This window comes from Ranitomeya variabilis, chromosome 1, assembly GCF_051348905.1.
Source record: "Ranitomeya variabilis isolate aRanVar5 chromosome 1, aRanVar5.hap1, whole genome shotgun sequence".
Classification (NCBI taxonomy): Eukaryota; Metazoa; Chordata; class Amphibia; order Anura; family Dendrobatidae; genus Ranitomeya; species Ranitomeya variabilis.
This window is the reverse complement of record NC_135232.1, coordinates 517,261,863-517,333,951: the sequence shown is the minus strand read 5'-3', so window position 1 is coordinate 517,333,951 and position 72,089 is coordinate 517,261,863.

The following is a 72,089-nucleotide window of genomic DNA, read 5'->3' as shown; positions in this document are numbered from 1 at the left end:
ATATAGACCCCTCAAACTGACTTCAAATGTGAGGTGGTCCCTAAAAAAAATGGTTTTGTAAATTTCGTTGTAAAAATGAGAAATCGCTGGTCAAATTGTAACCCTTATAATTTCCTAGCAAAAAAAAATGTTGTTTCCAAAATTGTGCTGATGTAAAGTAGACATGTGGGTAATGTTATTTATTAACTATTTTGTGTCACATAACTCTCTCGTTTATCAGAATAAGAATTCAAAATTTTTGCCAAATTTCCATTTTTTTTCACAAATAAACGCAAAAATTATCGACCTAAGTTTACCACTAAGGTGAAGCCCAATATGTCATGAAAAAATAATCTCAGAACCGCTAGGATCTGTTGAAGCGTTCCTGAGTTATTACCTCATAAAGGGACACTGGTCAGAATTGCAAAAAACGGCTAGGTCATTAAGGTCAAAATAGGCTGGGTCATGAAGGGGTTAAAATCATTTTTCAAGCTGGTGTTATAAAGTATTCTAATTTACTGAGATACTGACTTTTGGGTTTTCATTGGCTATAAGCCATAATCAACAACATAAATAGAAATAAACATTTGAAATAGATCACTCTGTAATGACTACATAATATATGAATTTCACTTTTTTGTATTGAAGAACTGAAATATATTAACTTTTTGATGATATTCTAATTTAGTGAGAAGCACTTGTAGCTTTCCAGAAAGAAAAAGCATGTGATTTGTAGCTGTGATATTTTTACTAAAATGTTCTAATAAAATTAATCTGGATTATAAAATTTACGTTCCTGGAAGGTGGATTTAACTTTACTAGTCATTAGTTATTATGAGGTCCATTTTAGAACAGGAAAAAAGTCTGCATGCTGCTCTTTTTCTTCCAGTCTAAACACGAAACACAAATAGAACCCGGACGGATCCTATAATAACAGCGGGGTCCCTCTGCTTCTCTTTAGAACAGTTATGATCTGTTTTTCACATTAATTTCAGTAGTATGTTCCTCTAAAGAAAATGGACAAAGAAAATGTGAAAAGAGAAATGTTAATTGAGCCTAAAAGTATTATCATCATAATGTTACTGAACAAAATCCAGGAGACCATCATACAAGGGAAAAAACTGCCATACTGGCAGGCACTGTATTAAATAAGGAAGGTGCCCCTGACTTCGGTGCCCCTCCCATTTTCACCATGGTTACGCTCCATAGCCTTCATACCCACTCCTATGTTAAGGGGTTGTTATAAAATTGTTGGGCCAATGGAAATTGGAAGTGGCTAGTACAGCCCCTTCCTAGCATTTAAAGTGGGCACTGAGCCTTTCTCCTCCTCTTCCCCCTGTTCGGGTTTTGGAGGTGCTCGTGCTGCGCTGTCCGGAGGAAGAAGCTGTAAAACTATGTGCATATGTTGCGGATTTTGATGCGTTTCCGCAGCATTTTTGGACGCGTGGAATTGCATCAAATTCGCAGTGTAGTGCACAAGCAATGTTAGTCAATGGGAAATTGAGAATTGTTGTGCATATGCTGCAGAAAAAAACACACAGATTTGCAGCATTTTATTTTCCACAGCAGGTCAATTCTTTTTGCGGATCTGCAGCGTTTCTGCACCCATTCACTACCATTGAGTCAGGCAAATCTGCAGCCAACCGCAGGCTTAAAAAGATCTGTGGTTTTGCTGCAGAGTTGCCTGCGAGAAACACTGCAGATAGGGACAAGGAAGAGTGTGTTGGCGGAGATTATGTATGTGGGAGGATACTGTGTGCATGCGGAGAAGATATGCTTGTCTGTATGTGTGTCTGCGGGGATCTGCGGGGCTGTGTGTGTGCGTGTCTGAATGTAGTCAGGCATCGTCTGAAGGGACTACTAGTCCCATCCGGCTATGCCTGCCACAGTGACAGCTAGCCAATGATGGGACAGCAGTAGTTCCATCATCCGGCTACTGTGTAAAAAAAAAAACATACACATATATAATACATACTCACCAGTCACCTAGTCCAAGATGCCCTCGATCATCTGTAACAAAAATAAAAATAATATGCCAACAGTATACTCCCTGTTCCAATGTAATCCATTTATTAACAAGTGTCTCACGACGATCTCCCGTGGAGAGCAGTCACATCGGCAGATGTGACCGCTCTCCAGTGGCTCCGGTGATACAATGACATGAGATAATGCTCCGCACTGTATCCCTCCATAAGTTCAGCAGAGTTCACACTGTAACTTGAGTTAACTCATTGAACCCTCAGTGATACCACTGCAGGAGCCATTATCTGCTGTCAGTGTGTCGCTGGAGGCCCTGTAGAGCGGTCACACCTCCTGATGTGACAGCTCTATAGGGGATATCATCGTAAGACACTCATTATTAAATGGATTACATCGGACCAGGGAGTATTTGTGTTGATTTATTTATATTTTTGCAGGATATTGAGGGCGTTGTATGGATTGGCAGAACAATAAATATGGGGAAACTGTGTAGTGTTTTATTTAATTAAAATATTTTATTTTGGCTGTGTGTTTAATTAACCCTTTCACAACTATAGGATTAGTAATGGATAGGTGTCTTATTGATGCCTCTCCATTACTAAGCCGGCTTGATGTCACGTTACAATACAAAGGTGCCATCAATCCCACAGATATTACCCCATATGCCACCTCTACAGGGTAGTGGGAAGAGAGAGGCTAAGTGCTGGAATTGGCGTATCTTAGCTCACAGCCATCCCAGAAATGGCACATCTCTGTCCGCATAGCCTTTTCTGGCTATTAATTATAGGGGGGACCCCACGTCATTTTCTGTGGGGGTCCCCCTATTTTAATAGCCAGTAAAGGCTAAATATACAGCTGCGGGCTGATAATCATAGCCTGGGAAGATCCATGGGTATTAACCCCTTCCTAGGCTATAAACATCGGCCCCCAGTCACTGGCTTTCCCTCTCTGGTGCAGAAAATTGCCATTTTTATTTTTAAATTAAACAGATATTGCATTTAAGACCAGGGTCACACTTGTGAGAAACTCGCACAAGTCTCCCACCTCAAAACCCGGCACTGCCACCGGCACTTGGGACCGGAGTGTGCGGCTGCATGTGTTTCTATGCATCTGAACGCTCTGGTCCCAAGTGACGGCGGCAGTGCCGGGTACTGAAGTGCAAGACTTGTGCGAGTTTCTTGCAAGTGTGACCCAGACCTAATGCAGATTTTGTGTGTGTGTCTTTATTTAACTCTCTGTGTACCATTTTAGTACAGTAGAGACCAAAAGTTTTGACACACCTTCTCATTTAAAGATTTTTCTGTGTTTTCATGACTATGAAAATTGTAAATTCACACTGAAGGCATCAAAACTATGAATTAACACATGTGGAATTATATACTTAACAAAAAAGTGTGAAGCAACTGAAAATATGTCTTATATTCTAGGTTCTTCAAAGAAGCCACCTTTTGCTTTGATGACTGCTTTGCAAACTTTTGGCATTCTCTTGATGATCTTCAAGAGGTAGTCACCGGAAATGGTCTTCCAACAATCTTGAAGGAGTTCCCAGAGATGCTTATCACTTGTTGGCTAATTTGCCTTCGACTCGGCGGTCCAGCTCACCCCAAACCATTTCGATTGGGTTCAGGTCTGGTGACTGTGGAGGCCAGGTCATCTGGCATAGCACCTCATCACTCTCTTTCTTGGTCAAATAGCCCTTACACAGCCTGGAGGTGTGTTTGGGGTCATTGTCCTGTTGAAAAATGAATGATGGTCCATTTAAACGCAAACCGGATGGAATAGCATGCCGCTGCAAGATGCTGTGGTAGCCATGCTGGTTCAGTATGCCTTCAATTTTGAATAAATCCCCGACAGTGTCACCAGCAAAGCACCCCCACATCATCACACCTCCTCCTCCATGCTTCACAGTGGGAACCAGGCATGTCGAGTCCATCCGTTCACCTTTTCTGTGTCGCACAAAGACACGGTGGTTGGAACCAAAAATCTCAAATTTGGACTCATCAGACCAAAGCACAGATTTCCACTTGTTTAATGTCCATTCCTTGTGTACTTTAGCCCAAACAAGACTCTTCTGCTTGTTGCCTGTCCTTAGCAGTGGTTTCCTAGCAGCTATTTTACCATGAAGGCCTACTGCACAAAGTCTCCTCTTAACAGTTGTTGTAGAGATGTGTCTGCTGCTAGAACTCTGTGTGGCATTGACCTGGTCTCTAATCTGACCTGCTGTTAACCTGCAATTTCTGAGGCTGGTGAATCGGCTAAACTTATCCTCAGAAGCAGAGGTGACTCTTGGTCTTCCTTTCCTGGGGCGGTCCTCATGTGAGCCAGTTTCTTTGTATTGCTTGATGGTTTTTGCAACTGCACTTGGGGACCCTTTCAAAGTTTTCCCAATTTTTTGGACTGACTGACCTTCATTTCTTAAAGTAATGATGGCCACTCGTTTTTCTTTACTTAGCTGCTTTTTTCTTTCCATAATACAAATTCTAACAGTCTATTCAGTAGGACTATCAGCTGTGTATCCACAAGACTTCTGCACAACACAACTGATGGTCCCAAGCCCATTTATAAGGCAAGAAATCCCAGTTATCAAACCTGACAGGGTAAACCTGTGAGGTGAAAACCATTCCCGGTGACTAACTCTTGAAGCTCATCAAGAGAATGCCAAGAGTGTGCAAAGCAGTCATCAAAGCGAAAGGCTGGCTACTTTGAAGAACCTAGAATATAAGACACTAGATGGTGGCCCGATTCTAATGCATCGGGTATTCTAGAATATGTATGTATGTATGTATGTACATCGTGCTTAGCACAGCCACGTAGTATATAGCACAGCCATGTAGTATATAGCACAGCCACGTAGTATATATCAGCCACATAGTATATAGCAGCCACATAGTAAATAGCAGCCACATAGTATATAGCACAGCCCACGTAACACAGACAGCCATGTAGTATATAGCACAGCCACATAGTATATAGCAGCCACATACTATATATAACACAGCCCACGTAATATATAGCACAGCCCATGTAATATATAGCACAGCCCATGCAGTATATAACACAGGCCACGTAGTACATAACACAGCCCACACAGTATATACCACTGCCCACGTAGTATATAGCAGCCAGGCAGTATATAACACAGCCCACATAATATATACCTCAGCCCACGTAGTATATAACACAGGCCATGCAGTATATAACACAGCCCACACAGTATATAACACTGCCCATGTAGTATATAGTAGCCAGGCAGTATATAACACAGCCCACGTAATATATAGCACAACCCACGTAGTATATAACACAGCCCACGTAGTATATAACACAGGCCACGTAGTATATAACAGCCCACGTAGTATGCAACACAGGCCACACAGTATATAACACAGCCCATGCAGTATATAACACAGGCACGTAGTATATAACACAGCCCACACAGTATATAACACTGCACACACAGTATATAGCAGCCAGGCAGTATATTACACAGCTCACATAATATATAGCACAGCCCACATAGTATATAACTCACCCCACGTAGTACATAACACAGGCCATGCAGTATACAACACAGCCCACGCAGTATATAGCCCAGCCCACATAGTATATAGCAGTGTGGGCACCATATCCCCATTAAAAAATAAAATAAAATAAAAAATAGTTATATACTCACCCTCCGGCGTCCACCGAAGCTGTCCCGATGTGCGCGATGCTGCCGCCAGTATCTGTTCCCAGTGATGCATTGCGAAATTACCCAGATGACTCAGCGGTCTTGCAAGACCGCTAAGTCATCTGGGTAATTTCGCAATGTATCACTGGGAACGGAAGCTGAACGGAAGCTGGCGACAGCATCACGCGCATCGGTGGACGGCGGAAGGTGAGAATAGCACAATTTTTTTTATTATTATTTTTAACATTATATCAAAAAAGTTTGTCCGGGATGGGGCGACGCACTGCCACTGACTGGAGGGGAGTAGGGAGGGGGGCACTGACTGGAGGAGAGTAGGGAGGGGCCAATTCGCGGCTGGACTAAGCCTGTCGCTGAATGGTCACGGCCTGCCCGGATTTCAGTTACAGACAAACAGACAGACAGACAAACAGATGGAAATACCCCTTAGACGATTATACAGATAGATAGATAATTTCAGTTGTTTCACAGTTTTTTGTTAAGTATATAATTCCACGTGTTAATTCATAGTTTTGATGCCTTCAGTGTGAATTTACAATTTTCATAGTCATGAAAATACAGAAAAATCTTTAAATGAGAAGGTGTGTATAAACTTTTGGTCTGTACTGTATGTCTATTACTAAACATCGGGCTTGGTATTATCTATCGATCTATCTATCTATCTATAGATATATCTATCCATCTAGCTATAAATCTATCTATCTATCTATCTATCTATCTATCTATCTATCTATCTATCCCATATCTATCTATCTATAGATCTATCTATCTATCTATCTATCTATCTATCTATCTATCTATCTATCTATCTATCTATCTATCTGTGTGTGTAAACATTATTCTTCAATGGAGTATGTAAATGAAGAGGTTGGACAAGAAATGACATCACAATTCTTTTTTTTTGTTAAATAATAGATCTTTATTTAGCTTACAAAAATGCATACAAATCCGCATAAAAAACTGCATGTAAATCCGCATAAAAACGCATCAAATCCGTGCGGATTTTTACCTGCGTTTTCTGCCAAGAGATGCAGCAAAATCTTTGATCTTTGATCAGATCTTTGCAGCAAATTCCACAGGCAAATCTGCAATGTGTGCACATACCCTAAGACCCCCTCATTCAGGTCCTGCGTGCTAGAGCAGAGCAAGAAGGCAGGCACTGGCTGCAAGCCCTCATCGCAGGGCTCAATACTCATCTTCCAGTCTCGCCACTTTCAAACCCCCTTCCGTCGATGTCTGCGCCCTGTCCCCAACCAGCAGCTGTTTCCCCCCCACTGCCCCAGCACTTATTCACCAGTTGCCGACAACTAGGGAGCAGCACGGAGGCCAGTGGTCTGCAAGGTGTTTCCGCCCTCCAGTGCGCCTGAGAGAGCTCCCCAGCTCCAGCCAGAAGCTCTTGCAGGAGCGATTGTAAAAAAAGTACCCACCCACTCTGTCCTTGCCCTCTGCCGCTCACCAAAGCACCGAGAATTTTAAAATCTCGGTGTCAAGACTACTCCCTGCACTTCCAAATCAGCATCTGCAGCCATTACTCAGCGCAGCTCATCCTGCCCAGCAGAATACCACACAATCACCAATACTTACCTCTCTGGTCCCTGTATAAGCTGCCATGGGGTCCAGAAACAGCAGCTCCACATCAGGCTCTGCTGAGGAGCCGACTAACCCCGTGACTGTAGAAAGTAATGCAGCTACTGCAGCCTCTACTCAGCCTACTAGCACTGTGCATTCACCAGCACTTCCCATGTGTCACGATGTCACGGGGTCAGGTCTTAGAAAACCTACAAAAGTGAACCCTCAGTACCGCGACAACGAACCTCCCCAGGATGAGCTAACCAGGTGGACCACCCCCTATACAGGGAGTGTTAAGGGCAGACCCGGGGGAGACTATTGCCGTGGAAGCTGATACTCGGGGACAGAAACTAGGAGCGGAGAAGACGCTGAACTGGATAAAACGGAGACACAGGGAAAGCGGTAAAAAGGTAACACAGAACAGGCAGGGGTAGATGCACAAAACAGAGCCAGGTATGGCGGTCACACAGGACAGAGCGGGGTATGACACACGCACAGGGCTTGAGCAAGATATGGCGAACTCACGAGGCAAAGCAAGGTAAAGCGAGACCTGAGTCAAATGAGGACAAATGACAATCAGGCAACGAGTAGGAGGAGAGGCTACCTGATATAGCAGAGTTGCACAGCACTTCCGGGTCGAGGGTCCTCCAGGATCAGGGGGAGGAGGAGCGGAGAGATCGAGGACCCGCCAGAGGGAGTACACGTGCGCCGATAGCGCAGATGCCAGGAGAAGTGCGCACGCGCCGGAGCCTAAAACCAGGATCCGGTGAGGAAGGAAGGAGAGATGAGACCAGGCGGCGCGCGGCCGGACCAGGAGCGCGCAGAGACGAACGCGCACGCTGGAAGCTGGAAGAAGACCCAGCAGGAGCTGCAGCAGCGGCGCGCCGGGACAGGTGAGTATAAGAAGATGCAGGGGACGCGACAGTACCCCCCTCCTTACGCCCCTCCCTCCTAAGCTTAGAAAGAAACTTAGCAAGAATTCGAGGAGCCTGGATGTTCTCTCGAGGTTCCCAAGATCTCTCCTAAGGACCAAAACCCTTCCAATCAATTAAAAAGAGGGTCCTACCTCGAGATTCATAGCAAGTATGTCCTTAACTTCAAAGACATCTTGTGCGGAAATGGGTACAGGCGACTGACCAGTGGTAGGGTGAAATTGGTTGAATATGACTGGCTTGAGCAGAGAAATGTGAAATGAATTTGGAATGCGAAGCGAGGCGGGTAACCTTAACTTGTAAACAACATCATTAATGCGCACTAACACCTCAAATGGACCGATATAACGTGGACCTAACTTATACGAAGGGATCTTAAGCCGAATAAACTTGGAAGATAACCATACTTTATCACCAGGTTGAAAAGACGGAGAATCCAGGCACCTCTTGTTGGCGTGTTTTTTAATTCTGTGTCCAGCTCGTTCGAGTGCGGTTTTGGTCTCCTGCCAGACCCTAGAAAACTCCTTGGACAGAAGATCGGCCGCCGGCACACCCGAGGCAGGGAGTACTGGCAGGATGTTGCCCGTAGACGACAAAGAAAGGAGACTTGGAAGAAGATTCATTAGTGTGGTTGTTGTATGCAAACTCGGCCCAAGGAAGAAGACTAGACCAGTCGTTTTGATGGACGTTTGAGAAATGACGAAGGTAGGTAACCAGGATTTGATTTGTGCGTTCTGCCTGACCATTAGTTTGAGGGTGGTAGGCAGAGGAGAAGTCCAAAGTCACGTCCATTAGTTTGCACAATGCACGCCAGAAGCGTGAGGTGAATTGAACTCCTCTGTCCGAAACTATGTGCTGAGGAAAGCCGTGAATTCGAAAAACATGAGTGATGAAGATCTTAGCCAATTCGGGAGCCGAAGGTAAGTCTGTAAGAGGAACAAAATGAGCCATCTTGGAAAATCGATCCACGACTACAAAGATAACTGTATGACCAGAGGATCGAGGCAGATCAGTAATAAAGTCCATTGCAAGGTGTCGCCAAGGAGACGAGGGAACTGGAAGCAGATGCAAAAGACCAGAGGGTAAATGTCTAGGAACTTTGTTCTTAGCACAGGATGGGCAGGAAGCGACGAAGCTTCGGGTGTCTTGAGAAAGAGATGGCCACCAGTAGTACCGTGAGACCAAAGAAAGGGTTTTCTTAAAACCGACATGACCTGCCAGCTTGAAAGCATGACCCCAACGTAAAACTTGCTTCCTGTCGTGCTCTTGAACAAAAGTCTTACCCGAAGGCAACGAAGTCAAGGTAACGGGAGCAACCGAGATGACCTTGCTTGGATCCATGATATGTGAAGGTTTCTCCTCAACATCGGCTGTCAGAAAGGATCTGGATAGAGCGTCGGCTTTGAAGTTCTTATTGCCAGGACGGAAGTGTAACTCAAAATCAAATCGGGCAAAGAACAGCGACCATCTGGCTTGCCGGGGATTCAGTCTCTGTGCAGAGCGGATGCATGCCAGATTCTTGTGGTCAGTGTAGATTTTAAAAGGATGGACAGCTCCCTGTCATGGTTCTCAATGGCAAGAGAACATAGCAAAGCATACAAAAAGGACTAGCTCTTGGAAGATGGAAACTAGAGCTGACTGTGAGCTAAACCTACCGCACAAATAACAGTGGCCGGGTAGCGTGCCTACGTTTTATCCCTAGACGCCCAGCGCCAGCCGGAGAACTGACTGACCCTAGCAGAGGAAAACACAGACCTGGCTTACCTCTAGAGAAATTTTCCCCAAAAGGCAGACAGTAGCCCCCACATATATTGTCGGTGATTTCAGAGGAAATTGACATACGAAGTACGAAGATAGGTTTAGCAAATTGAGGTCCGCTTACTAGATAGTAGGAAGACAGAAAAGGGAACTTCACAGTCAGCTGAAAACCCTTTCAAAACACCATCCTGGAATTACTTTAAGACTCTAATATCAACTCATGACACCAGAGTGGCAATTCCAGCTCACAAGAGCTTCCAGCCTCAGAAATAAACAATCACAGAGAACTGGAACAAAAATGCAAAACAAACTTAGGACTACAAGTCCAACTTAGCTGATAGTAGTCTAGGAGCAGGAACATGCAACAGAAAGGCTTCTGGTAACATTGTTGGCCGGCATAGAAATGACTGAGGAGCAAGGCTAAATAGACAACTCCCACATCCTGATGGAAACAGGTGAACAGAGGCGATGAAGCACACAAGTTCAGTACCACCAGTGACCACCGGGGGAGCCCAGAAACCAAATTCACAACAGCTCCCTCCAACAAATACTGCCACTCCTCCAACGCCAATTTGATAGCCAGCAACTTTCTGTCACCAATGGTATAGTTCCTCTCAGCTGCAGAGAAGGTCTTAGGGAAGAAGCTGCAAGTGACAAGCCGACCGGAGGAAGACTTCTGAGAAAGAACTGCTCCAGCTCCGATTGCGGAAGCATCCACCTCCAGAATGAAGGGCTTACTTATCTCTGGACGATGGAGTACAGAAGCAGTAGCAAAGGCTTGTTTCGAAGACTGGAAGGCGTTTTCGGCCTCCGGGGACCAGGAGTGAAGGTTGGCTCCCTTGCAGATCAAAGCGGAGATGGAGCCGGACAGGGCAGAAAAGTGTGGAATGAACTGCCGGTAGTAATTGGCAAATCCAAGGAATCGTTGGATCGCCTTGACACCTTGAGGACGCGGCCAGTTCAGCACGGTGGACACTTTCTCTGGATCCATATGAAGACCAGAGTCAGATATGATGTATCCTAGAAATGGTAGGGACGACTGTTCAAAGGCGCACTTCTCTAGCTTGGCATACAGACGATTCTCTCTAAGTCGTAAGAGGACTTGACGAACGTCTCTTCTGTGGGTAAGAAGATCTGGAGAGAATAAAGTAGATCCCGGAACACATCGTTCAGGAACTCCTGGAAGACAGCTGGGGCGTTGCACAGACCAAAGGGCAAAACCAAGTACTCGTAATGGCCATCCCGGGTGTTGAATGCGGTTTTCCACTCATCTCCGGGTCAAATACGGATGAGATTGTAGGCCCCACGGAGATCCAATTTAGTGAAGATACGCTCACCACGGAGACGGTCAAATAGTTCTGGAATGAGAGGTAGCGGGTATTTGTTCTTTATCATGATATTATTGAGACCTCGGTAGCCAATGCAGGGACGAAGTGTACCATCTTTCTTTTTGACGAAAAAGAACCCAGCACCGGCGGGAGAAGAGGATTTTCGGATAAAGCCCTTGGTTAAGTTCTCTTGAACATACTCGGTCATAGCCTGGGTCTCAGCAGTGGACAGAGGGTAGATCCGGCCTCTTGGAGGAGTGGAACCTGGAACAAGGTCGATCGGGCAGTCATATGGACGATGCGGAGGAAGGATCTCCGCCTCCCTCTTGTTGAAAACGTCAGCAAAGGCCACATAGGCAGATGGTAAATCTGGAGACAAAGATGTTGATTGAGAAGAGGTTTTAAATTGGATGGGAAGCAAGCACTGATTTTGGCAGAGATGTCCCCAATGCAGAATGTCCCCAGACCGCCAGTCGAGAGTAGGCTCGTGCTTCCGCAAGCAAGGGAGACCGAGAAGAATAGCATGAGACAAGGAGGGTAGTATGTAGAAGACAATTCTCTCTCGATGTCGAACTCCGATCTGTAATTCTAGTTCTTCGGTAACCTGAGTAACAGACTCCAGCAGGGGTTGACCGTCGACCGAAGCAATCTGCCGAGGAGTCTCCAGGGACCTGACAGGAATCCGAAGTCTTCTCACCGCCTCGAGCTGAATGATATTTCCGGCTGAACCTGAATCAATATAAGCTACTTCAGAGCAATGCTTAGAACCTAAATGCAAAAGAACAGAAAGAGTCATAGGTGGAGAGGAATCAGAATCACCTAGGAAGTCCTGTCTTACCTGTCCTAGGTGGAGGCGTTTCCCGGCCTCAGGAGACAAGAGCGCAGGAAGTGGGAAGCACTGCCACAGTAAAAACAGAGCCCTTGAGCGAGTCTCTCTTTACGACGCTGCTCTACAGGCTTGAGATGGTCCACCTGCATGGGTTCTGGAGTGGGAACAGCCGGGGAGGAAATAGGACTAACACGAGAGGAAATAGCGGTAGCCGGAGGAATTCGAGGAGATCTTCTCTCCCTAGCGGCTTCACGAGAGCGCTCCTGAAAGCGTAAGTCAATACGGGTTGCCAGGGAGATCAGGTCCTCTAAGGAAGTCGGAGTATCCCAGCCAGCCAGTTCGTCCTTGATCCGGGACGAGAGACCATGCCAAAAAGCTCCTACCAAAGCCTCGTTGTTCCAACTTAACTCGGAAGACAGGGTGCGGAACTGAATGGCGTATTGGCCCACAGAGAGCGAACCCTGGTGAAGATTAAAGAGTGATTCCGTAGCAGAGGCCAGATGACCAGGCTCGTCGAATACCTTGCGGAATGTATCGAGAAAGGAGGAAAGCTGAGAAACAATAGGATCATCACGCTCCCAGAGAGGATTCACCCAGGCTAAGGCCTCTCCCTCTAAATGAGACACAATAAAAGCCACTTTCGCTCGATCAGTGGGGTACTGCAGAGGAAGCAACTCAAAATGTAGTTGGCACTGATTAATAAACCCTCTGCACAACTTGGGGTCTCCGCTGTACCGTGGCGGCTTCGCCATACGGGGTAAAGGGTGAGGAGTAGTAGCCTGAGAAGAGACAGAGGCGGCGGACTGGAGGGCAAGCAGGCGATCATCCACCGATGCCATAAAATTCAGAATGTGGGCCTGGGTATCATGCTGCTGAGCAAGCTCCTGTTGGAGACCGGCCAGCTGAGCAGCGCTCCCAGGATCTGAGGTCTGAAGGGCCGACAAACGGGACTCCATGGTCTTCAGGAAGGGCATTATCCTTGACTGATTCTCCCGTAAAAACAGAAGTTCTTTCTGGGTGGGGGACTGAGTACCAGCAGGGTCCATGGCCTGATTGTACTGTCACGATGTCACGGGGTCAGGTCTTAGAAAACCTACAAAAGTGAACTCTCAGTACCGCGACAACGAACCTCCCCAGGATGAGCTAACCAGGTGGACCACCCCCTATACAGGGAGCGTTAGGGGCAGACCCGGGGGAGACTATTGCTGCGGAAGCTGATATTCGGGGACAGAAAGTAGGAGCGGAGAAGACGCTGAACTGGATAAAACGGAGACAAAGGGAAAGCGGTAAAAAGGTAACACAGAACAGGCAGGGGTAGATGCACAAAACAGAGCCAGGTATGGCGGTCACACAGGACAGAGCGGGGTATGACGGACGCACAGGGCTTGAGCAAGATATGGCGAACACATGAGGCAAAGCAAGGTAAAGCGAGACCTGAGTCAAATGAGGACAAATGACAATCAGGTAACGAGTAGGAGGAGAGGCTACCTGATATAGCAGAGTTGCGCAGCACTTCCGGGTTGAGGGTCCTCCAGGATCAGGGGGAGGAGGAGCGGAGAGGGCGAGGACCCGCCAGAGGGAGTACGCGTGCGCCGACAGCGCAGATGCCAGGAGAAGTGCGCACGCGCCGGAGCCTAAAACCAGGATCCGGTGAGGAAGGAAGGAGAGAGGAGACCAGGAGGCGCGCGGCCGGATAAGGAGCGCGCAGAGACGAACGCGCATGCCGGAAGCCGGAAGAAGACCCAGCAGGAGCTGCTGCAGCGGCACGCCGGGACAGGTAAGTATAAGAAGATGCAGGGGACGCGACACCATGCACAGTGATGCACAAGGGCATTTGTTAACCTCTTCTGCTGCTGTCCTATCATGTCCCAATATTCCTTTTGATAGTAACTTGGTTGCTGATACCTCTTCTGCCCCTCCCTATAGAGGTAAACAGGACATGTGTAGATGCCACAGATCCTCTTCCTTTTCTTCCACATCACCGTCACGGCCACCATAACTCAGATCAGCACAATAAGCGCTCCACACATTCATCTCGGAGATCAAAATCCCACAAATGTCATAGATCTTGGTCCTTGAGACGGCGCTGTCCATTATCATCGTCTGATATGTCAAGCGCATCTGCAAGCCCCAATCAACGGCCTTGTCATCCCGCTGATATATGGGAGCCAAGGGCATTCTCAAGAGCTTCCAGCCTGGTCGTGCCGACTGCACCACCTAGGGCTTCAAGCCAAGATCTCCTTTTTCCGTCAGTCCATACTGGTGCCGGAGATACTCCATCCATCGGAGCCCCTGTTCCAGCTGCAGACGTGGGTTAGTGCATTGTAACGGATATAGAAAATAATGATAGTACTGGTTTGGTGACAGCCCTTAAGGCATTAGTAAGAACAATTATCCATGCCATTTAGTTCAGTAAAGACCACTAGTAAAGTTACTTCCCCTTTAGCTAGCATGCATAAAGATGCATTTTTCTCTGGGATTAGCCCACTTGGCTCTCACTTAGATGAAGAGACCAGAAATAAAATCTGAAATAATGATTATATTGATATCTGGTCTCTAATTTCTGTGGATCAACATACGGTTGACAAAGAAAGGTCAGTTGAAAGGCCATTTGATAGGTATAGTCAAAAGGTGGCAAAAACAATAAACAATTGGTTGCAATCATTTTCAGTTTTAGGTTGTATTATGGGCCAGAAGCACCCAGAATTCTGCTCTGAACTATTCATATATTATGACATGATATATACCTCGTACAAAGCACAAGCTGGCACCGCCGGGTGGCGATATGACGAGGAGTTCTGGAGGCGGCTAGCCACACAACCAGAAATTGGCTAGGGGGTGAAAGCAACTAATGTTTGGCTGCGTCTTATATTGTCTCAAAAGCACTTTCCCTTTCCAGCAGTGGCTATTAGCCAATCCACAACAGCAGGCCAAAATTCAGTGGTCGTACGCAAACCCGGGGCCTGTTGGATGTTTAACGCGGGACACACTCGCTTTTATTGACTGTGTTTTTAAGCACGAATGTTCCGTATGCGGGGGATCTCACCCCACTGTACGTTGTCCCTGCCATTCAAGAAAAGTACCAACCAAACCCCTTAAAAAAACTCAAGGACCTCGGTGAACTTAGTCGCAATGGGCCCATTGTTAGACCGCTTTCCTAACAAAGACGCGGCAGGTCAGATACGTTTTGATTTTATATACTGTTTTTTCATCCTATTTCAACTAATAATTCAATAAATTTAGCAAAAAATTTAAAATTTGCTCGTGAACACCTGGATATTCTCTGTAAAAAAAATTGATTAAGACGTATAAAGACGTAGCACTAGGTAGAATAGCCAGCCCTTTTCAAGTCCCTCATTTTCAAAACTTTAGAATTTCCCTATTGGGAGTAGTTCCAAAAAAAGACACTGTCATGTTTCATTTTATTCATTGTCTTTAATATCCTAAAGGGGATTCTGTCAATGATGGGATTACACTGGAGGATTCCTCAGTGTTCTACACATCCTTTGACATAGCGGTTGCACTTGAACAAGATGCAGGAGCATGGTTAGCAAAATCTGACAGTGAGTCTGCCTTTCGCTTATTACTGTCAGGACTCTGAACATTTTTTACCTTTTGTGCATTGCTGCCCTTTTCCAAGATGGCGTCTTTGGTCTCATGTGCACTGTGTCTTCCTGCTATAAAACTCCACCCCAGCCTTCAGTCTGTGCTAGAGTATTCTGCCTTGCATCCAGCTCCTGACCTCTGATTACTCACTGGCTATATACCTGCTCCTGTGAACCTGTGTGGTGATCCTGCTACTCTGCTCTGAGTTCCTGCTGCACACACCAGTTTCCAGTAATCCTCCTTCATCTGCTGCTCGTGTTTACTTCCATCTCATTTGCTGGACATGTAAGCTGTTTCTGCTCTGCAAAAACCTGAGACTATTAACCAGGCCTCCCTGGTTGAGCTAAGATATGATTTGAACTGCCTTATAAGCTTATCTATCTGTGTTTGGACTAAGACAAGGATTTATTTGTGTCAAGTATCCTCAAGAATAACTGTGCTTCATAGACTTTCTGCTTGATTGCATTTTCCTCTGAAGTTTCCTATAGACTGCTAAGCTGCGTTTAATATTTACACCAAGTGTTGTGGACTTGAGTTTCTCTCTGCACCTGTTTGAATCACCGTGTGATAATATAGATTTTACCAATTATAAAACAGTGTCCTGTAGTTGTCTTGTTCCACGCAAAGAGTCTCCTGAGTTATCCCCTATAATTATTACAGGATACTCTAGCCATAAAAAAAAGGAGACTGCTGGAACAATGACTGCAGAGAGCAGATTAGAGCAGGTGTTTTCCATAATTAGATCACTGCAGAAAGATGTGGAAGGTCTGCAAAAGAAGTTTGGAAGCTTTGAACACAATCTTTGCAGCAAACTTTGCAGGACTTAAGCAACCGCATGGCAGACCAGGAAAACAAACTTGCTGGCATAGAGTCCCAGTATAGACGGGCTTTTCAGGACATAAGCACGCAAATAGCTGCACAAGTGACTTTACCCTCTGGGCAACCGCCACCAGCTAGCCCACCTAAGTTGCCCCCATTCAGATTTAATGACTCTAACCCTCCCAGCTCAGCGGGTTACTTTATCGGCACCGTATCCAGTGGACTACCTTGCCTACCTCACCGCGGGTACCTTCATAAGCAAACATGTGGTGAGTGCCAACTAATTCCTATTTATACCACTGCAATTATTGTGGCCAGTAACTTCCTACTATTCTAGTGTATTGCTTGCAAATCACTTTATTCTCTACTTTGTTTACTCACCAGCATCAGTTTACCACACTGTGGAAAGACAAATACCAAAACCTCACATAAGAACATCCCAAGTGTAAACTGTACAACCTTATATAAGGAGTAAGTGCACCCAGCTAATACCCTTGATACTTTGTGTGTACAATATAAACAATATACCGAGGTTTTACACACTTTGCCTTCCAGTATCGGTTCACTACACTGTGGAAAGAGAAACTATTAACCCCACATTGAAACACCACAGGTGCAACCTATACAGCCTCATAAAAAGAGTAAGTGTTTGTAACCAACACCTTTTTTTTTTTTTTTTTTTGTAAGGTCCAAATCAAATAATATATCACTCTGCTGCACACTTTACCTCTCAGCAAACCACTGTAACCAGGTGTAACCCTTCACTCACAAGGGACCCCAGACAACATAGTAATAGCCATATCAAAAGTAAGTACATTGATATTCCAGTTTCGGTTTAGCGCGGTGGTTAATAGTATTATTAATCAACAGATTTAATGTTGATCGCAACAAATTTAGTGGCTTTGTGGATCAATGTGTGCTATATTTTGATGTGCATGCTAACCGTTTTCCTACTGATAGATCCAAAGTATTGTGTGTAATAATGCTACTGACCTCACGAGCGCTCGCCTTGGCGAATCCGATGATTGAGTCTCGTGACCCACGGTTAAATAACTTGGATGATTTCTTGGCGGCTATGACATTAATGTTTGATGACTCTAATCGCCGTGCAACCGCTGAATCTGCTTTGTTGTCTTTACGCCAGGCTAAACGTTCTGTTATTGAGTATGTCACTGAATTCAGGAGATTAGCGGTAGATACCAATTGGGACAGTTATGCACAATTGCCTATTTTTAAAAGGGGTCTGTCTAGTATTATAAAAGATGAACTAGCTTGCTCTGAGTCACCACAAGAGCTAGAGAAATTTATACAGCATTGTGTGCGCATAGACATTCGCCTTACTGAGCGTAGGCAGGAGAAATTTGCTGCATATAACCGTATTTCTAACTTTTCCCTTCCTTCCAAAGAGCCTTCAGGTAAAACCTCTCGGGAGGTGGAGGAGCTGCCCATGCAAATTGATTCCGTTCAGAGGCGCGAGATCAATGAGCGCTGGGAGCATCACCTTCATGAAAGTCTATGTTTCTACTGCGGCCAGTCTGACCACTTCTTGATCAAGTGTCCTAAGTGTCCTAGACGGCCTAACAAGGTGCTAGCAGCAGTAGGGGAGTATGACAACTGTGATGATGAATCTGACATCTCTGAATGTAGCCTGCCTTTAAACGCTGTATTCCATTCACTTTCTATGACTTCACCCCCCAAGGAGCTGAAGGAGAAGAACTCTCACTGTTCTCTCCCTATTAAGATCCTGTGTTCAGGACAGTGGATTTCCAGTGCAGCTATCATTGACTCAGGTGCAGGAGGCAATTTCATGGATATCGCATTTGCCAAGGAACATAGTATTGAAATTCAGCAAAGAGCCTCTCCAATTACCATGGAAACAGTGGATGGGTCACCTTTAATCTCTGGGCCTGTGGATCAGGAGACCGTACCCCTTGAAATTTTGTTGGAGCCTAATCATCAGGAGCAACTTTCTTTCTTACTAATTTCTTCTCCTCATTTTCCTGTGATTTTAGGCATTCCTTGGTTGCGTTCTCAGAACCCAATTATCAACTGGGAGACCAAGGAGATTATCTTTCCAACAAGGAGCAACTCAGCGTTAACAGAAGCTGTCCCTGAGTCCACGGCTACGGAACCACATGTACAGGTATTTTCTTTACCTCCAGCATATAAAGAGTTCTCTGACATCTGTGACAAGAAGAATGCAGATCAGCTTCCTCCACACAGGCATTATGACTGTCCCATTGAGCTGCTTCCTGGGGCAGTTATTCCTTTTGGTAACATATACCCTTTGGCGGCACCTGAGCTTTAAGCCTTAAAGGAATATATTGATGAAAATCTGGCCAAAGGCTTCATATGTCCTTCTTCCTCACCAGCAGGGGCACCTATATTTTTTGTAAAAAAGAAGGATGGGACCCTGAGACCCTGTGTTGACTATCGGGAACTCAATAAGGTAACCGTACAAAACCGTTACCCTTTGCCTCTGATTCCCAAATTACTGGAAAGAGTCCGCCATGCTAAGGTGTTCTCTAAACTGGATCTTCGTGGGGTTTATAATTTGGTGCGTATTCGTCCAGGGGATGAGTGGAAGACAGCATTCCGATGCCGGTATGGACACTTTGAATACCTCGTGATGCCCTTCGGGCTTTGTAATGCCCCTGCAACGTTTCAACACCTTGCTAATGACATTTTCAGAGATTTGTTGGACCAGTTTGTGGTGATCTATTTGGACGATATTCTAATCTTTTCTGACTCTCTTCAGGAACATGAAGAACATGTCAAAGCTGTTTTAAGACGTCTGAAAGAGAACCATCTGTATATCAAGCTGGAGAAATGCGAGTTCCATCATTCTGATATACAGTTCTTAGGTTATATCATCTTTCCCCAGGGGCTGAACATGGAATCTGGTAAGATTCAGGCTATCCTTGACTGGCCGGTACCCAAGAACATTAAGGAGGTCCAACGTTTTATTGGTTTTGCAAATTTCTACAGACGCTTCATTCGAAATTTTTCTGATATTGTCCGTCCCATTACTTCCTTGACAAAGAAGGAAAAGCCATTTAAGTGATCATCACAGGCTCAAGAAGCTTTTGATTGGCTTAAGATATGTTTCACATCAGTACCGCTGTTGATACACCCAGATCCAACACTTTCATTCATTGTGGAGGTGGACGCTTCTGATAATGCTTTGGGGGCTAGTCTCTCCCAAAGAACTGGAGAGAAGGGTCTGCTACATCCTTGTGCTTTCTTTTCCTGTAGACTAACCTCAGCAGAGAAGAATTACGACATGGGAGACAAGGAATTGCTGGCTATTATTGCGGCTTTCAAAGAATGGAGGTATCATCTGCAAGGAGCTGCACAACAGATCATAGTGCTAACTGACCATCGCAATTTAGAGTTCCTTAGATCCGCTAAATGTCTTTCTCCTCGTCAGGCTCGTTGGAACTTATTTTTAAATCAATTTAACTTTGTTATCTCGTACCGTCCAGGTTCTCGTAATGGGAAGGCTGATGCTTTATCCCGAATCCATGCTGCAGATTCCGTACCTGGAGCCCCGTCCAAGACCATTCTATCTGATGCCAATTTCATCGGAGTTATCCACGATCTGGACTTGTGGAAGGAGTGCAGGGAGGCCTATGACAGTGATGTATTTCTGGCCAACCCACCTGTGGATATTAATCTTGTCTTTAAGGGTGGCATGTGGTTCAGAGATTGACGTATCTACGTCCCTGAGGTCATCCGTCTGCAGATCCTCAAGTTGGTACATGACTCCAAGTTGGCTGGTCACAGGAGGGTACAGAAGACACAAGAGTTCCTGAGCCGATTCTTCTGGTGGCGAACTTGCCTGAAGGATACCAAGGACTATGTTCTCTCTTTTGAGGTATGTGCCCATTACAAGACTCCTCATGTGGCACCTACGGGTCTTCTACAACCATTACCTGTTCCGTCCCGCCCCTGGGGGTCTATATCAATGGACTTTATTGTGGAGCTGCCTACATCGGGGGGCATGAATACAATCATGGTGGTAGTTGATCGCCTGACTAAAGCTGCTCATTTTCTTCCATGCATTGGCCTCCCCTCAGCTAAAGATACAGTGAACTTGGTTATACAGAATGTCTTTCGGTTGCATGGGGTTCCGGAAGAGATCATCTCTGACCGTGGAGTACAGTTCACTTCAAGATTCGGGAAGGGGTTTTGCTCTGCACTCAATATTAATGTCTGTCTCTCTTCTGCTTACCATCCCCAGACAAATGGTCAGACTGAGCGTACCAACCAGATGCTGGAACAATATCTAAGATGCTATGTCAGCCATCTCCAGGATGATTGGTTGGAGTTGCTGCCGTTAGCCAAATTTTCATATAATAATTCTCAGAGCGCCTCCACTAAATTTACACCTTTCTTTGCCAATCTGGGTTATCATCCGTGTATTTTACCTAGGTCTCCAATTAATTCTCCGGTTCCGGCAGTGGAGGAAAGGCTGACTGCGATGAGACAAAATCTGGAGGTTCTGAAGGAATCTCTGACCAAAGCTCAAGAACGTTATAAGAGATCGGCTGATAGATTCCGTAAACCTGCACCCATGTTCAAGGTAGGAGATTCCGTGTGGTTAGCAACTAAGAATCTGAAGTTAAACGTTCCTTCACAAAAACCTGGACAGGAATTCATTGGCCCTTTCAAGATCAACGGTATTGTGAGCTCTGTGGCCTGCCGGCTGAAGCTGCCTAGGACTATGAAGGTACACCCAGTTTCTCATGTATCTTTACTAAAGCCTGTATCTCCTAATACCTTCCAGGGACGTGTTGTGCCACCTCCGCAGCCTGTGGTGATTGATGGGCAAGAACAATTTGTGGTGGAGGAAATTATTGATTCCAGGATTCGCAGGAATCGGCTCCAATATCTGATAAGATGGCAGGGATATCCCCCTGAGGAAGACTCTTGGGAACCTATGGAAAACATCAATGCCCAACAGAAGATTTCTCGTTTTCATCAGAGATTCCCGGAGAAACCAGGTACAGGATCGTCCTGAGGCCGCTTCTAAGGAGGGAGTAATGTCAGGACTCTGAACATTTTTTACCTTTTGTGCATTACTGCCCTTTTCCAAGATGGCGTCTTTGGTCTCATGTGCACTGTGTCTTCCTGCTATAAAACTCCACCCCAGCCTTCAGTCTGTCCTAGAGTATTCTGCCTTGCATCCAGCTCCTGACCTCTGATTACTCCCTGGCTATATACCTGCTCCTGTGAACCTGTGTGGTGATCCTGCTACTCTGCTCTGAGTTCCTGCTGCACACACCAGTTTCCAGTAATCCTCCTTCATCTGCTGCTCGTGTTTACTTCCATCTCATTTGTTGGACATGTAAGCTGTTTCTGCTCTGCAAAAACCTGGAACTATCAACCAGGCCTCTGTTGTGAACTCTGTTTTTGGGCTCCCTCTTGTGGTCACAAGTGGTACTGTGTGAGTGCTGTCTTTGGGCTCCCTCTGGTGGCTCTTTGTGTCTTTCTGCAGGTCTGAGGCGGATCAGCTGTCTCGTTATCTGTTAGCTGGTTTCCTATTTAGCTCACCTGGACTTTCAGTGTTTGCCTGCTATCGATGTATTCAGTGCTATCTTGATCCTCCTGAATTCCTTCGCTATCAGTCTCTCCAAGAGAAGCTAAGTTTTCTGTTTGGTTATTTTTTGCTCATTAGTGTTCAATATATTTCTTGGTTATTTACTTGTCCTTTTCCAGCTTGCTAATATGTGATTTCCTTGCTTGCTGGTAGCTCTAGGGGGCTGAGTTTCTCCCCTCACACCATTAGTTGGTGTGGGGGTTCTTGTATTCTCAGCGTGGATATTTTGTATAGGGTTTTTTACTGACCGCACAGTTCCCTGCCTGTCTTCTGCTATCTAGTATTAGTGGGCCTCATTTGCTGAATCTGTTTTCATTTCTACGTTTTGTATTTTCCCCTTACTTCACCGTTAATATTTGTTGGGGGCTTACTATATCTTTGGGGTCATTTCTCTGAGGCAAGTGAGGTCTTACTTTCTCTATAGGGGTAGCAAGTTTCTCAGGCTGCGTCGAGACGTCCAGGAATTTAGGCACGTTCACCGGCTACCTTCAGTATGTTTGGTTAGGATCAGGTTTTGCGGTCAGTCCAGTTACCACCTCCCTAGAGCTCGTTCTATGTTCAGTAACTTAGCTAGTTCTTTCTGTGATCCTCAGCCACTAAGGATCATAACAGTATAGCAGGCCATAAAGTGTTTAATGCATCGCAGAAGTGGGATAAGAGAAGCCCTGAGTACAATTTTTTATTTTTTTTTCCTCTCCCTTTGCTGCAGTCTGTCCAGCTTCTCTCATCCCCTTAATCTCTGGGTGGCTTTGAGTTCAGCTGCAGACATGGATATTCAGAGTCTGACTTCTAGTGTGGATCATCTTGCTGCAAGGGTGCAAAGCATTCAGGATTTTGTTGTTCACAGTCCTATGTCTGAGCCAAAAGTACCTATTCCTGAGTTGTTTTCTGGAGATAGATCTAGGTTTCTGAATTTTAAGAATAATTGTAAATTATTTCTTTCTTTGAGACCTCGTTCCTCTGGTGATTCCGCTCAGCAAGTTAGAATTGTTATCTCCCTGTTACGTGGCGACCCTCAAGATTGGGCCTTCTCCCTGGCGCCAGGAGATCCTGCATTGCTGAATGTGGATGCGTTTTTTCTGGCGCTTGGTTTGCTTTATGGGGAACCTAATCTTGAGAACCAGGCAGAAAAGGCCTTGCTGGCTCTCTATCAGGGCCAGGATGAAGCTGAGGTGTATTGTCAAAAATTTCGGAAATGGTCGGTGCTTACTCAATGGAATGAGTGTGCCCTGGCTGCAAATTTCAGAGAAGGTCTTTCTGAAGCCATTAAGAATGTTATGGTGGGGTTCCCCACGCCTGCAAGTCTGAATGACTCAATGGCTTTGGCCATTCAGATTGATCGGCGTTTGCGGGAGCGCAAATCTGCGCACCATCTGGCGGTGTTTTCTGAACAGAGACCTGAGTCTATGCAATGTGACCGAATTCTGACCAGAATTGAGCGGCAAAATCATAGACGTCAAAATGGGTTGTGCTTTTACTGTGGTGACTCAGCTCATGTTATCTCAGCATGCTCTAAGCGCAAAAAAAAGGTTGATAAATCTGTCACCATTGGTACTTTACAGCCTAAGTTCATTTTGTCTGTTACCCTGATTTGTTCCCTGTCATCTTACCCGGTTAATGCCTTTGTAGATTCAGGTGCTGCCCTGAGTCTGATGGATTGGTCATTTGCCAGGCGCTGTGGTTTTGTTCTGGAGCCTTTAGAATTCCCTATTCCACTGAGGGGAATTGATGCTACACCATTGGCTGAGAATAAGCCTCAGTATTGGACTCAAGTGACCATGTGCATGACTCCTGTACATCAGGAGGTGATTCGCTTTCTTGTGCTGCATAATTTGCATGATGTTGTCGTTTTGGGTCTACCATGGCTGCAGGCCCATAATCCAGTTCTGGATTGGAAAGCTATGTCTGTTTCAAGTTGGGGTTGCCAGGGGATTCATGGCGATGCTCCTTTGGTGTCAATTGCTTCTTCCACTCCTTCTGAGGTCCCTGAGTTATTGTCGGACTACCAGGATGTATTTGATGAGCCCAGATCCGGTGCCCTGCCTCCTCACAGGGATTGTGATTGTGCTATAAATTTGATTCCTGGTAGTAAGTTCCCTAAGGGACGACTTTTTAATTTGTCTGTACCAGAACATGCCGCGATGCGGAGTTATATAAAGGAGTCTTTAGAGAAGGGACATATTCGCCCGTCCTCCTCCCCTCTTGGTGCAGGATTCTTTTTTGTGGCCAAAAAGGATGGTTCTCTGAGACCTTGTATAGATTATCGTCTTCTAAATAAAATCACGGTCAAATTTCAGTATCCTTTGCCATTATTATCTGATCTGTTTGCTCGGATTAAGGGGTCCAGTTGGTTCACCAAGATAGATCTTCGTGGTGCGTATAACCTTGTGCGTATTAAGCAGGGGGATGAATGGAAAACAGCATTTAATACGCCCGAAGGCCATTTTGAGTACTTGGTGATGCCTTTTGGACTCTCTAATGCTCCTTCTGTGTTCCAGTCCTTCATGCATGACGTCTTCCGAGAATATCTGGATAAATTTATGATTGTGTATCTGGATGATATTTTGGTCTTTTCAGATGATTGGGAATCCCATGTGAAGCAGGTCAGGATGGTATTTCAGGTCCTGCGTGCCAATGCCTTGTTTGTGAAGGGTTCCAAATGTCTCTTCGGAGTCCAGAAAGTTTCCTTTTTGGGCTTTATTTTTTCTCCTTCTTCTATTGAGATGGACCCAGTCAAGGTCCAGGCTATTCATGATTGGACTCAACCTACATCGGTTAAGAGTCTTCAGAAGTTCTTGGGTTTTGCTAATTTTTACCGTCGCTTCATTGCTAATTTTTCTGGTGTGGTTAAACCTTTGACGGATTTGACCAAGAAGGGTTCTGATGTGACTAACTGGTCTCCTGCGGCCGTTGAGGCCTTTCAGGAGCTGAAGCGCCGGTTTTCTTCGGCTCCAGTTTTATGTCAGCCAGATGTCTCTCTTCCCTTCCAGGTCGAGGTTGATGCTTCTGAAATTGGAGCAGGGGCTGTTTTGTCACAGAGAAGCTCTGATCGCTCTTTGATGAAGCCATGTGCCTTCTTTTCAAGAAAATTTTCGCCGGCTGAACAAAATTATGATGTTGGTAATCGGGAGTTGTTGGCAATGAAGTGGGCATTTGAGGAGTGGCGACACTGGCTAGAGGGAGCTAAGCATCGTGTGGTGGTCTTGACTGATCATAAAAATTTGATTTATCTTGAGTCGGCCAAGCAGTTGAATCCTAGACAGGCTCGTTGGTCATTGTTTTTCTCACGTTTCGATTTCGTGGTCTTGTACCTTCCTGGTTCGAAGAACGTGAAGGCTGATGCTCTTTCTAGGAGTTTTGTGCCTGACTCCCCTGGAGTTTCTGAGCCGGTTGGTATCCTCAAAGAGGGGGTAATTTTGTCTGCCATTTCCCAAGATTTGCGACGAGTGCTGCAGAAATTTCAGGTGGATAGACCTGACCATTGCCCACCAGAGAGACTGTTTGTCCCAGATAGATGGACCAGCAGAGTTATTTCTGAGGTTCATTCTTCGGTGTTGGCAGGCCATCCTGGGATTTTTGGTACTAGAGATTTGGTGGCTAGGTCCTTCTGGTGGCCTTCCTTGTCGCGGGATGTGCGTTCCTTTGTGCAGTCCTGTGGGATTTGTGCTCGGCTAAGCCTTGCTGTTCTCGTGCCAGCGGTTTGCTTTTGCCTTTGCCTGTCCCGAAGAGGCCTTGGACGCACATTTCCATGGATTTTATTTCGGATCTTCCAGTCTCTCAGAGAATGTCTGTCATCTGGGTGGTGTGTGATCATTTTTCCAAAATGGTCCATTTGGTGCCCTGGCCTAAGTTGCCTTCCTCCTCCGATTTGGTTCCTCTATTTTTTCAGAATGTGGTTCGCTTGCACGGCATCCCTGAAAATATTGTGTCTGACAGAGGATCCCAGTTTGTGTCCAGATTTTGGCGGATCTTTTGTGCTAAGATGGGCATTGATTTGTCTTTTTTGTCGGCCTTCCATCCTCAGACGAATGGCCAAACCGAGCGAACTAATCAGACCTTGGAAACGTATTTAAGATGTTTTGTTTCTGCTGATCAGGATGATTGGGTGACTTTTTTGCCATTGGCCGAGTTTGCCCTTAATAATCGGGCTAGTTCTGCTACTTTGGTTTCGCCTTTTTTCTGCAATTCTGGTTTCCATCCTCGTTTTTCCTCGGGTCAGGTTTAGCCTTCTGACTGTCCTGGGGTGGATTCTGTGGTGGATAGGTTGCAGCAGATTTGGAACCATGTGGTGGACAATTTGAAGTTGTCACAGGAGAAGGCTCAGCGCTTTGCCAACCGCCGTCGCGGTGTGGGTCCCCGACTTCGTGTTGGGGATTTGGTATGGCTGTCTTCTCGGGATGTTCCTATGAAGGTCTCCTCTCCTAAGTTCAAGCCTCGCTTCATCGGTCCTTATAAGATTTTGGAAATCCTTAACCCGGTGTCATTTCGTTTGGACCTCCCAGCGTCGTTTGCCATTCATATGTGTTCCATAGGTCTTTGTTGCGGAGGTATGTGGTGCCTGTGGTTCCTTCTGTTGAGCCCCCTGCCCCGGTGCTGGTTGAGGGCGAATTGGAGTACGTGGTGGAGAAGATCTTGGATTCTCGTATTTCTAGACGGAGGCTTCAGTATTTGGTTAAGTGGAAGGGCTATGGTCAGGAGGATAATTCCTGGGTTGTCGCCTCTGATGTTCATGCGGCCGATTTGGTTCATGCCTTCCATGTGGCTCATCCTGATCGCCCTGGGGTTTTGATGAGGGTTCGGTGACCCCTCCTCAAGGGGGGGGTACTGTTGTGAACTCTGTTTTTGGGCTCCCTCTTGTGGTCACAAGTGGTACTGTGTGAGTGCTGTCTTTGGGCTCCCTCTGGTGGCTCTTTGTGTCTTTCTGCAGGTCTGAGGCGGATCAGCTGTCTCGTTATCTGTTAGCTGGTTTCCTATTTAGCTCACCTGGACTTTCAGTGTTTGCCTGCTATCGATGTATTCAGTGCTATCTTGATCCTCCTGAATTCCTTCGCTATCAGTCTCTCCAAGAGAAGCTAAGTTTTCTGTTTGGTTATTTTTTGCTCATTAGTGTTCAATATATTTCTTGGTTATTTACTTGTCCTTTTCCAGCTTGCTAATATGTGATTTCCTTGCTTGCTGGTAGCTCTCGAGGGCTGAGTTTCTCCCCTCACACCGTTAGTTGGTGTGGGGGTTCTTGTATTCTCAGCGTGGATATTTTGTATAGGGTTTTTTACTGACCGCACAGTTCCCTGCCTGTCTTCTGCTATCTAGTATTAGTGGGCCTCATTTGCTGAATCTGTTTTCATTTCTACGTTTTGTATTTTCCCCTTACCTCAACGTTAATATTTGTTGGGGGCTTACTATATCTTTGGGGTCATTTCTCTGAGGCAAGTGAGGTCTTACTTTCTCTATAGGGGTAGCAAGTTTCTCAGGCTGCGTCGAGACAGTCCAAAGCCTGTATCCAAACCCTGGGATATAAGTCAAGGTGTCTGCTGTGTGCCGTGTATGTGTTCTGTGTTTGTGTAAGATCCAGCAGAAGAAAGGAAGTGACTGTTTTGTGGTGGCTGGGTAACAGACCGCAGGAGGTCAAGGCACGTTCACCGGCTACCTTCAGTGTGTTTGGTTAGGATCAGGTTTTGCGGTCAGTCCAGTTACCACCTCCCTAGAGCTCGTTCTATGTTCAGTAACTTAGCTAGTTCTTTCTGTGATCCTCAGCCACTAAGGATCATAACAGGCCTCCCTGGTTGAGCTAAGATATGATTTGAACTGCCTTATAAGCTTATCTATCTGTGTTTGGACTAAGACAAGGATTTATTCGTGTCAAGTATTCTCAAGAATAACTGTGCTTCATAGACTTTCTGCTTAATTGCATTTTCCTCTGAAGTTTCCTATAGACTGCTAAGCTGCATTTAATATTTACACCAAGTGTTGTGGACTTGAGTTTCTCTCTGCACCTGTTTGAATCACCGTGTGATAATATAGACTTTACCACTTATAAAACTGTGTCCTGTAGTTGTCTTGTTCCACGCAAAGAGTCTCCTGAGTTATCCCCTATAATATTACCGGTACATCCTGATTGTTTCCATCTACTGGGATGCCAAGTGGACGATGATTACTACTACGATATGTGGCTTCCAATGGGTTGTTCAATTTCATGTTACTACTTCGAACTATTCAGCTTCTTTTTAAATTGGGTGATAAGGTCCGAAACAGGCAGTAGGGCAGTTATCCATTATTTGGATGACTTCCGTTTTGTCGGTCCCAAAAATTCAAATTTGTGCCAAATTTCGCCTGCCTACTGATAAAATCCAAAAAACCCTTCATCTGATTGTGATAGAAATATATATATATCATGTAGATCTCACTTGCATGTATACTGCTCTATAATCATATATACTCATATACTCACAGCTAATATATACATTATAATCAATGGCTTAAAATGGCTGACATAAACTGATATAAGCCAGACAGATTGTATGGCATTTTCCATCTCAAAAGCGGAACAACGCCAGATGTATTAAGTGCTGATCAGATGTCTAAACTTTGTCCTAGATGCAGAGCTACATTTTAGTTGCTTAATCAGCATCCATATATGCATTAATCATAATATTCCATATATGTTTAGATAACCAATGACAGAGGAGCTAGACAATATGGTAATTAACTAACCACCCCTAACAACCCCTAACCACTCCTTTCTATATGCAATTATAAAACTATGTATGTACAATAAAGTATCAGTATTGATGGAATGTTATTGACATAACAATGGTGTGCAGTCTCATTCCTTGAGCGCTCAAACTTCTCAGTCTTATTGGGAACGGCAGCAGCACACACGCAGGGATAGATTTATCCAACCCAAATTTCCATATCAAATGGCGCCCAACAAGGCATGGATGAAACACACCGGACCCCGCTGACCGGAGAGACGGAGGTGTTGTCCACGGCCTTGGTTCACGGGACGGAGACTGCGCAGCTCCATAAGTAAGGTAAGAAAATGTTATCATCTTACCTGTAAGTCCCCTGTGCCCAGTCCGGGTCTATACCTCTTGCCGGTCAGGTGTGGTCACCACCGCATTCCCATGTAGTGTAAAAAGTCCAAAGCCTGTATCCAAACCCTGGGATATAAGTCAAGGTGTCTGCTGTGTGCCGTGTATGTGTTCTGTGTTTGTGTAAGATCCAGCAGAAGAAAGGAAGTGACTGTTTTGTGGTGGCTGGGTAATAGACCGCAGGAGGTCAAATCGCTCGATAAGTTATTGTAGGATTCCCTTGCATAGGTGGAACAGGTAGTTCCGGGGCAGGTAGTCCCAGGCTCCAGGCACGGGTAGTGATAACTTAGAGGGCTACTGCAGATTCCTGTAGTGCCGGCGATCCAGTTAGGATGACCGGACCGGGGTGGTAGATTTCCCGCTTTTTGTGCTTCTCACTCAGGCGGTCCGGGCACAGGTGTGCCCAGTGCGATTGGCAGTAGTCTGTTCCCAGCGCAACCTGCACGTGTCACAGAATAATTAAAGGGGCATCTCCCGGACATCTATCTGTATCTGTTTCTGTTTGGTTCGATTCATGTATCGCTGCTTTAAGAGCATACAGTTGTAAAAGAAAGTTTTTTTTCTCTCTCTCCTGAACTTCCTCTTTTCCAGCTGCAAGCAGAGATATATGCATTGTAAATCACACTGTCACATCTGGGTTTTTTTTTTTTTTTCCCTGGCTGTTTCTGCAATGCTGGCTATGTGTAGCTATTTTTGTAGAAGTGAAACAAATTGTATCTATCATTTTTGGTGCGACATACGTGTTTTCAGATACGTGATTTTAGTGACATTGGATACAATAGCATAAGAAAAGGGGAAGTGTGTGTCTCTGACTGCATTGAGCGCAGAGAGTTTGGGGAAAAAAAAAAAAAAGAAGCCGTTTTAACTTTTTACTCATTTGAAGGTATTCCTTCTATCTTTTTTTTTTCCATTTTAAAGATTAAGTTTTGTTTTTTTTAGTATGTTTCTTCAATCTCTTTACCTTTTACTTTTTAAGAAAAAAGTATTTTTTTCCTTTTGTATCAAAATTTTGAGTTTTTGGATGTGAACTAAGTTTTTGACGGTTTTTCTTATCGTTTTGGTTTTTTTTTTGGAGTTTTTATATACTTATTTTTAGAAGTTTTTTAGTGTTGTTTTCTTTTTTCCTTTTTGTTTGTTTTTCATTTTTTTGTTTTTGCCATGGGGAATTAAGTGGCCAAGCAACAGGAGAGTCTTTTTATTTCCTGGAGAGAAAACAGCCCCCCAGATAGTGGCAGGACACGAAGGTGTTAAGTATGTGAAGAATTTTGGAAGGTATTGTGGCATAGCGACTGGTCATGTGATTGATGGATGGTATGTATCACAGAGATGGGTGGGTTCAGTCACCTACAAACCCAGCCAAAGAGGCGTGTCTGAACACGTAAGATGGTTTTGTGTGTAAGGACCTGTGGTGATGTCATGCTCACCTGACTAGCCATGTGACAGGTACCTGGGTGTGGTTATACCTATGTAAAGGAGGTGTGTGTAGCACATGGTAAGAGAGAGATTGAGTGAGTGTCTATCAGGGTGGACACACTTCCGTGTGTCCTGGCAGGACACTGCAGAATGGCCTGTGTGTTGGACGGTTCCAAGTGGGGACGTCCTGGAAGCACCTGGAGACCGTAGACCTGGACGGTCTGTGTTGAGGAACTGGGACTGACCTGAAGTCACTGTAAGGAGTGGAACTTCTGAGAGGTAACCCCGGACAACGGGATTATAATATACAGCTGAGAAGCCTATCTGCTAAGTGAACTGTCTAATGTTTCATGGCTGTAATGAAATTGACTGTACCCTGTCTGGTTTATGCGGAGTTTGAATAAACCATATGGACTGATATGTGTGAGATATCGTGCCTGAAGTGTTTATCCTGCTGTATCCCCAAGACCCGTAGCGGGTGAAACGCTACAATTGGTGGAGAATGCGGGCAAAGATCCGAAGAGCACATGTTGCAGCGCTAGCTGGTCTGAGCCAGAAGAGTGGACGGTCTTGAAATCCGTGAGTAAATACTGACTGGGGTCAGTGAGAATTGTTATTAGTGGGATACCTTCGAGGAGAAGAGGGTCCCAGGAACCTGTGCGGCAATGACGGGTAACGGTCTTGAAAACTGTGTGTAAATACTGACCGGGGTCAGTGAGGAACTGCTGTTTATGGGATACCTCTGAGGAGAAGAGGGATCCGGGAACCTGTGTGGTAATGACAGGTAACGGTCTTGAAAACCGTGAGTAAATACTGACCAGGGTCAGTGAGAAAAATGTTGTGTCTGGGCACCTCTGAGGCCGAGGGATGTCCAGGAACCCGTGAAGTTGCCAATGGGTGACGGTCTGAAAACTGTGTATTATGCTGATCAGTGAGAAACTATATTTGGGCTGTGTTAAAGCCGGGTGTGTAACAGACTGAAATCTGTGTTAGTCTCTCACTGACCCCGGTCAGAACGAGTTTTTTTTTCCTGAGAGTCAGCTTGCTGTGGCTCGGTGAGGTCACGAAGTTTGCTGTGGCTCGGTGTGGTCACGAAGGTGACAAGCGGCTTGCTGTGGATCGGCGGGTCCACGAAGGTGACAAGCGGCTTGCTGTGGATCGGCTGGTCCACGAAGTTTGCAGTGCAGAGCCTTGTGAAGTCTAGCTGCAGTTGCAGCAAAGAGAAAAAAAAAAGACATTGCGGGTTTAGAGCGTGCAGACTCTTAAAGGGCCAGAGTCACATTGGTGTGCTGTGCGAACTGGGGCCTGAGAGTACTGTGGGAAGTCCACAGGGTGTACCCGAGGGAAGGGGGGGTGTCCCTAAAAGGGGTGGAGTTCCACCAAATGGTGGTTTCCAAGAAAAGGGGTGGAGTTCTGCCAAATGGTGGTTTCCAAGAAAAGGGGTGGAGTTCCGCCAAATGGTGGTTTCCAAGAAAAGGGGTGGAGTTCCGCCAAATGGTGGTTTCCAAGAAAAGGGGTGGAGTTCCGCCAAATGGTGGTTTCCAAGAAAAGGGGTGGAGTTCTGCCAAATGGTGGTTTCCAAGAAAAGGGGTGGAGTTCCGCCAAATGGTGGTTTCCAAAAAAAGGGGCGGAGTCCCAAATGGGGTTGGTAACCCAAAAGAGCGTAGTTGCCCAAAAGGGGGTGGCGTCCCAAAAGGGGGTAGTGACCCTAAAGGGGGCAGAGTCCCAAAAAGGGGTGATAACCCGAATAGGGATGGCGGAAAAAAGAGGTGGTGGTGAATGCATCATTGGATAGTAGGCCGGACTGTAAGTTATCCTCAGACTTGTGGGAGGAGGGGGTTCCTCTACAGCTGGAGGATGGAAGTCTCATTACTGTTGCAGGGGCATATGTTAAGTCAGTAATGGGTCCCAAAATTGACGGGTCAGACATCGGGGTGACCAGTAGGGTTGAGCGAAACGGATTGTTCATTTTCATAAGTCGCCGACTTTTGGCAAAGTCGGCGTCTCATGAAACCCGACCCGATCCCTGTGTGGGGTCGGCCATGCGGTACGCGATCTTGGCGCCAAAGTCGCATTTCATATGATGCGTTTAGCGCCATTTTTTCATCCAATGAAGGAGTGTGGGCAGAGTGATGACTGTTATGACCCCAATGGCGAGGGTCTCAGAGGAACGTGGAAGTCTGCAGAATACAAAAATCCAGCTCATTGGGCAGTGGTAACTGGGTTGACCATATATCTACTCCTAACGCCAACACTAGAAGTAGCCGGGGATCATTCCTACGTTGATTCTAGATGACACGCGCCAGCCGGAGAATCTAGCTACCCCTAGTAGAGGAAAACAAAGACCTTTCTTGCCTCCAGAGAAAGGGGACCCCAAAGCTGGATAGAAGCCCCCCACAAATAATGACGGTGAGGTAAGAGGAAATGACAAACACAGAAATGAACCAGGTTTAGCACAGAGAGGCCCGCTTACTGATAGCAGAATAAAGAAAGGTAACTTATATGGTCAACAAAAACCCTATCAAAATCCACACTGGAAATTCAAGAACCCCCGAACCGTCTAACGGTCCGGGGGGAGAACACCAGCCCCCCTAGAGCTTCCAGCAAAGGTCAGGATATAGATTAGGAACAAGCTGGACAAAAATACAAAACCAAAACAAATAGCAAAAAGCAAAAGGCAGACTTAGCTGATATAACTGGAACCAGGATCAGTAGACAAGAGCACAGCAGACTAGCTCTGATAACTACGCCGCCAGGCACCGAACCGAAGGCCCAGGGAGCCCACACAGCAACACCCCCAACCAACGACCCAGGTGCGGACAAAAGGAACGACAGAAAAACCAGAGTCAAAAAACCAGTAACCACCAGAGGGAGCAAAAAGCAAATTCACAACAGTACCCCCCCCTTAGTGAGGGGTCACCGAACCCTCACCACGACCACCAGGGCGATCAGGATGAGCGGCATGAAAGGCACGAACTAAATCGGCCGCATGAACATCAGAGGCGACCACCCAGGAATTATCCTCCTGACCATAGCCCTTCCACTTGACCAGGTACTGAAGCCTCCGCCTGGAGAGGCGAGAATCCAAGATCTTCTCCACCACGTACTCCAACTCGCCCTCAACCAACACCGGAGCAGGAGGCTCAGCAGAAGGAACTACAGGCACAATGTACCGCCGCAACAAGGACCTATGAAATACATTGTGAATAGCAAACGACACCGGAAGATCCAGACGAAAAGATACAGGATTAAGGATTTCCAATATCTTGTAAGGCCCAATAAAACGAGGTTTAAATTTGGGAGAGGAGACCTTCATAGGAACAAAGCAGGAAGAAAGCCATACCAAATCCCCAACGCGTAGTCGGGGACCCACACCGCGACGGCGGTTGGCAAAGCGCTGAGCCTTCTCCTGTGACAACTTCAAGTTGTCCACCACATGATTCCAGATCTGCTGCAACCTATCCACCACAGAATCCACCCCAGGACAGTCAGAAGGCTCCACATGACCCGAAGAAAAGCGAGGATGGAAACCAGAGTTGCAGAAAAAAGGCGAAACCAAGGTGGCGGAACTAGCCCGATTATTAAGGGCAAACTCAGCCAATGGCAAGAATGTCACCCAATCGTCCTGATCAGCAGAGACAAAACACCTCAAATAAGCCTCCAAAGTCTGATTGGTTCGCTCCGTCTGTCCATTAGTCTGAGGATGGAAAGCAGACGAAAACGACAAATCAATGCCCATCCTACTACAAAAGGATCGCCAGAACCTGGAAACGAACTGGGATCCTCTGTCTGACACAATATTCTCAGGGATGCCGTGCAAACGAACCACGTTCTGGAAAAACACAGGAACCAGATCGGAAGAGGAAGGCAGCTTAGGCAAAGGAACCAAATGGACCATCTTGGAGAAGCGATCACATATCACCCAGATAACGGACATGCCCTGAGATAGCGGAAGATCAGAAATGAAATCCATGGAGATATGTGTCCAAGGTCTCTTCGGGACAGCCAAGGGCAAGAGCAAACCGCTGGCACGAGAACAGCAAGGCTTAGCTCGAGCACAAGTCCCACAGGACTGCACAAATGACCGCACATCCCTTGACAAGGAAGGCCACCAAAAGGACCTGGCCACCAGATCTCTGGTGCCAAAAATTCCCGGGTGACCTGCCAACACCGAGGAATGAACCTCGGAAATGACTCTGCTGGTCCACTTATCCGGGACAAACAGTCTGTCTGGTGGACAAGACTCAGGCCTATCAGCCTGAAATCTCTGCAACACACGTCGCAGATCCGGAGAAATAGCTGACAAGATAACTCCATCTTTAAGAATACCAACAGGATCAGTGACTCCAGGAGCATCAGGCACAAAGCTCCTGGAAAGAGCATCGGCCTTCACATTCTTTGAACCTGGTAAATACGAGACAACAAAATCAAAGCGGGAGAAAAACAATGACCAGCGGGCCTGTCTCGGATTAAGGCGTTTAGCAGACTCGAGATACATCAGATTTTTGTGATCAGTCAAGACCACCACACGATGCTTAGCACCCTCGAGCCAATGACGCCACTCCTCAAATGCCCATTTCATGGCCAACAACTCCCGATTGCCCACATCATAATTTCGCTCGGCAGGCGAAAACTTCCTAGAGAAAAAGGCACAAGGTTTCATAACAGAGCAACCAGGGCCTCTCTGCGACAAAACGGCCCCTGCCCCAATTTCCGAAGCATCCACCTCAACCTGAAAGGGAAGTGAGACGTCAGGCTGGCACAAAACAGGCGCCGAAGTAAACCGGCGTTTCAACTCCTGGAAAGCCTCCACGGCAGCAGGAGCCCAGTTAGCTACATCGGAGCCCTTCTTGGTCATATCCGTCAAAGGTTTCACAATGCTAGAAAAATTAGCGATAAAACGACGGTAGAAGTTAGCGAAGCCCAAGAACTTCTGAAGACTCTTAACTGACGAGGGCTGAGTCCAATCAAGAATAGCTCGGACCTTGACTGGGTCCATCTCCACAGCAGAAGGGGAAAAAATGAACCCCAAAAAGGGAACCTTCTGTACACCAAAGAGACACTTTGAGCCCTTGACAAACAAAGAATTTTCACGCAAAATTTTAAAGACCAACCTGACCTGCTCCACATGCGAATCCCAATTATCAGAAAAAACCAAAATATCATCCAGATAAACAATCAAAAATTTATCCAGATACTTCCGGAAAATGTCATGCATAAAGGACTGAAAAACTGAAGGCGCATTGGAGAGCCCAAAAGGCATCACTAAGTACTCAAAATGACCTTCGGGCGTATTGAATGCGGTTTTCCATTCATCACCTTGCTTAATGCGCACAAGGTTGTACGCACCACGAAGGTCTATCTTGGTGAACCACTTGGCACCCTTAATCCGGGCAAACAAGTCAGACAACAGCGGCAAAGGATACTGAAATTTGACAGTGATCTTATTCAAAAGCCGATAATCAATACAAGGTCTCAAAGATCCGTCCTTTTTTGCCACAAAAAAGAATCCCGCACCAAGAGGGGAAGAAGACGGACGAATATGTCCCTTCTCCAGAGACTCCTTGATATATGAACGCATAGCGGTATGTTCAGGTACCGACAGATTAAACAGTCTTCCCTTAGGAAACTTACTGCCCAGGATCAAATCTATAGCACAGTCACAGTCCCTATGAGGAGGCAGTGCACTGGACTCAGACTCACTGAAGACATCCTGATAATCAGACAAATACTCCGGAACTTCCGAAGGCGTAGAAGAAGCAATAGACACAGGCAGGGAATCCCCATGAATACCACGACAGCCCCAACTTGAGACTGACATAGCCTTCCAGTCCAGGACTGGATTATGGGTCTGTAACCATGGCAGCCCTAAAACAACCAAATCATGCATTTTATGTAAAACCAGGAAACGTATCACCTCGCGGTGTTCAGGAGTCATGCACATGGTAACCTGTGTCCAATACTGCGGTTTATTTGCTGCCAATGGTGTAGCATCAATACCCCTAAGAGGAATAGGATTTTCTAATGGTTCAAGAGTAAAACCACAGCGCTTAGCAAATGAGAGATCCATGAGACTCAGGGCAGCACCTGAATCTACAAACGCCATGACAGGATAAGATGACAGTGAGCAAATCAAAGTTACAGACAGAATAAATTTAGGTTGCAAATTACCAACGGTGACAGGACTAACAACCTTAGCTATACGTTTAGAGCATGCTGAGATAACATGTGTAGAATCACCACAGTAGTAGCACAAGCCATTCTGGCGTCTATGAATTTTCCGCTCATTTCTAGTCAGGATTCTATCACATTGCATTAAATCAGGTGTCTGTTCAGACAACACCATGAGGGAATTTGCGGTTTTTCTATCACATTGCACCGAATTAGGTGTCTGTTCAGACAACACCATGAGGGAATTTGCGGTTTTGCGCTCCCGCAACCGCCGGTCAATTTGAATAGCCAGTGCCATAGTATCATTCAGACCTGTGGGAATGGGAAAACCCACCATAACATTCATAATGGCTTCAGAAAGGCCATTTCTAAAATTAGCGGCCAGTGCACACTCGTTCCAATGTGTCAGCACGGACCATTTCCGAAATTTTTGGCAATACACTTCAGCCTCGTCCTGCCCCTGAGACATAGCCAGCAAGGCCTTTTCTGCCTGAATCTCAAGATTGGGTTCCTCATAAAGTAAACCAAGCGCCAGAAAAAACGCATCAAGATCAGCCAATGCCGGATCTCCTGGCGCCAGCGAAAAAGCCCAATCCTGAGGGTCGCCCCGTAAGAACGAAATAACAATTTTTACTTGCTGGGCAGAATCTCCAGATGAACAGGGTCTCAGGGACAAAAACAATTTACAATTATTCACGAAATTCCTAAACTTAAACCTGTCTCCGGAAAACAGTTCAGGAATCGGTATTTTAGGTTCTGACCTAGGATTTCTGATAACATAGTCTTGTATGCCCTGCACACGAGTAGCCAGCTGGTCCACACTTGTAATCAAGGTCTGGACATTCATGTCTGCAGCAAGCATAGCCACTCTGAGGTAAAGGGGAAGAAGAAAAAAAAAAAAAAAACTCAGAATCTTCTTTCTTATAATCCCTCTTCTGCAATGCATTAAACATTTAATAGAGGGCCTGGCAAACTGTTATGACCCCAATGGCGAGGGTCTCAGAGGAACGTGGAAGTCTGCAGAATACAAAAATCCAGCTCATTGGGCAGTGGTAACTGGGTTGACCATATATCTACTCCTAACGCCAACACTAGAAGTAGCCGGGGATCATTCCTACGTTGATTCTAGATGACACGCGCCAGCCGGAGAATCTAGCTACCCCTAGTAGAGGAAAACAAAGACCTTTCTTGCCTCCAGAGAAAGGGGACCCCAAAGCTGGATAGAAGCCCCCCACAAATAATGACGGTGAGGTAAGAGGAAATGACAAACACAGAAATGAACCAGGTTTAGCACAGAGAGGCCCGCTTACTGATAGCAGAATAAAGAAAGGTAACTTATATGGTCAACAAAACCCCTATCAAAATCCACACTGGAAATTCAAGAACCCCCGAACCGTCTAACGGTCCGGGGGGAGAACACCAGCCCCCCTAGAGCTTCCAGCAAAGGTCAGGATATAGATTAGGAACAAGCTGGACAAAAATACAAAACCAAAACAAATAGCAAAAAGCAAAAGGCAGACTTAGCTGATATAACTGGAACCAGGATCAGTAGACAAGAGCACAGCAGACTAGCTCTGATAACTACGCCGCCAGGCACCGAACCGAAGGCCCAGGGAGCCCACACAGCAACACCCCCAACCAACGACCCAGGTGCGGACAAAAGGAACGACAGAAAAACCAGAGTCAAAAAACCAGTAACCACCAGAGGGAGCAAAAAGCAAATTCACAACAGATGACATAGGGGTTAGGGGCGTGCACGCCTATCATCATTTTATCGCTTGTGCGCAGCAGGGATTTGCAATGTGTAAAACGAAATTTTCGGGGCTGGGACGGAGGGGAGAGAGAGAGAGAGAGAGAGAGAGAGAGAGAGAGAAAAAAAAATCCCCATTGACGTGCATAGGGTTTCGTGTTCTGGCCGATCCTCGACTTTTCGCAGTAATCAGCCGATTTCGCCCGACTCGACTTTTCAAAAAGTCGGGTTTCGCGAAACATGACTCGACCCTAAAAAAGTCAAAGTCGCTCAACCCTAGTGACCAGTGTGAGGGGTTCGTCTGCCCAACTTACCGACATGATGTCACCAAATGTGTACACCAAAATGACTGACAGTGATCTGGTAAATAGAACCTGTGAAGCTGACACCCTGTTAGAAAGGAACTTGAGGGTTCACCGTACTGTGGGATATGACACAAACTCTGGGGGAGGTGACTGGGACGTGTCATTACCAGTAGCAACCACTAGAACTGAGTACGAGGTTGTGCGGACGGAGGCACTGACAGGGGAAGGATAGTGCTCCCCAAGGTAAAGTCAGGATGGCAGGGGTAGCCATAACAGAAATTGTGACCTGTGTGAGGGGCAACTGCAGGTTACAGGATGACCGATTGGGTGGTGGTTAGGGTTGAGCGACTTTCATTTTTTTAAGATCGAGTAGGGTTTTGGGAAACCCGATTTTGTCCAGAGTCGAGTCGAGTGCAGTCGGCCGATTATCGCTAAAAGTCGGGGATCGACCGAAACACGAAACCCAATGCAAGTCAATGGGGAAGCATAGTCGGCAGTGAGTGGAGGCCAGGAAAACACCTACAGTGCCCATTTTAATGCCAAAAACATCCATTCTTGTTTCTGAAGCTTGCCAATCTTAATTAACTGTATAATAATAGTTGGGCATAGGGAATTGGGGGAAAGTTGTGGGGGGAGTAGGGCTGGCTCAAGTTTTTCGTGGGCCCAGGAAATGCGGACTACGTCACGGCGGTGTTGCAGGGAAAGGTAAGTATTTAAACGTTGCAAGTGCTGTGATCCTGAGCAAGCAGGGGGGGGCCCACTCGTTCGCATTGGCACTGGCACAGGGCCCCTCAAAGTACGGCGGTGTGTTTGCATGGCGGGGGCGCCTCCCACCAGCAGCGACACTTTTGCGTACTCTGAGGGGCCCTGTGCCAGTGACGTCGCCAACGAGTATGCCCCCCCACCTGATGAAGGAACCTGCACTTTCATCTGCACCTTCCTCTTTGTCCCTGTGTAAGGTGGTATAACATGCGGGAAGGGGAACCTTACTTTCAGCAGGGTCAGATTCTGGCTGTGTAGAGTACAAGGGGAATGTAGTGGTCTAGGTCAATGTACCAGCAGACTCATTTAGCAGTGGCTGGGCAATGGGCAGGATGAGGAGGAAACAGATATAGGGCCAAAGAATAAAGTAGGCTAAATGCAGTTCAAAATTGGTAACAGGACTAAACAGGCGGCATTGCTTTGTTCAGTGGAGTAGCAAACCCAAGAGCAGCAGACACTGTTTCAAGGGCCTAACCACACTAGTAGGCCAAATGCAGTTTAATATCTGATAGTATAGGGTGAAAGCCAGAATGTGGAAGCTCAGCTTTGTTCAGTTGAGGACAACACCAGGGAGGGGCAGACACCTTTAGTAGGCCGGAAAAGCCTATTGCATTTTTTAAAATGGTAATTTGGAGCAGAAGGTTGAAGCTCAGCTTTATTTAGTTGAGGGCAACACCAGGGAGGGGCAGAAGCCGTTAGTAGGCCCTAACCACCATTTTTTTTTTTAAAAACCACTTAATGAGAGCCGGAAGGTTGAAGCTCAGCTTTATTCAGTTGAGGACAACACCAGGCAGGGGAACACAGACAGACACCTTTAGTAGGCCGGAAAAGCCTATTGCATTTTTTAAAATGGTAATTTGGAGCAGAAGGTTGAAGCTCAGCTTTATTTAGTTGAGGGCAACACCAGGGAGGGGCAGAAGCCGTTAGTAGGCCCTAACCACCATTTTGCTTTTTAAAAACCACTTAATGAGAGCCGGAAGGTTGAAGCTCAGCTTTATTCAGTTGAGGACAACACCAGGCAGGGGCACACAGACAGACACCTTTAGTAGGCCGGAAAAGCCTATTGCATTTTTTAAAATGGTAATTTGGAGCAGAAGGTTGAAGCTCAGCTTTATTCAGTTGAGGACAACACCAGGCAGGGGCACACAGACAGACACCTTTAGTAGGCCGGAAAAGCCTATTGCATTTTTTAAAATGGTAATTTGGAGCAGAAGGTTGAAGCTCAGCTTTATTCAGTTGAGGACAACACCAGGCAGGGGCACACAGACAGACACCTTTAGTAGGCCGGAAAAGCCTATTGCATTTTTTAAAATGGTAATTTGGAGCAGAAGGTTGAAGCTCAGCTTTATTCAGTTGAGGACAACACCAGGCAGGGGCACACAGACAGACACCTTTAGTAGGCCGGAAAAGCCTATTGCATTTTTTAAAATGGTAATTTGGAGCAGAAGGTTGAAGCTCAGCTTTATTTAGTTGAGGGCAACACCAGGGAGGGGCAGAAGCCGTTAGTAGGCCCTAACCACCATTTTGTTTTTTAAAAACCACTTAATGAGAGCCGGAAGGTTGAAGCTCAGCTTTATTCAGTTGAGGACAACACCAGGCAGGGGCACACAGACAGACACCTTTAGTAGGCCGGAAAAGCCTATTGCATTTTTTAAAATGGTAATTTGGAGCAGAAGGTTGAAGCTCAGCTTTATTCAGTTGAGGACAACACCAGGCAGGGGCACACAGACAGACACCTTTAGTAGGCCGGAAAAGCCTATTGCATTTTTTAAAATGGTAATTTGGAGCAGAAGGTTGAAGCTCAGCTTTATTTAGTTGAGGGCAACACCAGGGAGGGGCAGAAGCCGTTAGTAGGCCCTAACCACCATTTTGTTTTTTAAAAACCACTTAATGAGAGCCGGAAGGTTGAAGCTCAGCTTTATTCAGTTGAGGACAACACCAGGCAGGGGCACACAGACAGACACCTTTAGTAGGCCGGAAAAGCCTATTGCATTTTTTAAAATGGTAATTTGGAGCAGAAGGTTGAAGCTCAGCTTTATTTAGTTGAGGACAACACCAGGCAGGGGCACACAGACAGACACCTTTAGTAGGCCGGAAAAGCCTATTGCATTTTTTAAAATGGTAATTTGGAGCAGAAGGTTGAAGCTCAGCTTTATTTAGTTGAGGACAACACCAGGCAGGGGCACACAGACAGACACCTTTAGTAGGCCGGAAAAGCCTATTGCATTTTTTAAAATGGTAATTTGGAGCAGAAGGTTGAAGCTCAGCTTTATTTAGTTGAGGGCAACACCAGGGAGGGGCAGAAGCCGTTAGTAGGCCCTAACCACCATTTTTTTTTTTAAAAACCACTTAATGAGAGCCGGAAGGTTGAAGCTCAGCTTTATTCAGTTGAGGACAACACCAGGCAGGGGCACACAGACAGACACCTTTAGTAGGCCGGAAAAGCCTATTGCATTTTTTAAAATGGTAATTTGGAGCAGAAGGTTGAAGCTCAGCTTTATTTAGTTGAGGGCAACACCAGGGAGGGGCAGAAGCCGTTAGTAGGCCCTAACCACCATTTTTTTTTTAAAAAACCACTTAATGAGAGCCGGAAGGTTGAAGCTCAGCTTTATTCAGTTGAGGACAACACCAGGCAGGGTGTTGTGAATTGGGATTCTGGGCTCCCCCGGTGGCTACTGGTGGAATTGAACTGGTGTCTTCATCTTCTCTGTTCACCTGTTCCCATCAAGATGTGGGAGTCGCTATATAACCTTGCTGCTCTGTTAGTTGCTTGCCGGTCAACAATGTTATCAGAAGCCTCTCTGTGCTTGTTCCTGCTCCTAGACAACTACTAGATAAGTTGGACTCTTGTCCATGTTTGTTTTTGCATTTTTGTTCCAGTTCACAGCTGTAGTTTCGTTACTGTGTCTGGAAAGCTCTTGTGAACAGGAATTGCCACTCTGGTGTTATGAGTTAATGCCAGAGTTTTAAAGTAATTTCTGGATGGTGTTTTGATAGGGTTTTTAGCTGACCATGAAAGTGTCCTTTCTGTCTTCTGCTATGTAGTAAGTGGACCTCAAATTTGCTAAACCTATTTTCATACTACGTTTGTTATTTCATCTTGATTCACCGCCAATACATGTGGGGGGCCTCTGTCTCCTTTCGGGGTATTTCTCTAGAGGTGAGCTAGGACTAATATTTTCCTCTGCTAGCTTTATTTAGTCCTCCGGCTGGTGCTGGGCATCTAGAATCAACGTAGGCATGCTACCCGGCCACTGCTAGTTGTGCGTTAGGTTTAGTTCATGGTCAGCTCAGTTTCCATCTTCCAAGAGCTAGTTCCTATATATGCTGATGCTATGATCTCTTGCCATTGAGATCATGACAGTTTGACCGGCCCACTAAAGGGTTAAAATCCTTGGCTGAGAAAGGAGAGAAATAAGTAGTCTGCTGAAATTTTTTTTTTTTTTTTTTTCTCTCCTTTGAATGGCTCTGTGTTCACCTGTTTGCAATGGATCTTCAGAGTGTAACTGCAGGTTTGAATAATCTCGCCACGAAGGTACAAAATTTGCAAGATTTTGTTTGTCATGCACCTGTATCTGAGCCGAGAATTCCTTTGCCGGAATTTTTCTCGGGGAATAGATCTGGGTTTCAGAATTTTCGAAATAATTGCAAATTATTTTTGTCCCTGAAATCTCGCTCTGCCGGAGATCCTGCACAGCAGGTCAGGATTGTGATTTCCTTGCTCCGGGGCGACCCTCAAGACTGGGCTTTTTCATTGACACCAGGGGATCCTGCGTTGCTCAATGTGGATGCGTTTTTTCTGGCCTTGGGGTTGCTTTATGACGAACCTCATTTGGAGCTTCAGGCAGAAAAAACTTTGATGTCCCTATCTCAGGGGCAAGATGAAGCGGAAATTTACTGCCAAAGATTCCGTAAATGGTCTGTGCTTACTCAGTGGAATGAGTGCGCCCTGGCGGCGACTTTCAGAGAGGGTCTCTCTGATGCCATTAAGGATGTTATGGTGGGGTTCCCTGTGCCTGCGGGTCTGAATGAGTCCATGACAATGGCTATTCAGATCGATAGGCGTTTGCGGGAGCGCAAACCAGTGCACCATCTGGCGGTGTCCACTGAGAAATCGCCAGAGAGTATGCAGTGTGATAGAATTCTGTCCCGAAGCGAGCGGCAGAATTTTAGACGGAAAAATGGGTTGTGTTTCTATTGTGGTGATTCTACTCATGTTATATCAGCATGCTCTAAGCGTACTAAAAAGCTTGGTAAATCTGTTTCCATTTGCACCTTACCGTCTAAGTTTATTCTATCTGTGACCCTGATTTGCTCTTTGTCATCTATTACCACGGACGCCTATGTCGACTCTGGCGCCGCTTTGAGTCTTATGGATTGGTCCTTTGCCAAACGCTGTGGGTATGATTTAGAGCCTTTGGAGACTCCTATTCCTCTGAAGGGGATTGACTCCACCCCATTGGCTAATAATAAACCACAATACTGGACACAAGTAACTATGCGTATTAATCCGGATCACCAGGAGATTATTCGCTTTCTGGTGCTGTATAATCTACATGATGATTTGGTGCTAGGATTGCCTTGGCTGCAATCTCACAACCCAGTCCTCGACTGGAAAGCTATGTCTGTGTTGAGCTGGGGATGTAAGGGGGCTCATGGGGATGTACCTGTGGTTTCCATTTCATCATCTATTCCCTCTGAAATTCCTGAGTTCCTGTCTGACTATCGTGACGTCTTTTAAGAATCCAAGCTTGATTCGTTACCTCCGCACCGAGAGTGCGATTGTGCCATAGATTTAATCCCGGGTAGTAAATACCCAAAGGGTCGTTTATTTAATCTGTCTGTGCCTGAACATGCTGCTATGCGTGAATATATAAAGGAGTCCTTGGAAAAGGGACATATTCGTCCATCGTCATCTCCCTTAGGAGCCGGTTTTTTCTTCGTGTCAAAAAAAGACGGCTCTTTGAGACCATGTATTGATTATCGGCTTTTGAATAAAATCACTGTTAAATATCAATACCCATTGCCGTTGCTGACTGATTTGTTTGCTCGCATAAGGGGGGCCAAGTGGTTCTCTAAGATTGACCTTCGTGGGGCGTATAATTTGGTGCGAATCAGGCAGGGAGATGAGTGGAAAACCGCATTTAATACGCCCGAGGGCCACTTTGAGTATTTAGTGATGCCTTTTGGTCTTTCAAATGCTCCGTCAGTTTTCCAGTCCTTTATGCATGATATTTTTCGCGATTATTTGGATAAATTTATGATTGTGTATCTGGATGATATTCTGATTTTTTCGGATGACTGGGACTCTCATGTCCAGCAAGTCAGGAGGGTTTTTCAGGTTTTGCGGTCTAATTCTTTGTGTGTGAAGGGTTCTAAGTGTGTTTTTGGGGTACAGAGGATTTCCTTTTTGGGATATATTTTTTCCCCCTCTTCCATTGAAATGGATCCTGTCAAGGTTCAAGCTATTTGTGATTGGACGCAGCCCTCTTCTCTTAAGAGTCTTCAGAAATTTTTGGGCTTTGCTAACTTTTATCGTCGATTTATTGCTGGTTTTTCGGATATTGCTAAGCCATTGACCGATTTGACTAAGAAGGGTGCTGATGTTGCTGATTGGTCCCCTGATGCTGTGGAGGCCTTTCGGGAGCTTAAGCGCCGTTTTTCCTCTGCCCCTGTGTTGCGTCAGCCTGATGTTGCTCTACCTTTTCAGGTTGAGGTCGACGCTTCTGAGATCGGAGCTGGGGCAGTGTTGTCGCAGAAAAGTTCTGACTGCTCCGTGATGAGGCCTTGTGCCTTCTTTTCCCGTAAATTTTCGCCCGCTGAGCGGAATTATGATGTTGGGAATCGGGAGCTTTTGGCCATGAAGTGGGCTTTTGAGGAGTGGCGCCATTGGCTTGAGGGGGCCAGACATCAGGTGGTGGTATTGACTGACCACAAAAATTTGGTTTATCTTGAGACTGCCAGGCGCCTGAATCCTAGACAGGCGCGCTGGTCATTATTTTTCTCTCGGTTTAATTTTGTGGTGTCATACCTACCGGGTTCTAAGAATGTTAAGGCGGATGCCCTTTCTAGGAGTTTTGAGCCTGACTCGCCTGGTAACTCTGAGCCCACAGGTATCCTTAAGGATGGAGTGGTATTGTCAGCCGTTTCTCCAGACCTGTGGCGGGCCTTGCAGGAGTTTCAGGCGGATAGACCTGATCGTTGCCCACCTGATAAACTGTTTGTTCCTGATGATTGGACCAGTAGAGTCATCTCTGAGGTTCATTCTTCTGCGTTGGCAGGTCATCCTGGCATTTTTGGTACCAGGGATTTGGTGGCAAGGTCCTTCTGGTGGCCTTCCCTGTCACGAGATGTGCGAGGCTTTGTGCAGTCTTGTGACGTTTGTGCTCGGGCCAAGCCTTGTTGTTCTCGGGCTAGTGGATTGTTGTTGCCCTTGCCTATTCCTAAGAGGCCTTGGACGCACATCTCGATGGATTTTATTTCAGATCTGCCTGTTTCTCAGAAGATGTCTGTCATCTGGGTGGTGTGTGACCGTTTCTCTAAGATGGTCCATTTGGTTCCTCTGCCCAAGTTGCCTTCTTCTTCCGAGTTGGTTCCTCTGTTTTTTCAAAATGTTGTTCGTTTGCATGGTATTCCTGAGAATATCGTTTCTGACAGAGGGACCCAATTCGTGTCTAGATTTTGGCGGGCATTCTGTGCTAGGATGGGCATAGATTTATCTTTTTCGTCCGCTTTCCATCCTCAGACGAATGGCCAGACTGAGCGGATTAATCAGACCCTGGAGACATATCTGAGGTGTTTTGTGTCTGCTGACCAGGATGATTGGGTTGCTTTTTTGCCATTGGCGGAGTTCGCTCTCAATAATCGGGCCAGCTCTGCCACTTTGGTGTCCCCGTTTTTCTGTAATTCGGGGTTTCATCCTCGATTTTCCTCTGGTCATGTGGAATCTTCGGATTGTCCTGGAGTGGATGCTGTGGTGGAGAGATTGCATCAGATCTGGGGGCAGGTGGTGGACAATTTGAGGTTGTCCCAGGAGAAGACTCAGCTTTTTGCTAACCGCCGTCGTCGTGTTGGTCCTCGTCTTCATGTTGGGGACTTGGTGTGGTTGTCTTCTCGTTTTGTCCCTATGAGGGTCTCTTCTCCTAAGTTTAAGCCTCGGTTCATCGGCCCGTATAAGATATTGGAGATTCTTAACCCTGTTTCCTTCCGTTTGGACCTCCCTGCATCCTTTTCTATTCATAACGTTTTTCATCGGTCATTATTGCGCAGGTATGAGGTACCGGTTGTGCCTTCCGTTGAGCCTCCTGCTCCGGTGTTGGTTGAGGGTGAGTTGGAGTACGTTGTGGAGAAAATCTTAGACTCTCGTGTTTCCAGACGGAGACTCCAGTATCTGGTCAAGTGGAAGGGATACGGCCAGGAGGATAATTCTTGGGTGAATGCATCTGATGTTCATGCCTCTGATCTGGTTCGTGCCTTTCATAGGGCCCATCCTGATCGCCCTGGTGGTTCGGGTGAGGGTTCGGTGCCCCCTCCTTGAGGGGGGGGTACTGTTGTGAATTGGGATTCTGGGCTCCCCCGGTGGCTACTGGTGGAATTGAACTGGTGTCTTCATCTTCTCTGTTCACCTGTTCCCATCAAGATGTGGGAGTCGCTATATAACCTTGCTGCTCTGTTAGTTGCTTGCCGGTCAACAATGTTATCAGAAGCCTCTCTGTGCTTGTTCCTGCTCCTAGACAACTACTAGATAAGTTGGACTCTTGTCCATGTTTGTTTTTGCATTTTTGTTCCAGTTCACAGCTGTAGTTTCGTTACTGTGTCTGGAAAGCTCTTGTGAACAGGAATTGCCACTCTGGTGTTATGAGTTAATGCCAGAGTTTTAAAGTAATTTCTGGATGGTGTTTTGATAGGGTTTTTAGCTGACCATGAAAGTGTCCTTTCTGTCTTCTGCTATGTAGTAAGTGGACCTCAAATTTGCTAAACCTATTTTCATACTACGTTTGTTATTTCATCTTGATTCACCGCCAATACATGTGGGGGGCCTCTGTCTCCTTTCGGGGTATTTCTCTAGAGGTGAGCTAGGACTAATATTTTCCTCTGCTAGCTTTATTTAGTCCTCCGGCTGGTGCTGGGCATCTAGAATCAACGTAGGCATGCTACCCGGCCACTGCTAGTTGTGCGTTAGGTTTAGTTCATGGTCAGCTCAGTTTCCATCTTCCAAGAGCTAGTTCCTATATATGCTGATGCTATGATCTCTTGCCATTGAGATCATGACAGCAGGGGCACACAGACAGACACCTTTAGTAGGCCGGAAAAGCCTATTGCATTTTTTAAAATGGTAATTTGGAGCAGAAGGTTGAAGCTCAGCTTTATTTAGTTGAGGGCAACACCAGGGAGGGGCAGAAGCCGTTAGTAGGCCCTAACCACCATTTTGTTTTTTAAAAACCACTTAATGAGAGCCGGAAGGTTGAAGCTCAGCTTTATTCAGTTGAGGACAACACCAGGCAGGGGCACACAGACAGACACCTTTAGTAGGCCGGAAAAGCCTATTGCATTTTTTAAAATGGTAATTTGGAGCAGAAGGTTGAAGCTCAGCTTTATTCAGTTGAAGACAACACCAGGCAGGGGCACACAGACAGACACCTTTAGTAGGCCGGAAAAGCCTATTGCATTTTTTAAAATGGTAATTTGGAGCAGAAGGTTGAAGCTCAGCTTTATTCAGTTGAGGACAACACCAGGCAGGGGCACACAGACAGACACCTTTAGTAGGCCGGAAAAGCCTATTGCATTTTTTAAAATGGTAATTTGGAGCAGAAGGTTGAAGCTCAGCTTTATTTAGTTGAGGGCAACACCAGGGAGGGGCAGAAGCCGTTAGTAGGCCCTAACCACCATTTTTTTTTTTTAAAACCACTTAATGAGAGCCGGAAGGTTGAAGCTCAGCTTTATTCAGTTGAGGACAACACCATGCAGGGGCACACAGACAGACACCTTTAGTAGGCCGGAAAAGCCTATTGCATTTTTTAAAATGGTAATTTGGAGCAGAAGGTTGAAGCTCAGCTTTATTTAGTTGAGGGCAACACCAGGGAGGGGCAGAAGCCGTTAGTAGGCCCTAACCACCATTTTGTTTTTTAAAAACCACTTAATGAGAGCCGGAAGGTTGAAGCTCAGCTTTATTCAGTTGAGGACAACACCAGGCAGGGGCACACAGACAGACACCTTTAGTAGGCCGGAAAAGCCTATTGCATTTTTTAAAATGGTAATTTGGAGCAGAAGGTTGAAGCTCAGCTTTATTTAGTTGAGGGCAACACCAGGGAGGGGCAGAAGCCGTTAGTAGGCCCTAACCACCATTTTGTTTTTTAAAAACCACTTAATGAGAGCCGGAAGGTTGAAGCTCAGCTTTATTCAGTTGAGGACAACACCAGGCAGGGGCACACAGACAGACACCTTTAGTAGGCCGGAAAAGCCTATTGCATTTTTTAAAATGGTAATTTGGAGCAGAAGGTTGAAGCTCAGCTTTATTTAGTTGAGGACAACACCAGGCAGGGGCACACAGACAGACACCTTTAGTAGGCCGGAAAAGCCTATTGCATTTTTTAAAATGGTAATTTGGAGCAGAAGGTTGAAGCTCAGCTTTATTTAGTTGAGGACAACACCAGGCAGGGGCACACAGACAGACACCTTTAGTAGGCCGGAAAAGCCTATTGCATTTTTTAAAATGGTAATTTGGAGCAGAAGGTTGAAGCTCAGCTTTATTTAGTTGAGGGCAACACCAGGGAGGGGCAGAAGCCGTTAGTAGGCCCTAACCACCATTTTGTTTTTTAAAAACCACTTAATGAGAGCCGGAAGGTTGAAGCTCAGCTTTATTCAGTTGAGGACAACACCAGGCAGGGGCACACAGACAGACACCTTTAGTAGGCCGGAAAAGCCTATTGCATTTTTTAAAATGGTAATTTGGAGCAGAAGGTTGAAGCTCAGCTTTATTTAGTTGAGGACAACACCAGGCAGGGGCACACAGACAGACACCTTTAGTAGGCCGGAAAAGCCTATTGCATTTTTTAAAATGGTAATTTGGAGCAGAAGGTTGAAGCTCAGCTTTATTTAGTTGAGGGCAACACCAGGGAGGGGCAGAAGCCGTTAGTAGGCCCTAACCACCATTTTTTTTTTAAAAAACCACTTAATGAGAGCCGGAAGGTTGAAGCTCAGCTTTATTCAGTTGAGGACAACACCAGGCAGGGGCACACAGACAGACACCTTTAGTAGGCCAGAAAAGCCTATTGCATTTTTTAAAATGGTAATTTGGAGCAGAAGGTTGAAGCTCAGCTTTATTTAGTTGAGGGCAACACCAGGGAGGGGCAGAAGCCGTTAGTAGGCCCTAACCAAAGTTGAAGGCCAAATGCAGTTTAATTTCTGATACTATAGGCCGAAAGCCAGAAGGTGGAAGCTCCGATTTAGACAGTGGAGGACAATTTGAATTAGGGACTGCAGACAGACTTAGTAGGCTGTCCCCTGTGGACCATGCATCCAACACATTAACCCATTGCGCCGTAATGGACACGTAATCTTCCGTGGCCATGCCTACAGGTCCATGCGTCTGTTGTCAGGTGCACCTTTGTACTCACAGATTGCCAGAGTGCATGGACAATGCGGTCTTCTACATGCTGGTGGAGGGTTGGGATGGCTTTTCTCGCAAAAGAAGTGTCGACTGGTTAGCTTGTAGCGTGGTACAGCGTAGTCCATCATGGCCTTATTAATAGTAAATAAAATATATAACTAGGCTCTATGAACTTTTAAATAGGTTCCAGGGGTACACGGGCAGCATTGGTGTGGTCAGTGGAGGAGTATTGCAAGTAGGGGCTGCAGACAGGCTATCAAAGGCCTAAAATAACAAACAGTAGGCACTCATGGCAGTTTTACATCGGTTACATGGATACACAGGCAGGCACTCCAGGCAGCATTGTGGTCAGTGGAGGAGTATTGCAAGTAGGGGCCGCAGACAGGCTATCAAAGGCCTAAAATAACAAACAGTAGGCAGTCATGGCAGTTTTACATCGGTTACATGGATACACAGGCAGGCACTCCAGGCAGCATTGTGGTCAGTGGAGGAGTATTGCAAGTAGGGGCCGCAGACAGGCTATCAAAGGCCTAAAATAACAAACAGTAGGCAGTCATGGCAGTTTTACATCGGTTACATGGATACACAGGCAGGCAGCATTGTGGTCAGTGGAGGAGTATTGCAAGTAGGGGCCGCAGACAGGCTATCAAAGGCCTAAAATAACAAACAGTAGGCAGTCATGGCAGTTTTACATCGGTTACATGGATACACAGGCAGGCACTCCAGGCAGCATTGTGGTCAGTGGAGGAGTATTGCAAGTAGGGGCTGCAGACAGGCTATCAAAGGCCTAAAATAACAAACAGTAGGCAGTCATGGCAGTTTTACATCGGTTACATGGATACACAGGCAGGCACTCCAGGCAGCATTGTGGTCAGTGGAGGAGTATTGCAAGTAGGGGCCGCAGACAGGCTATCAAAGGCCTAAAATAACAAACAATAGGCTCATTGCAGTTTTACAGCGGTTACATGGATACAGAGGCAGCTAGGTGGTGAGTGGAGGAGTATTTAAAGTAAGGACCGCAGACAGGCTATCAAAGGCCTAACATAACAAACAATAGGCTCATGGCAGTTTTACAGCGGTTACATGGATAGACGGGCAGGCAGCTTGGTGGTGAGTGGAGGAGTATTTAAAGTAGGGACCGCAGACAGGCTATCAAAGGCCTAACATAACAAACAATAGGCTCATGGCAGTTTTACAGCGGTTACATGGATACACGGGCAGGCAGCTTGGTGGTGAGTGGAGGAGTATTTAAAGTAGGGACCGCAGACAGGCTTCAAAGGCCTAACATAAGAAAATGGGCTGGCTGTAGGCACTTTATAATTGGTTCCAGGGGTACACGGGCAGCAGTGGTCTGGCCAGTGGAGGACTAGTGGAAGGAGGGACCGCAGACAGGCTTCAAAGGCCTAACATAAAAAAATGGGCTGGCTGTAGGCACTTTATAATTGGTTCCAGGGGTACACGGGCAGCAGTGGTCTGGCCAGTGGAGGACTAGTGGAAGGAGGGACCGCAGACAGGCTTCAAAGGCCTAACATAAAAAAATGGGCTGGCTGTAGGCACTTTATAATTGGTTCCAGGGGTACACGGGCAGCAGTGGTCTGGCCAGTGGAGGACTAGTGGAAGGAGGGACCGCAGACAGGCTTCAAAGGCCTAACATAAAAAAATGGGCTGGCTGTAGGCACTTTATAATTGGTTCCAGGGGTACACGGGCAGCAGTGGTCTGGTCAGTGGAGGACTAGTGGAAGGAGGGACCGCAGACAGGCTTCAAAGGCCTAACATAAAAAAATGGGCTGGCTGTAGGCACTTTATAATTGGTTCCAGGGGTACACGGGCAGCAGTGGTCTGGTCAGTGGAGGACTAGTGGAAGGAGGGACCGCAGACAGGCTTCAAAGGCCTAACATAAAAAAATGGGCTGGCTGTAGGCACTTTATAATTGGTTCCAGGGGTACACGGGCAGCAGTGGTCTGGCCAGTGGAGGACTAGTGGAAGGAGGGACCGCAGACAGGCTTCAAAGGCCTAACATAAAAAAATGGGCTGGCTGTAGGCACTTTATAATTGGTTCCAGGGGTACACGGGCAGCAGTGGTCTGGCCAGTGGAGGACTAGTGGAAGGAGGGACCGCAGACAGGCTTCAAAGGCCTAACATAAAAAAATGGGCTGGCTGTAGGCACTTTATAATTGGTTCCAGGGGTACACGGGCAGCAGTGGTCTGGTCAGTGGAGGACTAGTGGAAGGAGGGACCGCAGACAGGCTTCAAAGGCCTAACATAAAAAAATGGGCTGGCTGTAGGCACTTTATAATTGGTTCCAGGGGTACACGGGCAGCAGTGGTCTGGTCAGTGGAGGACTAGTGGAAGGAGGGACCGCAGACAGGCTTCAAAGGCCTAACATAAAAAAATGGGCTGGCTGTAGGCACTTTATAATTGGTTCCAGGGGTACACGGGCAGCAGTGGTCTGGCCAGTGGAGGACTAGTGGAAGGAGGGACCGCAGACAGGCTTCAAAGGCCTAACATAAAAAAATGGGCTGGCTGTAGGCACTTTATAATTGGTTCCAGGGGTACACGGGCAGCAGTGGTCTGGCCAGTGGAGGACTAGTGGAAGGAGGGACCGCAGACAGGCTTCAAAGGCCTAACATAAAAAAATGGGCTGGCTGTAGGCACTTTATAATTGGTTCCAGGGGTACACGGGCAGCAGTGGTCTGGCCAGTGGAGGACTAGTGGAAGGAGGGACCGCAGACAGGCTTCAAAGGCCTAACATAAAAAAATGGGCTGGCTGTAGGCACTTTATAATTGGTTCCAGGGGTACACGGGCAGCAGTGGTCTGGTCAGTGGAGGACTAGTGGAAGGAGGGACCGCAGACAGGCTTCAAAGGCCTAACATAAAAAAATGGGCTGGCTGTAGGCACTTTATAATTGGTTCCAGGGGTACACGGGCAGCAGTGGTCTGGCCAGTGGAGGACTAGTGGAAGGAGGGACCGCAGACAGGCTTCAAAGGCCTAACATAAAAAAATGGGCTGGCTGTAGGCACTTTATAATTGGTTCCAGGGGTACACGGGCAGCAGTGGTCTGGCCAGTGGAGGACTAGTGGAAGGAGGGACCGCAGACAGGCTTCAAAGGCCTAACATAAAAAAATGGGCTGGCTGTAGGCACTTTATAATTGGTTCCAGGGGTACACGGGCAGCAGTGGTCTGGTCAGTGGAGGACTAGTGGAAGGAGGGACCGCAGACAGGCTTCAAAGGCCTAACATAAAAAAATGGGCTGGCTGTAGGCACTTTATAATTGGTTCCAGGGGTACACGGGCAGCAGTGGTCTGGCCAGTGGAGGACTAGTGGAAGGAGGGACCGCAGACAGGCTTCAAAGGCCTAACATAAAAAAATGGGCTGGCTGTAGGCACTTTATAATTGGTTCCAGGGGTACACGGGCAGCAGTGGTCTGGCCAGTGGAGGACTAGTGGAAGGAGGGACCGCAGACAGGCTTCAAAGGCCTAACATAAAAAAATGGGCTGGCTGTAGGCACTTTATAATTGGTTCCAGGGGTACACGGGCAGCAGTGGTCTGGTCAGTGGAGGACTAGTGGAAGGAGGGACCGCAGACAGGCTTCAAAGGCCTAACATAAAAAAATGGGCTGGCTGTAGGCACTTTATAATTGGTTCCAGGGGTACACGGGCAGCAGTGGTCTGGTCAGTGGAGGACTAGTGGAAGGAGGGACCGCAGACAGGCTTCAAAGGCCTAACATAAAAAAATGGGCTGGCTGTAGGCACTTTATAATTGGTTCCAGGGGTACACGGGCAGCAGTGGTCTGGTCAGTGGAGGACTAGTGGAAGGAGGGACCGCAGACAGGCTTCAAAGGCCTAACATAAAAAAATGGGCTGGCTGTAGGCACTTTATAATTGGTTCCAGGGGTACACGGGCAGCAGTGGTCTGGTCAGTGGAGGACTAGTGGAAGGAGGGACCGCAGACAGGCTTCAAAGGCCTAAAATAACAAACAATAGGCTCATGGCAGTTTTACAGCGGTTACATGGATACACGGGCAGGCAGCTTGGTGGTGAGTGGAGGAGTATTTAAAGTAGGGACCGCAGACAGGCTATCAAAGGCCTAAAATAACAAACAATAGGCTCATGGCAGTTTTACAGCGGTTACATGGATACACGGGCAGCTTGGTGGTGAGTGGAGGAGTAGTGCAAGGAGTGTCTGTCCCAGTACTCCCAAAATATAAATAGATGTTAATGTCTCGCAAAACAACCAAAACAAAAAAAAAGGTGGCATACTTAGGTACAGGGGTGGGCTCATCTGCTGAGTTTCTGACATAGTAATTTGGCAGTAACTATTTAATGGTGCCAATATAGGACACAGACACAGACTACTTTAAGTTGCATCATAGATGTCTACAAATTTGTATTGTCAGTGCCAGACATTGAATGATGTCAGCGAATAGACTAAAGATTGGTGGAGCTGTGCGACATAATTTTGCATGTGGTAGAGCACATTTTGAGCTGGGGTAGGGGGGAACTCTCTAGAGGCCGGCGGGACCGCCCCAGGGCCCCTCATGTTACAACGGTGTGTCTGACGTTGGGTGCGCACCACCACCGCCAGAGACACTACATTGTACTATGAGGGACCCAGTAGCAATGCCGTCAACCAAAAGCGAGCACACCCACCTCTTCAGACAAACAGCAGTCTCACGGGTGCTTGCGCCAAGTCGCGATACCACGGCCCCGTGTGGGGAGTTTGGCCATTTAGGGAGGTGTAAACATGTCGTATGCTGTACAATCAGCTGCAGCAAATTAGACATTAGAAAAGTAATTCACAGGCAAGAGCCTTTCATAGGAAAGCTAGGTGTCAGCCGGGCAAGGTGGGGCAAAAGATTTCGAAATCCAGTTGTGGTTCATTTTAATGAATGTTAGATCGTCAACATTTTGGGTAGCCAGACGAGTCCTTTTTTCGGTTAATATTGAACCTGCAGCACTGAATACTCTTTCTGATAGGACACTTGCTGCCGGGCAAGCAAGCTCCTGCAATGCATATTCTGCCAATTCTGGCCAGGTGTCTAATTTGGAGGCCCAGTAATCAAATGGGAATGACGGTTGAGGGAGAACATCGATAAGGGATGAAAAATAGTTAGTAACCATACTGGACAAATGTTGTCTCCTGTCACTTTCAATTGATGCAGCAGTACCTGTCCTGTCTGCGGTCATAGCAAAATCACTCCACAACCTGGTCAGAAAACCCCTCTGTCCAACGCCACTTCTGATGTGTGCACCCCTAACACTCCTAGTCTGCTGCCCCCTGGAGCTCGTGTGAGAACGATCACGTGCGCTGTGTGCTGGGAATGCCTGAAGCAAACGGTCAACAAGAGTTGATTGTTTGGTTGCTAATATTAGTTCCAAGTTCTCATGTGGCATAATATTTTGCAATTTGCCTTTATAGCGTGGATCAAGGAGGCAGGCCAACCAGTAATCGTCATCGTTCATCATTTTCGTAATGCGTGTGTCCCTTTTTAGGATACGTAAGGCATAATCCGCCATGTGTGCCAAAGTTCCAGTTGTCAAATCTCCGGTTGTGATTGGTTGAGGGGCAGTTGCAGGCAAATCTACGTCACTTGTGTCCCTCAAAAAACCAGAACCCGGCCGTGACACGCAACCAATTTCCTGTGCCCCCGGGAAAGGTTCGGCATTAAAAATATACTCATCCCCATCATCCTCCTCGTCCTCCACCTCCTCTTCGCCCGCTACCTCGTCCTGTACACTGCCCTGACCAGACAATGGCTGACTGTCATCAAGGCTTTCCTCTTCCTCTGGTGCAGATGCCTGCTCCTTTATGTGCGTCAAACTTTGCATCAGCAGACGCATTAGGGGGATGCTCATGCTTATTACGGCGTTGTCTGCACTAACCAGCCGTGTGCATTCCTCAAAACACTGAAGGACTTGACACATGTCTTGTATCTTAGACCACTGCACACCTGACAACTCCATGTCTGCCATCCTACTGCCTGCCCGTGTATCCTCCCACAAATAAATAACAGCACGCCTCTGTTCGCACAGTCTCTGAAGCATGTGCAGTGTTGAGTTCCACCTTGTTGCAACGTCTATGATTAGGCGATGCTGGGGAAGGTTCAAAGACCGCTGATAGGTCTGCATACGGCTGGCGTGTACAGGCGAACGTCGGATATGTGAGCAAAGTGCACGCACTTTGAGGAGCAGGTCGGAGAACCCAGGATAAGTTTTCAATAAGCAGTGCACCACCAGGTTTAAGGTGTGAGCCAGGCAAGGAATGTGTTTCAGTTGGGAAAGGGAGATGGCAGCCATGAAATTCCTTCCGTTATCACTCACTACCTTGCCTGCCTCAAGATCTACTGTGCCCAGCCACGACTGCGTTTCTTGTTGCAAGAACTCGGACAGAACTTCCGCGGTGTGTCTGTTGTCGCCCAAACACTTCATAGCCAATACAGCCTGCTGATGCTTGGCAGTAGCTGGCCCATAATGGGACAACTGGTGTGCAACAGTGTCATCTGCCGATGGAGTGGTTGGCAGACTGCGTTCTGTGGAAGAGCTGTAGCTTCTGCAGGAGGACGAGGAGGAGGAGGAGGAGGGGGTGCGAACGCCTACAGCCAACTGTTTCCTAGACCGTGGGCTAGGCACAACTGTCCCTAAATTGATGTCGCCTGTGGACCCTGCATCCACCACATTCACCCAGTGTGCCGTGATGGACACATAACGTCCCTGGCCATGCCTACTGGTCCATGCATCTGTAGTCAGGTGCACCTTTGTACTCACAGATTGCCTGAGTGCATGGACGATGCGCTGTTTAACATGCTGGTGCAGGGCTGGGATGGCTTTTCTGGAAAAAAAGTGTCGACTGGGTAGCTCGTATCGTGGTTCAGCGTACTCCATCAGGGCTTTGAAAGCTTCGCTTTCAACTAACCGGTAGGGCATCATCTCTAACGAGATTAGTCTAGCTATGTGGGCGTTAAAACACTGTGTACGCGGATGCGAGGATAAGTACTTCCTTTTTCTAACCAGAGTCTCATGTAGGGTGAGCTGGACTGGAGAGCTGGAGATCGTGGAACTTTCGGGTGTGCCGGTGTACATGGCAGACTGAGAGACGGTTGGAGACGGTATTGTTTCCGCCGGTGCCCTAGATGCAATATTTCCTCCTACAAAACTGGTGATTCCCTGACCCTGACTGCTTTTGGCTGGCAAAGAAACCTGCACAGATACTGCCGGTGGTGCGGAAAATGGTGGCCTTACAGTGACGGAAGGGATGTTGCGTTGCTGACTAGCTTCATTGGCCGAGGGTGCTACAACCTTGAGGGACGTTTGGTAGTTAGTCCAGGCTTGAAAATGCATGGTGGTTAAGTGTCTATGCATGCAACTAGTATTTAGACTTTTCAGATTCTGACCTCTGCTTAAGCTAGTTGAACATTTTTGACAGATGACTTTGCGCTGATCAGTTGGATGTTGTTTAAAAAAATGCCAGACTGCACTCTTCCTAGACTCGGATCCCTTTTCAGGGATTGCAGACTGAGCTTTAACCGGATGGCAACGCTGTGCTCCAACAGGTTTTGGCTTTGACACGCGTTTTGGGCCAGATACGGGCCCGGCAGATGGAACCTGTTGCGATGTTGATGCCTGCTGCGGCCCCTCCTCCACCTCCGCTTCTGAACTACTGCCGCCTGCACCCTGTTCCCCCAATGGCTGCCAATCGGGGTCAATAACTAGGTCATCTATTACCTCCTCTTCGAGCTCGTGTGCAACTTCGTCTGTGTCACTGTGTCGGTCGGTGGTATAGCGTTCGTGGCGGGGCAACATAGTCTCATCAGGGTCTGATTGTGGATCTGTACCCTGAGAGGGCAATGTGGTGGTCTGAGTCAAAGGAGCAGCATAGTACTCTGGCTGTGGCTGTGCATCAGTGCACTCCATGTCAGAATCTACTTGTAATGGGCATGGCCTGTTAAATGTTTCACTTTCTAAGCCAGGGACGGTATGTGTAAAGAGCTCCATGGAGTGACCCGTTGTGTCGCCTGCTGCATCCTTCTCTCTTGTTGTAGTTTTTGCTGAGGAGGACAAGGAAGCGACTTGTCCCTGACCGTGAACATCCACAAGCGACGCGCTGCTTTTACATTTACCAGTTTCTGAAGAGGAGGCAAAAGAGCTAGAGGCTGAGTCTGCAATGTAAGCCAAAACTTGCTGTTGCTGCTCCGCCTTTAAAAGCGGTTTTCCTACTCCCAGAAAAGAGAGCGTTCGAGGCCTTGTGTAGCCTGACGACGAAACTGGCTCCACAGCTCCAGACTTAGGTGGAATATTTTTATCCCCATGACCACCTGATGCTCCACTACCACTACCATCATTACCAGCTGACAATGAACGCCCACGACGACCTCTTGCACCAGACTTCCTCATTGTTTTAAAATCTTAACCAAAGTAACTTTATTTGTTGCTGTCAAACAACTTACACGGTGAGCTATAACTTCAGTATGATTTCAATATCCCTTAACAGGTTGGTGAGACCACAAGGAAAATCAGGCACAATGTTACACACTCTGTTTTCTGTGGCACAAAATCACAGAGATGACACACACGCAGGACTGTCACTCAAGCACTAATGTCAATATTAATCTCCCACCTAATTTATTTATTTTTTTTTCTCAGGGAGACTTTAGAAACCAAATAATATTAAAAAAAAAAAAAAAAAAAAAAAAGGCTTTCTATGGCCCACAATTAGAGAGAGAGAGGTGGCACACCCAGGAGTCAAGACTGGCGCACAAGCTGAAAGGGCAATATTACTCTCCCACTGTTTTTTTAAGTTTTTTTTTTATTTCAGGGAGACTTTAGAAACCAAATAATATTAAAAAAAAACCAAAAAAAAAATAGCCTTTCTATGGCCCACTGAATGAGAGAGAGAGGTGGCACACCCAGGAGTCAAGACTGGCACACAAGCTGAAAGGGCAATATTACTCTCCCACTGTTTTTTTTTTTTTTTTTTTTTTTTTCAGGGAGACTTTAGAAACCAAATAATATTAAAAAAACCAAAAAAAAAAAATGCTTTCTATGGCCCACTGAATGAGAGAGAGGTGGCACACCCAGGAGTCAAGACTGGCACACAAGCTGAAAGGGCAATATTACTCTCCCACTGTTTTTTTATGTATTTTTTGTTTTTTAAGGGAGACTTTAGAAACCCAATAATATTTTAAAAAATAAATAAATAGGCTTTCTATGGCCCACTGAATGAGAGGGAGAGAGGTGGCACACCCAGGAGTCAAGACTGGCACACAAGCTGAAAGGGCAATATTACTCTCCCACTGTTTTTTTATTTATTTTTTTTTTTTTCAGGGAGACTTTAGAAACCAAATAATAAGAAAAAAAATAAATAAATAAATAGGCTTTCTATAGCCCACTGAATGAGAGATAGCACACACAGCAGTGGCACACAAGCCCTGACTGAGGCCAATATTTTTCTCCCACTGATTGATGTAGTGTTTTTGTGTTGAGGTAGATTTTAGAACACAAATCAAGGAAAAAAAAAAAAAATGCTTTCTATGGCCCACTGAATGAGAGAGAGGTGGCACACCCAGGAGTCAAGACTGGCACACAAGCTGAAAGGGCAATATTACTCTCCCACTGTTTTTTTATGTTTTTTTTTTTTTTTCAGGGAGACTTTAGAAACCAAATAATATTAAAAAAAAAAAAAAAAAAAAAAAAAGGCTTTCTATGGCCCACTGAATGAGAGGGAGAGAGGTGGCACACCCAGGAGTCAAGACTGGCACACAAGCTGAAAGGGCAATATTACTCTCCCACTGTTTTTTTATGTATTTTTTGTTTTTTAAGGGAGACTTTAGAAACCCAATAATATTTAAAAAAAAAAGGCTTTCTATGGCCCACTGAATGAGAGGGAGAGAGGTGGCACACCCAGGAGTCAAGACTGGCACACAAGCTGAAAGGGCAATATTACTCTCCCACTGTTTTTTTATTTATTTTTTTTTTTTTTCAGGGAGACTTTAGAAACCAAATAATAAGAAAAAAAATAAATAAATAAATAGGCTTTCTATAGCCCACTGAATGAGAGATAGCACACACAGCAGTGGCACACAAGCCCTGACTGAGGCCAATATTTTTCTCCCACTGATTGATGTAGTGTTTTTGTGTTGAGGTAGATTTTAGAACACAAATCAAGGAAAAAAAAAAAATGCTTTCTATGGCCCACTGAATGAGAGAGAGGTGGCACACCCAGGAGTCAAGACTGGCACACAAGCTGAAAGGGCAATATTACTCTCCCACTGTTTTTTTATGTATTTTTTTTTTTTCAGGGAGACTTTAGAAACCAAATAATATTAAAAAAAACAAAAAAATAAATAGCCTTTCTATGGCCCACTGAATGAGAGAGAGAGGTGGCACACCCAGGAGTCAAGACTGGCACACAAGCTGAAAGGGCAATATTACTCTCCCACTGTTTTTTTATGTATTTTTTTTTTTTTCAGGGAGACTTTAGAAACCAAATAATATTAAAAAAAACAAAAAAATAAATAGCCTTTCTATGGCCCACTGAATGAGAGAGAGAGGTGGCACACCCAGGAGTCAAGACTGGCACACAAGCTGAAAGGGCAATATTACTCTCCCACTGTTTTTTTAGGTATTTTTTTTTTTTCAGGGAGACTTTAGAAACCAAATAATATTAAAAAAAATAAATAAATAAATAGGCTTTCTATAGCCCACTGAATGAGAGATAGCACACACAGCAGTGGCACACAAGCCCTGACTGAGGCCAATATTTTTCTCCCACTGATTGATGTAGTGTTTTTGTGTTGAGGTAGAATTTAGAACACAAATCACGGAAAAAATAAATAGGCTTTCTATGGCCCACTCAGTGAGAGATGGCACACACAGGGATGGCACTGTAGCAGAAATGCCAATCTTAATCTCCCACAAAAAAAACAAAAAAAAAACAGGGACTGTCCTACAATTACTATCTCCCTGCAGTAATCTAAGCCAGGTATGGCAGGCAGCAATAGGAGTGGACTGATGCACAAATTAAATAAAAAGTGTGGACAAACAAAAAAGATAGCTGTGCAGAAAGGAAGGAACAAGAGGATATGTGCTTTGAAAAAAGCAGTTGGTTTCCACAGTGGCGTACACACAGCAATACAGCTATCACGGAGCCTTCTAGGGCAGCCCAATGAGCTACAGCGCTGAGGGGAAAAAAAAAAAAAATAGCTTCCACAGTCCCTGCACACCGAAGGTGGTGTTGGACAGTGGAAATCGCTGCAGCACAAGCGGTTTGGTGGTTAGTGGACCCTGCCTAATGCTCTCCCTGCTTCTGACGAAGCGGCAGCAACCTGTCCCTAAGCTCAGATCAGCAGCAGTAAGATGGCGGTCGGCGGGAACGCCCCTTTATAGCCCCTGTGACGCCGCAGACAGCAAGCCAATCACTGCAATGCCCTTCTCTAAGATGGTGGGGACCAGGATCTATGTCATCACGCTGCCCACACTCTGCGTTCACCTTCATTGGCTGAGAAATGGCGCTTTTCGCGTCATTGAAACGCGACTTTGGCGCGAAAGTCGCGTACCGCATGGCCGACAAGCACAGGGGTCGGATCGGGTTTCATGAGACGCCGACTTAGCCAAAAGTCGGCGACTTTTGAAAATGATCGACCCGTTTCGCTCAACCCTAGTGGTGGTGACTCTCATTCAGATGTTGACGCCAGATGGAAGAGTTAGAGGCAGTGACTCCTCACTTAGCTCAGGGCTCAGTGACATAAGCGGGAGATCCTGTAGCAGAAGAAATGACAAGGGGTCGTCCTTATCAAAGCGTGTGACGGAAATGGTTGACAGACGTTTGACTGTCAGGGATGACGGAGAAGGGTCTCTGGTCGGGTAATAGAAAGTGCCAAAGCCCCACGGCTCTAGGCAGAGGGGGGAATATGTGGCATAGCGACTGGTCATGTGATTGATGGACGGTATGTATCGCAGAGATGGGTGGGTTCAGTTACCTACAAACCCAGCCAAAGAGGCGTGTTTGAACACGTAAGATGGTTTTGTGTGTAAGGACCTGTGGTGATGTCACGCTCACCTGACTAGCCATGTGATAGGTACCTGGGTGTGGTTACACCTATGTAAAGGAGGTGTGTGTAGCACATGGTAAGAGAGAGATTGAGTGAGTGTGTGAGTGTCTATCAGGGTGGACACACTTCCGTGTGTCCTGGCAGGACACTGCAGAATGGCCTGTGTGTTGGACGGTTCCAAGTGGGGACGTCCTGGAAGCACCTGGAGACTGTAGACCTGGACGGTCTGTGTTGAGGACCTGGGACTGACCTGAAGTCACTGTAAGGAGTGGAACTTCTGAGAGGTAACCCCGGACAACGGGATTATAATATACAGCAGAGAAGCCTATCAGCTACGTGAACTGTCTAATGTTTCATGGCTGTAATGAAATGGACTGTACCCTGTCTGGTTTATGCAGAGTTTGAATAAACCATATGGACTGATATGTGTGAGATATCGTGCCTGAAGTGTTTATCCTGCTGCCAAGCGAGTATCCCCAAGACCCGTAGCGAGTGAAACGCTACAGTATAAAGTATGTGAAATTCATAAGAATGGCAGACTTCAAGCTGCGGAATGGCATGACGTAGAAAGTAAAATTAAGTAAAGTAAGTTAGCTGATGTTAGATTGCTGAATACTAATACATGGTATGAAGTAGCAGCAGAGCTTCCATCGTTTAGGTGGTACAGAAAGATATGTGAGCAAACCAGGAAGTGATTTTTATGTGTACAAGACGGGAGATATTGGATCTGCGCAGTCTGCTCTTATCAGAATCTGTTATGGAAATATCAAGGTTGGATAAATTTATCCCTCTGTGTGTGCTGTGGCCGCTCCCAATTAGACTGAGTATTTTGAGCGCTGATCAAGAATGGACTGTACACAACTGTGACAGAACAACATTCCATGAATACTGGTACTTTATTGTACATACATAGTTTTATATTTTCACATAGAAAGGAGTGGTTAGTTAATTACCATATTGTCTAGCTCTTCTGTCATTGGTTATCTAAACATATATGGAATATTGTGATTAATGCTCATATGACAGCGGATTAAGCAACTAAACTTGAGTTCTGAATCTAGGACAAAGTGGAGACATTTGATCAGCAGTCATCAAACATCTGACACTATTCCGCTTTTAGGGATGGAAAACCCCATATGATCTGTCTGGGTTATATTAGTTCGTGTCAACCATTTTAAACCATTTATTATAATGTATATATTAGCTGTGAGTATAAGAGTATATAAGTATATATTTGATTATAGAGGAGTATACATGCAAGTGAGATCTACATGATATATATATTTCTATCACAAGCCCCCCTTAGATATCACTTGCCCTAATCCTAGCCTCCTGTCCCAAAGCGCTGCAACTCTTTTGTGATGTCGGCGAACTGACACAAGCCTAACGCCTGTGCCCCACTCCGTACAGACTTTTCGCAAATGGGCGGTCAGGAGATCTGTCCCTAACGGGGGTTCATTGCAATCAGTCTCTTAGTCAATAGCATGTGTAGTGAGCGATGTATAGTCTTTATCAGGTAGGTCATCTTTTCGGTCAGGCCGCAACATCATTCTGGCTTGGGTGTCATCTTCTGGTAGGGGAGCTTTCTTGCCATGCGATGAGTGGATCCAAGTGGGTCTTCCCTCCAGTTTCACAGAGTTTGGTGTCATCAGCAGCACTTGAGCAGGACCATCAAATCTGGGATCGAGTGGTGTTCTCCTTTCAAACTTTTTCACCAACACCCAGTCTCCTGGCTTCTAGGAGTGCATACCGGACACTGAATCTGGATCTGGGAATGAAGAAAAAAACTCGAGAATGGATGTTAGCAAGTTTCTTGGTGGTTTCAATTACATAAGCAGACAAAATATCATATTACATAGTCAGCTGCTGAGGGAAAATATACCCCTAACCTGAGACTAGACACAAACAAAATTTCATATAATGACAGCTTTTCTGGGCCTCTGGAAGTATGCCTTACACTAAGTAGTGTGATTGGGAGTGTGTAGGCCTAAGTCTGACCCTACTGCTGACTAGATCTCTCGTGTGAGATTTGCTGTGAATGCGGGTCCCTGGTCACTCTCTATCACTTCTGGGACCCCATAGCTGCATATCTCATCTCTGAGAGTAGCTTCTTTGCAGTAGTCTTTGCTGACTGGTTCTTCACTGGGAAAGCTTCTGGCTGCCATCCTGAGAACATGTCCACGGCCACAAGGGCATATTTGAAACCTCCACTTGGCGGCATCTGGATGTGGTCTATCTGGATCCTCTGGAAGGGGTACAGTGGTCTGGCAAGACTATGTGTGGGAACTTTCTTCATCCTTCCAGGGTTGCATTTGCCCCAGGTCAGACAGCTGTTTATGAACTTGGCTGTTAGGGTGGAGATTTCTGGGGCGAACCAGTAAGCACCAATCGGATCATTCATCTGTGCCTTTAATCTGTGTGTGGGCCCATGTGCCCACTGGACCACGATAAGGTACATGCTTCGGGGTAAACAGGGTTTGTAGTCCATTGAGTATACCCTTCCTTCTTCATGTGCTGCTCTCTTCTGCATCCAGCATTCCTTCTTGTCCTTTGGGGCTTGCTCTTGCAGCTTTTTTGAGCAGATCACAGGACGTCATCTTGTCAGATTTCCTGTCTTCAGCCGTCCTGTAGTAGCCGTCCGGCTCTACGACCTCTTCCACTTTTCCATATTGTCTTCCTTTGACTGCTTCTTTGGTTGCCATATCCGCCATGTTGTTGCCTCTTGCCTCTACTGTGTTTAGTTTTCCATGCGCTTTGACTTTTAGTACTGCCACCACTTTTGGAAGTTGAAGTGTGTTCAGCAGGTCCTTAATGGCTCCATGATGCTTTACGGTTGTTCTGCTTGCTGTGATGAAATCCCTTGCAGCCCAGATGGGTCCGAAGTTGTGTGCTATGCCATGCGAGTACCTTGAATCGGTATACATTTTCTCAGTCTTGTCTTCTGCCATCTGGTAGGCCTTCATCATCGCTATCAGTTCTGCTTCCTGGGCTGACAGACTGGGCAGCAGACTTCTGGACCACAGGATCTCTTGATTGCTGGTCACTGCACATCCCGTGTGGAATCTTCCTTCATCATCTGCAAATCTGGAGCCATCCACATAGAGGATCAACTCTGGGTTGGTCACTGGCTCTTCTGCCACCTTGTGTAGTCCTGCTGTTTCCTGTGGCATGATGCTGAAGCAATCATGGTCATCCGTCCGGAGCAAATTCAGATCCCTGCAGAAGGTATCATGCAGATTTTGATCAAACTTTTTATCTGATGATCCGTATCTGTATCCCCCCTTTGGGAGTGGGAGTAGAGTGGGCGGATTGAGGACTGTGCATCTGGAGATGGTGACATTGTTGGGCAGGAGTAGAGAGCACTGGAGGCGAAGATGCCTGGCGGTGGAGAGATGTTTTAGCTGGGTTTGGTTGAGGATTGCTGAGATGTCATGCAGAGCCAGGATTTCCAATGGCTTTTTCCACTGATGTCAGTAGTCCTGTCCAGGAGGGCGTGTGCTGCAACTGCTGCTCTCATGCGGGAGGAAGAGGCTTCCCTTGCAACTGGATCCAGGCAAGCTGAAAAGTAGTCCGAAAGTCTCTGCTTTCCCCCCTGAAGCTGCGTCAGGACTCCAGTAGCAAGGCCTTCTCTTCTCATCAAGTAGAGACGGAATGGCTTCTCGTAGTCAGATAGGCCTAGTGCTGGCGCTGAGACTACAGAGCTTTTTAACTTCTTGAACGAACTGAAGGCCACATCTGTCTGGAGGAACAGGGTCATGCTGACGTATTCACACAGAGGCTGCATTAGGACGGAAGCATCAGGGATCCAGGCTCTGCAATACGAAACTAGACCAAGGAAGGCCTGTAGCACTTTTGGAGTTGTCGGAGGGACCATCTTCTCCACTGTGGTCTTCCGGTCATCTGTCAGGTATTTCACCTGGTGAGCAATACAGTGTCTCTGGAACGTAACTTGCTTCAGACACCACTGGACTTTGTTCTTTGAGATCTTGCAGTGCTGCTCCGCCAGGTAGAGTAGGAGATACAAGGAATGGGCTTTACACATGTCAAAGTCAACTGCACAAAGGAGTAGATTGTCCATGTATTGTAGCAGGGTTACTTCTGCTTGTTCTGTGACCCAGTTGGTGAGGACTGTGGACATGGCTTTGGTGAACTGTGGAGGGCTGTTCTGGGCCCACTGTGGCATCACTGTCCATGTGTGGTGTCCCCCCTGGTGCATTAAGGCAAACAGGAACTGGTCTTCCAGATGAAGGGGAACACTGGAGAAAACATTAGCCAGGTTGTTCACTGTGAACACTTTTGCTGTGGCAGGCACATTTGAGAGCAGAGTGTGCGGATTCGGCATAATTTCAGTTTCAAACACCGTGGCGTCATTCACAGCTCTCAGGTCATATACCATTCTGAACTTGGCTGGCTCTCCTTTTACAGTCTTTTTCTTGACGGGGAAAAGCGGGGTATTGCAAGGCAATGTGCGAGGAACAATGATTCCTATTTCCAGGTAGACCTTCAGTTGGTCAGAGGCAGCTTGACTCTAGGCCTGGCCTGGGCCTTACGAGGGTACGGGGTACATGGCTTGAGTGACACCCGTACTGGGGCAACTTGAGGTTTTCTCACGTGCTGGGGTCCCTTAGACCATAGACTTTCTGGTACTACGTCCAGCACCTCCTTGAGTAGGCCTCATCAGTTGCTTAATGTTCTTGTAGGGCCGCCAGCATGACTCTTCTTGGGTCAGGGATGAAGAAAGTGTCACTGTCCCATCTTCGTGGAACTCTGTGGTTGCCTTCAGCTTCTGCAGTAGGTTTGCTCCCAGCAGGTTGAGTGGCAGGTCCTTTACACCACAAACTGGGACAGGATAGAGTGTCCTGGCTGAGTGCACACGCTCAGTGGCTTTGTAAGCTGAGAATGTCTGACTTGACCATCAATGCTCATGCGAGACAGAGAGGATTCTGATAGGCAGGTGGGATCAGCGAGTTCCACAGGTGTCATCACACTTCTGGCTGCACCACGTTGGATTTGACAACGCCATCCATTTTAAGGGTAATTTGAGGTATTGGTCTTGCAGATGAAGTTTTACATGTCAGGAGTGTAGTGTCTTGAGGACCTGGCTTGCTTGCCTCTGTCCTATGGACGGGGTACTTCACTGCTTTCTGCACTTCTTCCTTGACCTGTTTCTCTGGACCAACTCTTGGGTTGCATGGGTCCAGTCTCTTCGGGGGCGTGGGTGCTTTGTACTGGTTCTGGTAATGGCCAAACTTGCCACAGATGTAACACTTGACACTTTTTCTGTCTTTGTAGGGTGGTTGCGCTTCCAGGTCAGTGGTCACCATGAGAGGGGTTGTCTTCTGCACCCCTGGTTGGGACTCAATCCCTTTGGCTACTGTGGACAACAGCATGATGGGTACTGCAGCGGCAGCGGGGTCCGGCCTGCTGATTGAAGCTGCGGTGGTAAGACGGGGCCTGCAGGTGCATTCGTGGCGAGGCCCGGGGGTGCCATGAGACCGGCAGCTGCATCCAACCCAAGGTCTTGGGGCATTACAGGGGCTGTGGCTGCATCTGCCATCACTTCTTCCCCCTGCTCCAACATAGCTTCTCCCCTTTGCTAACCTTATTGAGGTCGGTGTCTCCTCTCTGGAGTCTGCAGCGGTTCTTCCGGTGTGTTGATCGGCACTTCGCAGCATCTTCACCTCTGGCTTCCCTTCTGGCGTTCTCAGCAGCACGGCACCCTTTTCCTTCTTTGCGCTCTTTGTGGTGCTATAATGGCGGCAGTTTTGGTGACAATCGGCAATAAACAGTCTCCTAGGCGCACATAAAACATTTTTTTCTGGGTCAGTCCACTGCAATTGACCTGTTCCTAGGCCTAGCCACTATCAGTGGTTTCCTGATTGGCTGTCTCAGTCCATGCACAAAGACCTGTGCCAACATTTGCCTGTGTATCTGGTCTTGAATGGTGAAGCCCAAGTCTTGGAATACTTGCATTACTCTGCCATGAAACTTCTTTACAGACTCTGTCTTGTCTTGGCTCATGTCATGGCTTGTCCTGCCAATCTGCCTTTGGCCCACTCTCTGAGCTGTTCAATTAGCTGTGGCCCTGACTCCCAAGCGTGTACATCTAATTCTGCTGGAAATTTGAATTGTTCCTTCATGATTGGCCAGAGTGCATCACCTGCTTCTATTTTCATTCATGGCCCAGAGGTCATTCCAGGTGGCTGCATATGTTTACTGGTTCTGCTACTTTCTTCGGTAAAATGGCATGGGATGCATCCCTGGGTCTGGAAGATTGTCACCTGACTTGAAGTGCAGTGCACATAGTGTAATGGTGGTGCCTCTATCTGCCCCTGCATTCTTGGTGCCTGTGGGTTTCTTTTTCCTAGTACTGGACAGCATGTATGATGTTCCCTCTTCATCTTCATCAGAGGAATAGTTGTGATAGCTTGTACTGGGGTCATACACTGACTGATTTTGGACTTAGAAGTTGCTTTTTATGTGAGGATGTCTCCCCCCTTGATGAAGCTGTGATGGATTAGGCTTATAGTTCTATGTTGGTGTGAGTGTAGGCAGCTCTGACCGGTGCTGATGCTGTACATTATCAATACATGGTGATATCAAAGTTCATGTAAAACCTTAAGGGTTACAATATTGTTGACTGTGAAATGAGGTAACGGAGGATCTGTCAGTGAGCTCGTTCTGATATCATTCCTCCCCCCTCTGCACCCAGGGCTGAGCTGTCTGCTGCCTGATACGTCTGGGGGTTGCCTACTGCATTGTGTGTAGTGGGATTTTCACTTTCTTTCCCCCATATCACAACTGGCAATGGCTGGTTTGTGCCAGGGGCATAGAGGGAAACCTTGTGCTGTAAGCACCATATTGTTTGAATTGGGCATTGGCCCAGCCGGCAACAAGGAGGAAAAAAGAGGAAGAAGAAGAGGGAGGGGTTGAGGAGTGAGACAAAGGAATAGTAGGAGGGGAGAGAGAGAGAGAATGTGGAGAGAGAGGGAGGAGAAGAGAGGAGAGAGAAGGAGGGGAGAGAGAGGGTGAGGAGAAGAGGGAGGAGAGATGGGTGTGGGGAAGGAAAAGAAGGAGGAGAAAGGTGTGGTGGGGGAGTGGAGAAGGAGGGAGGAGAAGATGGAGGGTATGGAGGAGAGAGATAGAGAGGGGAAGAGAGAGAGAAGAGAAAAAATGTGGAGGAAGAGGAGAGGAAAGGAGAGAGAGAAGAATGCAGAGAGAAAAGACTGACAGGGAAAAAAAGAGGATAGAGGAGAACAACATGAATAATAGAGAGGAGCAATTATGCCTTCTCCCTGTAGGGAGAGACGGGGCGCACCACATACTGTGCAAAAAATAACTACCTATACCATGGATTCTGCTAAAAGCAGACTGCGCAGATTCTCCCGTCTCATACCCACAAAAATCACTTCCTGGTTTGCTCACATAACTTTCTGTACCACCTAAACGATGTAAGCTCTGCTGCTACTTCATACCATGTATTAGTATTCAGCAATCTAACATCAGCTAACTTCCCTTATTTTCCTTTCTACGTCATGCCACTCCGCAGCTTGAAATCTGCCATTCTAATGAATTTCACGTACTTTATACCTTCCAAAATCTTCACATACTCAACACCTTCGTGTTCTGCCACTATCTAGGGGCTGTTTTCTCATTAAGAAGTAAAAAGATTTTCCTGTTGCTCGGCCACTTTATTCCCCATGGCAAAAGCAAAAAATGAAAAACACACAAAAATGAAAAAAAGGTACTAAAAAAAAAACTTCTAAGAAAAACCGTCAAAAACTTAGTTCACAACCAAAAACTCAAAATTTTGATACAAAAGGAAAGAAAAACTTTTTTCAAAAATAAATAAATAAATAAAAAATAAAAAGGTAAAGAGATAGAAGATTGAGGAAACTTAATTAAAAATTTTAAAATGCCGCAAAAAGAAAAAGACCCTTTAAGAGAGTAAAAAAAAAAATTAAAAATGAAAACGGCTTCTATCTTCTCCTTTTTTTTTTTTTTTTCTTTTTTTTTTTAGTATCTCTGCGCTCAAATTCAGTCAGAGACACACTTCCTCTTTTTATTCCGTATGCTATTGCAATAATATCAAATGTCACTAAAATCACGTATCTGAAAACACGTATGTCACATCAAAAATGATAGATACAATCACTTCTTCACAAATAGCTACACATAGCTAGCATTGCAGCTGAAAACAGCCAGAAAAAAAACAGATGTGACAGTGTGAGTTACAATGCATCTCTCCTTCAGCAGCCAAAAAAAGAGGAAGTTCAAGAGAGAAGAGAGAGAGAAAAAAAAACAAAACAGACAGCAACAGATAGACAATCCGAGAGATGCCCTTTTAAATTCTGTGACACATGCAGGTTGCGCTGGGAACAGACTACTGCCAATCGCACTGGACGCACCTGCGCCCGGGCCGCCTGAGTGAGAAGCACAACAAGCGGGAAATCTACCACCCCGGTCCGGACGTCCTGACTGGATCGCCGGCACTACGGGAATCTGCAGTAGCCCTCTAAGTATCACTACCCGTGCCTGGAACCTGGAGCCACCTGCTCCGGAACTCTACGTGTTCCTCCTATGCACGGGAATCCTGCAATAACTTATCGAGCGATTTGACCTCCTGCGGTCCGTTTCCCAGCAACCACAAGCAAAAGTCACTTTTTCCTTCCTCTCCCGGATTTTACACAAACACATACACGGCACACAGCAGACACCTCCCAGGGTGGATTCGTGGCTACGGATTTTTTACACTACCTGGGAATTTGTGACCAGACCACACCTGACCGGCAAGAGGCATAGACAAGGACTGGGCACAGGGGACTTTCAGGTAAGATGATAACATTTTCTTACCTTACTTATGGAGCTGCGCAGTCTCCTGCCCCTGTGCCAAGGCCACGGCTACAACCTCCGTATTTCCGGTCAGAAGGATCCCGTGCGTTTCATCCGTGCCGTTGGGCGCCATTCTGTTATGGAAATATCAAGGTTGGATAAATTTATCCCTCTGTGTGTGCTGTGGCCGCTCCCAATTAGACTGAGTATTTTGAGCGCTGATCAAGAATGGACTGTACACAACTGTGACAGAACAACATTCCATGAATACTGGTACTTTATTGTACATACATAGTTTTATATTTTCACATAGAAAGGAGTGGTTAGTTAATTACCATATTGTCTAGTTCTTCTGTCATTGGTTATCTAAACATATATGGAATGTTGTGATTAATGCTCATATGACAGCGGATTAAGCAACTAAACTTGAGTTCTGAATCTAGGACAAAGTGGAGACATTTGATCAGCAGTCATCAAACATCTGACACTATTCCGCTTTTAGGGATGGAAAACCCCATATGATCTGTCTGGGTTATATTAGTTCGTGTCAACCATTTTAAACCATTTATTATAATGTATATATTAGCTGTGAGTATAAGAGTATATAAGTATATATTTGATTATAGAGGAGTATACATGCAAGTGAGATCTACATGATATATATATTTCTATCACAAATCCATGGTATAGGGAGTTTTTTTTCTTTTGCACAGCTTGTGGTGCGCGCCATCCCTCCCTACAGGGAGAAGGCATCATTGCTCCTCTCTATTATTCTTGTTGTTCTTCTCTATCCTCCTTTTTCTCTGTCACTCTTTCTCTCCTCATTCTTCTCTCCCACTTTCCTTTTCTCTCCTCTTTCTCCACGCTTTTCTCTTCTCTCTCTCCCTCTCTCTATCTCTCTCCTCCACACCTTCCATCTTCTCCTCCCTTTTCTCCTCACTCTCTCTCTCTCTCTCTCCTCCTTCTCCACTCACCCACCACACCTATCGCCTCCTTCTCTTCCTTCTCCACACCCATCT